This window comes from Plecotus auritus (genome assembly GCF_963455305.1).
Source record: "Plecotus auritus genome assembly, chromosome: 1".
In the NCBI taxonomy this organism is placed as follows: Eukaryota; Metazoa; Chordata; class Mammalia; order Chiroptera; family Vespertilionidae; genus Plecotus; species Plecotus auritus.
Window position 1 is genome coordinate 161,878,422 of NC_137770.1, and position 71,866 is coordinate 161,950,287.

Below are 71,866 nucleotides of genomic sequence, written 5' to 3' on the forward strand. Positions count from 1 at the left end.
TGACAGAGACAAACTGTATTATAAAATTTAGTATTATTGAGCACTTAGAATAGCAAGAGTTATAACAAATGGTCTGGTGGAAGGGAAAGAAAATATTTCAGTTCTAATACCTTCTTTTGAAATAGAATTTTTCTCCTTAAAATCACCCTTATGTTTATTAAAAGAGCTAAATTAAGACCAATTTATCTATTGCATTCAATTTGCTCTGATCGTTTGCATAAACACAATAAGAATGGTAACTGACTATCGGAATTTCATGATTGAATCGTAATGTGCCCCAATAGGGCCAGGAAGCCAAGCCATCCAGCTGCTGTCAGGCCTGCCTGCAGTATCTGCTGAGTTAGGTGAATTCCTCACCTGCAGTGGCTCTACCCTGGCCCATGCCTTAAGCTTTAAGGCCCATCTCAGTAGCCCTCCTACTCCTTGTGGCCTAGAGTACATGGGGGCCCTGCAGGGATGCAGAGGCGCTTTTATTGCCCCCTTCTACTCTGACCAACTACCAGCAATGGCAGGGTTTGGGCCTGATGCTCCAGCGCCATCTATTTTCAGGGCTACCAAGCAGGATATCATGCTTTTTCCATGGCACTCTTACTGGCTTCAAGTCTTCAGAGTTCAGACAGGGCTCTTTAAAACATGATACTCCAGTCAAAGTTTCCAATCAATAAAACCACTATTGGGAAGTGGTCTTATTGAATTTATGCAAAGAAATGTATTGCCATGATTTATTTATTAAGAATTGCCAAATTTCGGAGGAATTGTATAAGGAGAAAAATATATTGACCTGCTTTAAGATCTTCTGATTTTCCTTGCCAGTCCTTTAAAGTAGTATTTTCCTAAATGCATTATAATTAAACAGTAACTGTCTTCAAATGGCAAGAAAAAATTTAAAATGTGTCTATATTCAAATAGATAGTCACAGCTGTTCCTGTAGTAGGGTTCCCCCTACTTGACTTGTCCTTAAACTACGTATGGTCTCTGGGAGGGGTGACACACCCTCTCAGAATGGACTAAGGGAGTTTTATCCCTACATAGGGTCTCACATGTTACAGGACCTCACAGGGTCTGTAATTCCTGTGACAGATGGCTGGTACTCACTACTTCCCTCTGTTCAACACAGGCATCCCCCACTTTCCTAAAGTTGAGGTTTGTACCACCCCTGACATGGGCATGGTCACACAGGCCTGCAAGGCAGTACACAATAGAGACTAAAACCTGATGGGTATTTTTCCTTGCACATTTGGGCACCTGTCCTTTTGGCAACTGCCAAATCTGTAAGAGAATTAAAGGTTAATATATTAACATAATGAAGTACAATATTGGCACTGTGGCCACTTCAGGCAGCCAAATTTTCTGCTACTAAACATGACACATGGTAGGGCTCACCTCTCAGGGAGGTGACTAAAGTCCATTTTTTACCTTCCCATACAAAGCAAAATTGTCCTTGTTTCTCTGGAGTTATGTCCATGAAGACGCAGGTATCATCTAAGTTTATTACACAGTTTTTTGCAGGCCACTGTCAGCTGCAGTTGAAGTGCTGAAGTTTTAACCCTTTCAGCACACTTGCAAATGGGAAACTTGACCAACATCATCCCCGACCACTTTTACATATCACAGGGCCCTTTGCTTGTCTCCTTTTAACCAGCAAGCCAAATGCTTAAGTCTTTCATTATGTGTTGTAAAACACTCATAACTCACTGGGCAGCAACTTGGGTGTCAGCTCACTGGCCTATATTATTTAATTAATTTCCTTTTAACATTTCTCTTTTCCTTTTTACTACATACACAACCTTTATAAATTTCACACTTTCAAATCAGCCTTTAAACCTTCTTTATGTATTTTTAAAAATGCATAACCATGCCTCAGTCCTTCTATTAAGTATCTACTCTAATATTCTTTCCTTTGTGTCATACTATTAGCAAATTGTAGACCTTTTCTTTCCTTTTTTCCTTTAAAATGTTTTAGAATTCTTTACTCTTAGAAACCTTAATTCTTTAATGATTACCAAAAAGCAAACAGCCAGCATTTCTTAGATTAACATTTATGAACACACTTTAAATATACTTTTACTTTCAAAAAAATATACCTTTAACAAAGTAAAAGAGACCTTCCTCCTGAAATAAAACTAAGAGCAGGTAAATTAAAACTTGTCTTGCAGTTAATGTTTCAATTTAAAAAAAAAAAATTAAGATATTTACCATTTAACCCATCAATGCCCCAAAGCCTTTACATTAATTAAGAAAATTTTTATAGGCGCAGGCTTGGATTTAAACTGCAACATTCTTCCTTAGAGATAACATCTAAGGTTACTACTGCGGCTTCTGTTTCTGGCCCTCCTGGCCAGCCCTTCCCTAGGCCATTTGTTCTACAATTGTGAAAATCATGTTAGTTTTCTGGTTTTACCTTTTTTATTTTATGTACACAGATATTCTGAGCTTCTTTTAACATCTTTTCTGTACTTCTAAGGTACCTGGGTGCAGGTGGTCTGAGACCAAGGCGGGCATTGGCAAAGAGAGTAGAGAGAGATAGGTTTTCATTGATTTTTGCTGGCTTCTCTGAAAAGCCCCTTTGTCCATCTACCCGCTCCACTCCCCCAAAAACAGACTTGGGGGCCTAACAGAAACAGACGTGGGGGCCCCCCTGAACCCATGCCCCAAGAACAGGATTCTCGACTGACGTCTCGGTGAGAAACTATCAGAGAAGTTATGACTGCGTCTAGTCTTTCTTTTCAGTAGGAAAATAACCGGTCATACAAACAAGCAAGCAGGAAAATGAACTTGAATTTACTTAATCAAATTTACTCACCTCTGGAGGTTTGTTGTTGTTGTGTTGATTTGTTTTTGTTGTTTATTTTTTTACTCCAAAAGAATGCAGGGGCATGTCAGGCATCCTCCGTCTGGCTGCCAGAACCACTAAGGAGTGTCTCCAGGGCCCTGAAAGCTTTCCAGGGGGCACCTCCCCTGGAGACCTTCCTGGGGACCGGCAGCCAAGCCGGGGGAGGCCATCGGCCCTCGGCATCTGAGACTGAGTGCTGGTAAGTGCTGTCTCCCCGTACGGGCCACCAAATGTTATATTGTAAATCAGGGAGCCGACATGAGACGCCTTAATCAATAAGCCAAATTAATTTGCAGTCTTTTTTTATTACACTAGCACTAGCGGGCTCAGAGTAGAATATCTCTGTCAAATTCTGGGCCCCAACATGGTGGAAGTCTTTCCTATTTATACTTTTTCCAGCTCTTTTTCTTCCAAATTTGGAACGAGACTTCCGGACCTTTTGAGAAAAAAGTTCTGTGTGCTGGGACAGAGCCGTGAGACCGTATCTCAAGGCCTGGCCTGGTGCCATCATTGACAACTCTGTCTGGGGCATAGTTTATGGCCTCTCTGGAATGGGAGTAGTCTTATTTTTCCTTATTATTTAAGCAAGCAAGCATTTACAGAAGCCAAAATAGCAGGGTTAAAATTTCAAACAGCATTTTTCACACAAGATGGAGGTTACTATGCTTCAGTTTCAGCAAATATTGGAGATAAAGGTCATGGTAGAGTGAATGCAGCTTCATCTATTTAGTGGGATATTTTCCCAGTGCATTCGAATTGTTTAATGTCTTCATTTGTCTAGACAGGAATCTTCCCTTGGCAGTCCACAGAGGGGCTTGGAGCCACCCCATTCACCCTTCAAAGAGGACATGGAACTTCTCTTTATAGTCCTTTGGCCAGGACCATTTTCCTTAAGTCAAACTGAAATCCTTTGAAATTAGCTTTTCTTAGTGATATGGGATTTTTGGACTGGAAACGAATGGTGTTCCCCTGGGCAGGATGGTTCCCAGGTTCTTGTCCAGTGGAGTCCAAGAATGACACCAGGGATGAAAGGTGGTATAGCAAAGGTGGGAATTTATTGAGAAACAAGCACAGACTCTCATATGGGGAGGGGGAAAAAGTCCCACTGAGTCCCTTTTCCCTATAATTTATAAAGGCTGCAGATCTTTGTGCCTTGATATCCCCTCTGATTGGTCACTATAGCAACTCCAGAGCTCAAAGGTCAAACCTCACATGGGACAGGTAAGGCTGTCTTCCTTGCCTTTCTTATTGTTTTCCTATCCCCTTTGGGCTTTCTTCTTCTCTCTTTGAATAAGGAGCTTCCTTCCCTCTATTCTGTAAATGTACAGCCTTCTGCAGCTCCCAAGTCCCCTTATTCTATGGAACTGTGCCTTCTACTGTTTCCAGCTCCCTTATTCTATGGAAATTCACCTTGTGCAACTCTATAGCCCTGTGCTGTTTCCATGGACCCCTTAATTTTTAAAATTTCCTAAACCTGCCTATTTCACAACCTCCCCCCCCACAAAACTCTTATTTTACCCAGAAAACTCCTGTCCTAAGTGAGGATGAATGACAGGTTGGGGGACTCTATAAGACAACCCATGGCCAGAGGGATTCTGACAATGAATCACAGATGCAGCAACGATACATTAATGTTTTTACCAAGGAACATATACAGACCTTCAAATCCCTCAGAGGAGCTCAATGTTTTGGAGATACCAGTTTACTTGAGAAGTACAAAGGTAGGTGATAACTGGATGACAACATTCAGCACACAGTTGTTGAGCCCTACTACATGTCAGGCACTGTGCCAGGGTCTGAGGACACCACAACCAGCAAGATGAAGCTCCTGTCCTCATAAGGGACAGAGAGAGAGAGAGACAAGTAAATAGGCAATTACAATAAAGTACACCAACTACTAATGTTAGGGGTGAGCATGGTAGCTAAAGGGACACATCAGAGGGAACCCTGTCTAGTCATGGGCTGTCTTGGGGAGCTGCCTGAAGGAGGTGATACCATAGCATTATACTGAAGGACAGGTGGATATTTGTAAGCCAGACAGAGGAACTTTTCAGGGATGTGATGGAGCATAGTTTATGTGGGGAACTGTAAATAGTCCAATACGGTTAGAAGGAATAGAGAGCACAAGAAATAATGCTCAAGAGGTAGATGGTAAAGGGACTGCATACTAAGGAGACTGGACTTCTTGAAGGCTTTGGGAAGCCAGTGCAGGACTAAAAGAGAAGTCCTTGTTTGGGAAGGATAGTCTGACTGCTGTGTGGGTATAGATTGGAAGAGGGTAAAGATTGGAGACCTGGACACTAGTTGGGAAGCTTCTGCCCTTGGAGAAGATGTGATGGTGAGAAAGGGCATGTAATAAAGAATAGAGCCACAGTTGTCCTAATAATTATTCATCTTACTAACTAAATATGCTTTCTTACAGACCCTGGGAAACTGGAGGATGGAACAAGGCTGAAAAAAGTTTAGATGCCTCAATGGGTCCATTACTCAGAAAAGAAATACATTTTGAGAACAAACCAAGGATAGGAAATGCTTTAATTTGGTTGCTGGGCCCAGACCATGACCCCCTCTGGGAGTTTTTCTCAGGAACGCTGACCATTCTCTGGTCCCAGGAACTGGCTGAGCTGTTTATAACATCATAGAAGTTTAGCCACCTTATTATCAGACTTTGAGCTCCTGAAGGCCCGACTACAGACCCTCCCCTCCCCTTTCCATGTTACACTTGCAGCTCACAGCTGCATGTAGTTATCTTCTCCCCCTGTGTGTATATGATCAGCCACCTGGCGAGGGGAGTCAAAGCAGAATTTTCAGGGTGACAGACAGCTTTCCCTACACTGCCGGCATTATTGGAATAATGCTCATATACGATTCAACCCTGTGTCTGCTTAATTTGGTTCAAGCAGTGACAGGCAGCCTCGGACCCATTGTGTCCAGTTTCAGATGTACACATGCTTTAGCACTATGTGTTGAAAAGACTATCCTTTCTCCTTGAATTACCTTAGCACCTTTATAGGAAATTAATTGACAATACACATACCCATCTGTTCCTGGAATCTATTCTGCTCAATTGGTCTATATGTCTTTTTTCATTCTATTGCACTGTCTTAATTACTATACCTTTATAGTAGGTCTTGAAATAAGGTAGTTTGAATTCTCAAATTGGCTCTTTTTCAAAATTGTTTTCACTATTCCAGCTACTTTGCTTGTCCATATAAATTTTAGAACCAGTTTGTCAACTTATTTTTTAAAAAAAGGTGCTAGGATTTTTAGCAGAATTGCATTAAATCTAGAGAAACATTTTGGAAGAACTGATGTCTTAGCAATATTGAGTCTTTTGATCTATGAGCACAATATATCTCATCATTTACTTAGGTATTATTAATTTATCTCATCAATACTTATCAATACTCATCAATAATTGCACATATGTTTAGATTTGTCCTTAAATATTTTGTCCATGCATGACAAATTGTTTCTTTAATATTTTTAATATTAAAAAATATAAAAATATTTCTTTAATATTTTTTAGTTTTGTATTTTTCTTTTTTAATCTATTTTTATTGATTTCAGAGAGGAAGGGAGGGAGAGAGAGAGAGAAACATCAATTATGAGAGAGAATCATCTATAGGCTGCCTCTTGCATGCCCCACAGCAGGGATGGACCCTGCAACCCAGGCATGTGCCCTGTTGATGCTCAACCACTGAGCCATGCCAGCCAGGCAATATTTTATTTTCTTAATACAATAATAAAGGATGTTGTTTTTTAAATTCAATTTCTGATTGTTTTATTGCTAGTATATAAAAATACCATTGATCTTTTGAAGATTGATTTTGTATTTCGTGTTCATACTAAACTCACATATTAGTTTTATTAGTTTAAACATTGTTTTGGGGCTTAGTTGGTGTGACTCAGTTGTTGAGCATCAACCCATGAACCAAGAGGTCACTGGTTGGATTCCCAGTCAGGGCACATGCCTGGTTTGCAGGCTCAATCTCTAGTAGGAGTCATTTAGGAGGCAGCTGATGGATGATGTTTCTCTCTCATAGCAGTTTCTATCTCTCGTTTCCTTTCTTTCCTCTCTTTCTAAAAATAAGTAAAAAGCATATTTTTTTAAAATTGTTTATGGAACCTACTGTATTCAGAACATGCCATCTGTGAATAGAACCTGTGTTATCTGTCTGTTTCTTCTAGGTATCATATAAAAAGATTTTGCTTTTTAGCCATTCTATCTCTGCCCTTTGGTTTGATTTTATTAAAAATTTTTTTTGAGAAAGAGGAAGGAAAGGGAGGGAGAGAGAAATATTGATTGGCTGCCTCCCATGCATCTTGTCTGGGGATTGAGCCCGCAACCTGGGCGTGTGCTTTGACCTGGAATTGCACTGGTGACCTTTCAGTGTGCAGGACTATGCTCAATAAACAGGGCTCTGCCTTTAAATAGACTGTTTAAACCATTCACATCTAATGCAATTACCATGCTTGGGCTTAAATCCACCATTTTGCTATTTGTTTTCTATTTTTATCATCTGTTCTTTATTTTTTTCTCTTTCTCTGTTTTCTTTGTATTAACACTCCATTAGTTGTGTATTTATTACTGTCTTATTAGCTTACGTCTTTTAATCTTTTTCTGTGTGTGGTTCCTCTAGATTTTAAAATATTAATCTTCTAGGTCCTGTACTGAATACCATGGGTGCTCCACAAAGATTCTTCACTGGCTGGTTAGAACTCAAACATGTCTTAGCTCTGTGTCATCTCTTGGAACTGTTCAACTAATAGCTCCCTCATCTTATTTGCGTGGCATTGGGGAGTTTCGCATTTCAGTATTTAGTCACATAGTCAAGAGGACTCCTATGCACATTACTAGGATTCTGTTACTACTAGCTCCTGCTTCCTGGGACCTGCCATACAATATCCAGCTTCCTTAGCCCTCTGGTGCTATGATTTCAGTCTGTTTAACTAAATGAGACTGATGTGTTCTGCTTGGTTTTCCCTCCCTGCACCTCAGAAAAGCCAGATTTTCCAACTGTTGGGCTCCCCTGGCAAAGCATGTTATAAACAACAGATGGCAGACTATTGGCACTCACATTCCTGATGTTTACTGCGCCACAATTCACAGCATAATCCTTGGACTTCCAAGCTGGATTTGGGAAGGAGTTTACTCCTGGAACGAGGGGCTTCAAGATCCAGCTATCATTATTCCTATGTCCTTGTTTCAAAGAAGGTTGCTCCCATTTTAGTGTCAGGGAAATATTTAAGGATACAGCCCTGCAAAAGCAAATTTCAAAATTCTTAGACTTGTTCCTATATGTGTGACCTAAAAGAAATAAATAAATAAAAAATAGGAGCAGTCTTTGCCTGTAAGAAAAATTCAGCAAATATATGCTGAACTGAATCCTGTTAGGACATGTGATTATAGCCCCACCTGGGCTAATCCCAACTTTTGGCAAATGTTACCTGACTCTTGTGAATGATAAAGAAGGTTGGCAGGGCTTCCCTCTGTAAACTGTGTCCTGGCTTCCCTGTCTGCTGGTTGGCAACTGGATTTGGGGATTGGGAGGCACTGAAGGGAGGATTAGAAATGGAGGGAGGTGTCTGGTGTTTTTCCCTCCTTTTTTGAGGAAGGCAACAGCAGCTTCTATCTTGTCAGTACTTCTAAGTCTCACCCAGAGGGCCCACCATGCCTGCAGCCCCTGCCAGGGATGCCCCCACAAGCTCTGGGCTGAAACCGTCCTGTCGCTTCTTTTGTCTCAGCTACATGAGCAGCAAGCAGTGGCTGCCTGTTTCTGCGAACCTCTGGGTGGCTCCATCATTCCCTGGTTGGCTTCCCAGATGCTCCCACAATTTGAATACCAGTTCCCCACATTGCATTTCCCCCCATTTACTAGTAAATAGCCAGCATGGTTTCTTTCTTCCTGGCTGGCTCATGGCTGGAGCTGTGCCCTCAAAGTGTCACCTGCAATCTTGAAATCTCCTTAGGGCTGTTGTCTCGCACATGTTCATGTTGCCTCCCTGTGGACGCTTGTCACGCCAGCCTGCTGTGCTGCTGCTTTCCTTGAGATTAGATATGTCACTCAGCGGGGCTCGGCTGTACCTGCTGAAACTGTCACTGCTGTAATCAATAGGGCCTTGAGGGGAGGGATGAAAAGTGCTGTTACTCTGATCCTATGTGAGATGGGCCTGTCAGTTCCCCAGAGCTGAGCACAGTGTAGGATGCAAGTTTTAATAAGAATTTAGAAACAGTTTGGAGTTCACAGAATCTCAGAACAGAGAATAACAAAACTAGCCTTAGGGAGCGGCTATAGGGTTAAGCCTCGGACTGACCTGTTGGCAAAGCCACAAATAAGTCCCAGCTTAGAGGGCACAGCCCTCTTAGCATAATTAAGCTTGACCTTATGACGGCCCCTAGATCCTATCTGGGTAGCTAATGGGCTGTGGGAGCTGCAACAAGTGCTGCCAAAACGAGTGAAACTTACAAGAACACTGTAACTATGGTGACCATGACCTTGTTTACCTCTGGCTATAAAATAAAGGCTCAGCTTGCCCTCTGGATCCCTCTCTGTGACCTCAGCCAGGCACAGGAGATCCACCTACACCCAGCTTATTCTCTTTGTCTGTCTTTTCTTTAATCCTTCGCGGCCCCCCCTCCCCCACCCCTGTCCCAGGCTGTGACTGTGCTCAGAGGTCAACCACATTCACTCCACAAATATTTAGCGAGCACCACCTACGTGCTGAGAGCCTCTCTGGGTGCAGGGGTTAGTGTTGGATGATGCAATATGCTTGAAAATATAAATGAGTAGATAAGATCTCAGAGAGTGGCAATTGTGCTGAAGAAATTAAAACAGGTATGAGATGAAGAGGTGCTACTTTGAGTAGAGTGATCCATCAGAGAAGACCTCTCCAAGGAGGTGACCCTGGAACTGAGACCCAAGTGGGGCAAAGGATGGAGTCCCAGGCAGCTCTGGGGGATCCTCAGCTGGGGTTCAAGTCTTGCATGACTCAGATGGTCTTCTAGCTGACAACTTGGCAAGGGCCTTGTCATAATGTTCCAGCGGCAGTGAGTGTGCATAAGGAGACCCCGTGTTGAGCTGCAGCCTCTGCTTGCAATGGAAAACCTGGGAGAGGCAGCCAGAGGCCCAGAGCGGGAAGCCTCGGCTGTTGTGGGGCCTGGCTGGGGAGTGAGGGCGGAGAGCAGCCACAGAACAGAAACAGAGTGCTGAGGATGACCCTTCCCTTGTGGGCCAGTGAGAAGGGGCATGGACTTAACCAGGTTCTTCAGGGGTCATGTTAACAGCCTGAAGGCCACCTTTTTGTCTGTTCTGTTCATATGGGTGGTGGGGTCAAGTTGAAATGGGTTCTGAGTCTATCTGTGAAAGTTACTTTTTATTGTTTCACAATGGATTCCCACCTGTACAGGCAGGATTCTGTCTGTGTGTGACATTTTATTCCCATGAAAGGTACATTCATATCTTTCTCATTACCCTGAGTCACTGTTTGTTTCAGAGAACTAATTGAACTTTGTCCTCTCTTTAGTTAAATCTTCTTTGAGAATAACTTGGACTCCATCCAATTCTTCTTAGCTTTTGTTTCAATTATTGTTCTTCCCTTTCAGCAAATTTCTTGAAAATAATCTTGCCTTTTCTCAGATGGTATTTGAGACTGAAGGACTGGGACACCCATTCCTCTTGCGAGGTAACTGACTCAGCATGGGAAAGAAAAAAATCCCTCATTTTATGGTCCTAGCTGCTGGGCCCTGAGAGAAAACTCAGCAAGCATCTCCCTCGGTGCAGCTACAGGATGATGCTGACAAATGGGATTCAATCTGGGGGGAAAAAGTCTTATTTGGTCCCTTAAGGACTTGGGTACTGTTGTTAGCAGTTATTATTCAGTCCTGGCTTTCATGGGAAATAGAAGAAGGAGTAAGTGAGGGGGAGAAAAAGTGCACCAAAATCCAGAAAAATGAGAAATGGTATGTTCTCAAAGGAGGAGGAAGGTTAGGAGTCTGTTATACAGTTGAAGAAATATCAATGCCCTCGCTTCATACTTAGCAAAGATCTGCACTAGTTACTTCTCTCAACCAGTGTTTCTCATCACTCAACATGCTCTTCATTCTCTATATTAATTAGTTTATTGTCTTACTAACGGAATGTCATCTGCACAAAGGCAGAGATTATTTTGTCTTTTTTTTCATAATGCCTATAACTGTGTCTTGCACATTATAGCTACCCAATTAAATATCTATTTTAATGAAGTACACTTTCATACAATTATTGAATATCCAGACGTCATTATAAAACCATATAAAGGCCATTGTAAAAGCATCTCTTAACACACTTGGGATGGGCTACCTGCCTTCTATCACATGGTCTCCTAGGAATCTTTATGTCCTATCTCCTCATGCTAAATTATAACTGCCATTTTACCTGTCTTCCTGTATTAGTTTCAAGTTGCTAATTTTGTAATAATTTGTTATGTAGCATAGCACAGCTGAGCTGGATCCTCTCCTGAGATTCCTCAATGGGCTGCAGCCAAGGTGTCAGCCAAAGCTGGGGTCACATCTGAAGGCTCAGCTGGGGAAGGGTCTGCTTCCAAGATGGTGATAGACAGAATTCAGTTCCATGGGGGCTGTTGGCATGAAGGCCTCAGTTGCTTGCTGGCTGGTGTCCAAAAGATACCCCCAAATTCTTGCCATGTAGGCCTTTCTAACATGGCCCCTTATTTTAACCAACTATACAAGCTGAGAAGCAATAGGGTTTATTAGCCTTTGAGAAATCTAAGAAAATAGGAGAGGTATTATCTTTTCAGTTGCAAAGGGAAGATGGATAATTCAAACCATACTGTCAGGAGTGATATCAATCTCTAAAAATGTTTCAGGATGATGTTTAAATGCAAGTTTTATGAGAACTTTTTAACAGAGAAGTAGGGAGCCTAGGAGGCTGGAAGGACTTTACCAAGGAAGAAACTGACACATAAGTTCCTGGGCTGCTGAATCAGGAAGTAAGAAGAAACAGTGTCTCTGCACTTCAACAAGGCATTTAGTGCAAAATACAGGTAAATAATGCAAGGGGGAGGGATTAGGCTAATTGATAACCTGTTGAATGGTGTTCTCAAGGCTATTAACATCAATAGAGAGCATTTTCTTGTGACCTGACACAGAACTTAGCCCTAATTTTACAATGAAAATATAGATAGTACACACATCAAATGTATAGTTTTGATAAATACTGAATACATGGAATACTAGAATCTGGTGGAATTCTGACTTTGACCAGCCAGAGGGATGGGTTGAAACAAGATACATTACAGTGTTACATCCTGTGGCTGGCAGCAAAACACCACTGCACAAATAAACACAGCATGGGGGAGGCATGGCGGAATGGTAGCATTAAGCACAGCAACACTAAGGATGCTCTTGCTTAGGGGTTTTATCTAGCAGAAGTTTCTTACTTGTTGAGAGTGTAATTTCACTAATGGAGTTTTCTGAATGGTATTAATAGACACTATAACAATGTGAGGACACATGGGAGAGAGAGATTACCCCTCCAGGAGGTCATAATCCCAGGGACAGAGCACATGCTTTTAGGTAAGTCAGGGTCATAGGACTGGTGGGAACAAGGGGCTGCTTGAGTAGGCTGTTCCAGGAGGAGGCAAAGCTGAAACAAAGGCCAATTTGTTTTCAAAATTTGTTTACAGAAATTTATCCTGGATGTCAGACAATTATTTTCTTGCCAAAAAGACTAAAAGAAAAAGACACAGAGAATCAGAAGGTGGAGTGAGGTTTTGTTACAGGGCAAAAGATAATGAAATTGGGGGCTGGGGTTTCTAAAGAATTTTGTTGCACGTGTGCTGGAGACCAGGCATTGAGCTAATTTCAAGAAATTCTGAATAAAGTCTTTGTTGATGGTATTTTGTTGTTGTTGTTAATCCTCATCCCAGGACATTTTTTCCATTGATTTTTTTAGAGAGATTGTAAGAGAGAGGGGAGCGGGGGCGGGGGGAAACTAATGTGAGAGAGACATATAGATTGGTTGCCTCTGCCTCCACCTACATACCCCAAAGGGTCCGGGGATGAACTTGAAACCCAGGTATGTGTCCTTGACCGGAATCAAATCCTTTAGTGCATGGGCTGACACACTAACTGTTGAGAAACACTGGCCAGGGCTTGCTGGTATTTTTAACCAAATGAAGGGTGAGGAACTTAACTAAGGTCCTCTAGTAGAAGGAGTGTTTAGAGATGACCAGCCTAGTGACTATTGTGTATCTTGTGGAGTAAGTCTGCTGTGATTATCAAGTACAACTTGACATGGTTAATTGTGTGTTGTTGTTTTTAATTTAGGAGTCCAGGGTGAGCAGTGCTGGAGAGACAATTCCAGCTCCTGTAGTGTGTGTGACAGTTCTATAGCTCTTTCTGGGATCTGTGCCTGCCCAGACCTGAAAGAAGTACAAAGTGATTGATTGGTTTCCTTGTGGAATCTGGGCAGCAGCAATCCCAGCCCCGCCTCACTGGTGGTTGGTAGAAATAAATGATTCTGGAGCCTTGCCTTCCACTTGGCTTGCAGTCGGGAAAAGGAAGGAAAGTCAGCCAGCTTAGCCAGGACTGTAAACGGTGATGGACCCCAAACATACTCATTCTGTGAAACTGAATGATGGGCACTTCATGCCTGTGCTTGGATTTGGCACTCTTGCTTCTGAAGGTGTAAGTCAAACCCAGGGGACCAGTGGGTTAAATGCAAACAGGCCTACCAGGGCCTAGTACACTGGCAGCGGGGGAGGGGAGGGTTGGAGGGACTCATGTGGCCTCCATTTCACCACCTCTGACTTTGTACTCAATGGCATGATGAGCTGTTGCCTCTGAGGAGTCAGAGTCAGATTCGATAATTCTGAGGGTGGATTATATTATTATTATTATTATTATTATTATTATTGTTACTGTATGGTTATTGAATGTATATGGAATGCTTACCATGTATTTTAAGTACTTTACATGCATTATCTTTAATTCCTCAATAACTAGCCCAGGTAAGTGCTATGATTCTTTTTTAAGTGCTATGATTCTCATTTCTTACTTGTTTAAATTCTAAGCTCTGCTGCACTTCCTGGACCCATCTCCCCCTCAGTCAGAGTCACTCTGAGCTTTGTTGGAATCCCTGCTGGGCAGTGGGCCCAGAAGGAGGGGAAACTAACATGATGCTTCTGGCAGCTTTGCTGTGAGTTTGTGGGGCGGGAAGTATTTGCCAGGTAATTCCTGTCATTGAAACCTTGGTTCTACAAGGAGCCACTATCGTTCTAGTGTTAGGCATTCAGAAAGGAAATCTGAGGAGGCACAAGTAACAGTGGCGACAGAATTGTGCTTCTCATCAGATCTATTACCCACATGTCCCCATGGTGGACTGCAAAGCTCTTGGTGTCCAACTCTGTTCACGGTGGGGAAGTGGCAGTTCTGTGGTTGCCTGGGAGGGATTGCCCCCATAAATGACAGATATAAAGCCAATCCATCTTAGTAGAGCTATGACATTAAATATCAATAACCAATAGCCATCAGACAGTGAAGTTTGTTTGAAGTGACATAATTATCCATGTCTCCACTATTATAGTTTCAGCACATGGTATATCTTACATACGTTATATCCAACTTTTATTACTCTCATTAAAGACAGAATAGAACAAAAGATCCCATAATCCCCTCCCAAGAATAAAAATAACATGTGCCTGGCTGGTGTGCTCAGTGGACTGAGCATCGCCCCATGCATCATGAGGTCACTGCTTAGATTCCTGGTCAGGGCACATGTCTGGTTGCAGCTACTAGTAGATGCCCAGTCAGGAGCAGCTGATGGATGTTTCTATTTCTCTCCCGCTCTCCCTTCCCTCTCCCCCTCTCTAAAATCAATAAAAACATGTTTTAAAACAGAAGTAACATGTGCATCGACTTAGTGAGCACAAAAAGTGCCAAGTGAAATATATAGAATCTTCTTTTGCATACTAACCAGAGTTCTTTTTCTAAAAGCAACTCCCCCAACCTTATCTGCAATTTACTGCAGTTCAGGACAGGAACAAGAAGTAGGGCCCAGCCCTAGCTGGTTTGGCTCAGTGGATAGAGGGTTGGCCTGCTAATTGAAATTTGGGGGACTGCGCAGATATCAAGTTGCAGTTCCGCACCTGCGAGGGTTTCTACAAGCTGCTCCCCAGGAACGGCACCGCTCGCAGGTCGGGTCCGGCTTCCGCCCAGACCCCGGCGCCGCCCCAGCCCCCTCAGCCCCCGCCCGGGCCCTGCCTCTGCCTCTGGCCCCGGTGCCATGGCCCGCATCATCTCCGCCACCGCTGGCTCTGGGCCGGGCCGCGCTTCCCGCTGTGTGTCTCAGCCTCCTGCACCTTGGAGAGCCGCACAACACCAGGACTGGGAGCTCCCCGCCACGCCCGCGGTCCTAGGGGCCAGAGGAGACCACGTCTGCTTCAACCTGGGCCAGGAGCTCTATTTCTACCCAGGCTGCTGCCGCGGGAGCCAATGGTCCATTGACCTCAACAAGCCGATTGACAAGCGGATCTATAAGGGCACCCAGCCCACCTGCCAGGACTTCAACCAGTTCACTGCTGCACAGAGACCATCTCCCTGCTGGTGGGCTTCTCAGCCACCCCCCCCTCCCCGGCTGATGTTGGCCAGGCTGTGGTAGCGCTTGTGTTCCTTCTTCAGCGCCTCCCCCCCACCCCCCACCCCTCACCCCCACCCCCACCCCCATCCCTCCTTTCCTGCAGCGTGAGCATGGCAAAGAGGCCGATGCTAAATGGAGTGCCTGGCTCCGTCACTGTGCCTGGGCCACCCGCCTTGCCACTGCCCGCTGGGTGTGGGAGGCTGTTGGAGCAGGACAGTGAGCTGGGCAGGGACCCGGGGCCGGCTCGCCACCCCGAGAGCTGCTGGCAGCAGGTGGTGTGGTGCTAGGTGTGCTGGGGAGAGTGCAGGTGCGGGCCAGGGGTGGGTGTGGGTAAAGCACGTCTTCGGTGAGGTCTCACAGGCAATACTGCGTGTCCTGGCCGGCCGAGCCGAAGCGGTAAGTGATGGAGCCAGCCTTGGGCATTGGGGAGAGCGGGTCTCCCCCATTCGAGCCTGGGCCGGCCACCTCGGGCTCCTCCTCCTCCTCGACACTCCGTTCCACATCACCACTGGCTGCTGCCGCCTCCTAGGCCCTTGTGGTGTAGGGGTCGAAGGCCACAGCATTAACCCAAGACTTGTGGCCATGGCCGCGGGCCACCAGGCGGCCCTCGGTGAAGGACCACACGGTGACCAGGTCATCTTCACCACCCGTCACAACATAGCGCCCATCAGGGCTCCAGCACACGCAGAGTAAGCCCCCAAAGTAGCTCTTCATGAGCCCCCGCAGGAGCATGGAGTCAAAGTGAAAGACGCGCAGGCAGCAGTCTTGGCTGACACAGGCCAGGTGCCAGCGTTCAGGCAAGAAGGCAAACTCATTGAGGGGCCCCTCACCCACCGCCCACTTGGCCAGCGGGTTTGCGGGGTGCTTTGCTCTTGGCAGCATAGACGGCGAAGCCCTCCCCCTGCTCCAGCAGGCTGTACTGGGGGGGTGCGGACGCGCATGGGTGGCTGACGTTGTACAGGTACAGGTGGCCGCTGGCGTGTGATGCCAGAAACAGGCTCTCCGACTCAGGCAGCGACTTCAGGTATGTCCCCTTGGTCTTGTCAATCAGCCGCTCTTCATTGAACAGCTTGCTGGTGTCCTTCTTGATCCAGGTACTTGGATCTCATCAAGAAGGACACCAGTGCCGAAACCGGTTTGGCTCAGTGGATAGAGCGTCAGCCTGCGGACTGAAGGGTCCCAGGTTCGATTCCGGTCAAGGGCATGTACCTTGGTTGCGGGCACATCCCCAGTGGGAGGTGTGCAGGAGGCAGCTGGTCGATGTTTCTCTCTCATCGATGTTTCTAACTCTCTATCCCTCTCCCTTCCTCTCTGTGAAAAATCAATAAAATATATTTTAAAAAACAAAAGGACACCAGCAAGCCGAGGAGGCGGCAGCAGCCAGTGGTGATGTGGAACGGAGTGTCGAGGAGGAGGAGGAGCCCGAGGTGGCCGGCCCAGGCTCGAATGGGGGAGACCCGCTCTCCCCAATGCCCAAGGCTGGCTCCATCACTTACCGCTTCGGCTCGGCCGGCCAGGACACGCAGTATTGCCTGTGGGACCTCACCGAAGACGTGCTTTACCCACACCCACCCCTGGTCCGCACCTGCACTCTCCCCAGCACACCTAGCACCACACCACCTGCTGCCAGCAGCTCTCGGGGTGGCGAGCCCGCCCCGGGTCCCTGCCCAGCTCACTGTCCCGCTCCAACAGCCTCCCACACCCAGCGGGCAGTGGAAGGCGGGTGGCCCAGGCACAGTGAAGGAGCCGGGCACTCCATTTAGCATCAGCCGCTTTGCCATGCTCACGCTGCAGGAAAGGAGGGACAGGGGGTTGGGGGGGGGGGAGGTGGGGTGGAGAAGGAATACAAGCGCTACCACAGCCTGGGCAACATCAGCGGTTGTGGGGGGGGATGGCGGGGGTGGCAGCAGTGGGGACAAGCCCAGTGGCCCTGTTCCCCACAGCCATCTGGACCCAGTCAAGGTTGTGTCCGCGCATCCACGAGGTGCCTCTGCTCGAGCCCCTGGTGTGCAAGAAGATTGCCCAGGAGCGGCTGACTGTCCTCCTGTTCCTGGAGGACTGCATCATCATCACCTGCCACGAGGGCCTCATCTGCACCTGGGCCCCGCCGGGCAAGGCAGGCATCTCCTCCCAACCAGGCAACTCCCCAAGTGGCACAGTGGTGTGAAGCCCTGAATGTTGAGTTCCCTGCCCCACCTAGCCTCCTAGCCATAACCCTCTGCTGACCTCACGGATCAACCTATTAACAAGACTAACCATGACAGATGGACTGTTGCGGTCCCCCACCCTGCACAAATTTGGGGGTCAGAGAGTCCCTCCAGACTGGCCTAGACCCTGGGGGGATGTAGTGGCTCATGTGGCCTCAGCCTTGTCCCCACCCACTGCCAAGTACAATGACCCCTTCCGCTGAAACATCAGTGTTAGCCTCATCCCTGTCCCCAGCATGTGACTGGTCATGGGGCAGGGGAGGGAGAAGCTTCCCCCCCCCCCAAGAGCCGCAGCTCCGCAGTGTGCCCCTCAGTCTGTGGGCAGGGCAGGGCGGCCTGACCCTCCTGACCCCAAACCCCATTTCCCCTGCTGGTGTTCGTGCTTTTGAAAAGTGTTAAGTTATGGAAGCCCTTTGGGGCCCTTCCTGTCCCCAGCTCCTCTTATTTATACTAAAGTTCCCTGTTTTCAAAAAAAAAAGAAAAGAAATGTGTGGGCTTGATTCCAGTCAAGGGTGTATACCTTGGTTGCAGGCTTGATCCCCTGCTCTGGTGGGGCATGTGGGGGAAGCAACCAACCAATGTGTCTCTTACACATCAATGTTTCTCTGTCTCTCCCCCTCCCTTCTATGATCTCTAAAAATCAATAAAAACATATTGGGATAAGAATTAACAACAACAAGAAGTATGGTCCAGTATCCATGCATGTGACTTATTTTGTTCAGTCAGGTGTGTTTTCTTGGAAGGGTGCAAACTCAGTGTCTCAGATTTAGTCATTAGGCATTGACCACTGGCCACCCGAGGCAGGCCCTTATACATGTCCTGCTGACTTGCCCACAGGCAGTGCCTGAGTGGTGAGGGGAGCAGCAGCCGCCAGCTCTCCAAGCACCTCCTGCATCCACCTGCTCTTGCTATAGAATCTCCTGATCTGGCCCAGGTGTCCTGTCGCCTCAGTCCTTTCACAGCATTTCTGATGCTGACCAAGGGACAGCCTTATGTAACACCCAGTATGTGAAACCAGCATGTTGATTTAGTCACCTCAGAGGCTGAGATAAATATTAGGATGAATAAGCCAGTGTTTGGTCTGGTGGGCAGAAAGAAACAATGGCTTTTTTACTTCATGTGTGTGGCTCTCAAAAGAATCCAGGTAGAATACGTAATTATTAATTAATAAATCAATTAACCAATTCCACGGTCAAGAGTAAACTTCAACCTGATATTAAAATCTATCCTAGCAGTGGGGAGAGTTTTCACAGATCATAGTTCTGCTTTTCTGGCGTTTTGACAACTAGATAAAGACACTGAATGCTGGGCTGAATAACTACCTAACAATGCTTATGTCACTAATGCCAGGGGAAGCTGAGATGTTCAGAAAGAGGGAGGCTGATGTGAGCTGGGGTATTCTGGGGAGGCTCCAAGGAGGAGGTGAGCTGAGCTTCAGGAAGGCTTGATGTCAGACACAATCTAATGAGCAGTGGGATCGGCTCCATTCAAGTGGAAGAGGCACACTTCTACTGCAGTCCTTTCACAGAAGCTCTGATGCTGACCAAAGGGGCAGCCTCACACAGCCCCTCCCCATATGTGAAACAGAAGACACAAAGGACTGAAGACAGAAGGACAGAAAATTGCCTGGATGAACTTCAGGCAGAGTTCTAATATTTTCCTATGGGAAAAGGGGAATTTATTTAAAGACTTCTTTTAAAACTTGGAATGAGCCCTGGCCAGTGTAGTTAAGTGGTTAGAGGATCAGCCTACACATCGAAGCATTGTGAGTTTGCTTCCTGCTCAATGGCATGCATGTGAGTTGCAGGTTTGATCCCTGAAGGAGGCAACCAATCCATGTGTCTCTCTCACATGAATGTTTCTCTCCCTCCCTCCCTCCTTCCATCCCTCACTTCCTTTCCAATCACTCCGAAAAATCAATGGAAAAATATCCTCAGGTTAGGGTTAGAATTAACAACAACAAAAAAAAATTGGGATAAGATTTAAAAATTATTCATGATGCTAATCATGATAGATTATTCATTCAGTAATGTGTCTATCTATAAATGCAATAACAACAACAACAAAACTAAGACTTATCACACAGACTTGCTACACTGCTCCAATTGGGTCCAAGGCCTTTCTTGGGTAATCACAGGTCTGATCACCTTGTTATCACACTTTCTTGCCTAGTGGTACTGATGACCTGAACAGTGAGCCAAGGGTTTCTCTCTCTGGGTCATGTCTCAGGAGGCCAAAGAATGAGCTCTGCAGACCAGAATATATAAGCAAAAGTGTGGAACATTTATTACAAGCAGATTCAGACTCCCTTCATGGGGAGGGGGCACAATAATAGGCTGCCCAGTAAAGCCTGATAGTCCAGGGGTATATATTTGCTACAATCCTGCTTCCATATTTAGCCATATCATCACCTGATTGATTCCCTCAATTCTTGCCCAGCAACAGACCTGAACTTGCCCTGTTTCTATGTATTCTTCTCTGTTCCTAGGCTGAACTTGCTGTTCTATGTGTTCGTACACCTGGTTGCTGCAGGCCCTCTCTTCTTTCCCCATGCCTCCCTCTTTGAGTCTAGAAACATTTTATTATTTGTTTGATTGGTTTCTGTGATTAGGCTTGTTCATACCGCCGTGTCTGCTCCTGCCTATGTCCCACCTCCCTTTGTTTTCCACTGCCATATCTGCCTGCATTTCAAGTTAAACTTCTTAGTCCCCCTTCTGATTAGGAGACTCCAATTGCTGTTGGGAGCAGGGGATGACCACTCTGGCTACTTCCTGCTGACAGTGGGCATTTTTGGGGAGCCGTTGTCAGGTCCCATCGGAGGAGCAGGTCTAGGGGTAAAAGGCAATCATTTCCATTTGGGGCTGCATTTGGAGTTTTATAGCCTCTATGCGAGAAGAAACAAAACGTATCAGGAGGTTTAATAAGCAAGGGCCAAAGATAAGTAATAGAAATAGCTAAACAAAGGGCTGAGAAGAGGGGCCAATCAGCTTCTTAGGTATGGAATAATTTCTTTAGTTTGTCTTAAGTCCTGTATGGAAAATGATACCTGGACCAGGGTGGGTCAAAATTATCCCCCTGCCTTTGCCTGGAGAGGGCAGATGGTAGTTGGGCTTGGTGGCTGAGTCCCCTTGGGTCTTAGTGGGACTTGTCCTTCCAGAGGTTCTATATTACTAGGAGGACAAAATAGCTTAGGTGTATTTTGTGGGCCACTAGGCCCAGTCACCTTCCTAGGGGCTTTTGATGCTCTGGTTTTGTTTTGGGTCAAGGTTGTCAAGAGCTATGGTTCAATTTTGTATTGCTGACTTAATTTTTTATAAGCCTGGATATATGAGAACTTAAACTACTTCCTTCCTCTTATAGAAAAGATTTAATTACAAGATGGTATTGTAGTTAACACTTCCCTCTGGGGACTATGTCTCTCTCTATCTGCCATTTGATAATGAGGCCAAGCCTGGGTAGAAAAGAAAATCAGGCATTTCTCTTTAAGGGTATGAGGGTTGAATGCATACCAGTGCGTCGAATGCTTCCCAAGGGCTATCTGCATGGGGTGTGGATGAAGTGCTTCCATCTGTATGAAAACACTCAAAAGGATGTCCAGCATCCTCTGTGATCTTACCTTCTCTGTTTGGGGCACCCCCTCCTAGATAAATGATGTAAGATTAGTGCCTCTTTGTGTGCAATCACAAAAGAGGACCTGCTGAACTAGTCCCACTTAACTACAAGATCTAGGGTAATAATCCCACTTAACAGAACTGACCTACTAGACCGTGCGCACTTACCAGCGTGTCCTACCAGGCACCCGTCATGCTCCAGATGTGGGGAAGCCTGTACTAACCCGTGTCCCTGATTGAACGTGTCTGAGATGGTTCTAATGTTTTTGAAATACCCATCAAGCTTCCTAGAGGAGTTTAAAAGGAAGTGTATCTAGGCCAAGGGCTGGGAGAGTTTGGCCAGTACCCGAAACTCTGGGGTGGCCACCACCCAGAGCTCCAGGGAGCATACAAAGAGCTCCGGTCTTGTTCTTATGTATGCCCTCACTATCCAAAGATCTGTCTTCTTCATTCTGGCCTCCCCAGTCTGTCAGTAATGAGGGACTTATATTGAAAGGGTGGAACCCTACTTTAGTTAAGACTAGGACTTTACATCCACTGGTGAGGTAATCTCCTTGATAATATAGGTGTCTATTATATGACCTGCCTGGGAACATGGAAGGACACTGCAACTAGTGCTGGAGGGCTTGTTTTAGTCTCTTTCGGCCTCCCTCCTCCCAGTCCTCTGTTCTATTTGTTTTTTTCACGAAAGAAAAAGTCCTCAACTCCAGGGCCTCCTGCATAAGGGGAGGTGTAGGAATCAGAAGCATGCCGTGCCTCCTGAGCAGGGGTACTTCCTTCTGCGCTTTCCTATAATTCTGGTAAGGACTAGGACTTCCTCCGATTCCCACAAGTCTAAGGCTAGTTTCTTAAAGTTCAAACCCTGGGATGGTTGTCAAACTTGCTTGACCAAAAGATTATATATAAAAGATACAATTTTCCTTTTAACAAACTGAAAAAGAACCAAACAAATCCCACATTAAAGGGGGTGACATTTTTTGTCAGAGCCAAGAAATCCTTGTTCTCTGTCAGAGGGATGATGAAGCCTGGGCACAGAAGGAAGTGGCGATAGTATTTAAAGGTGGTAGTCCCTGTGTGCGAATAGGGCTTGTAACCTGGTGGAGACAAACTGAACCACAAGAATGATGACAAGTGGTCTAGTGAAAGGGAAAGTGTTTTAGTGTTCAATGATTCCAAGGCTAAGGATGGGAGAAACGTAAGTATTAGTCTGGAGAGTTGTAGCTAAACGTCCAAGAAAACCAGACAATTTAAGATTCAGCTCAGTTCATGAGTATAAGATAAAATTTTGAAACAATTAATTGGAATCAACTCACAATTGTGTATTATGGAGTCTGTTGAAATATAATCTTTCTCCCCAAATCACCCTTATTCTTATTGAAGACCAATTCATTTATTGTATTAAGTCCAGTTTCAATCTGGCCTGGTTGTTTGTATGAATACAATAAGAACAGTAATGAACTGTATAGGCTCTTTTAAAATCTGTTTTGCTGGAATATCATGACCCAGCTTTAATGAGCCCCTCAGGGCAAAGAAGCTGAGTCACCCAGTTGCCTGCAATGCAGATGTGGGTGAATTCCTCAAGTTTTTGAGGTTCCCAAAATGTCCTGAGGCTCCTTTCTTGCTAACTCTCAGGAAAGCAACCTTGGTTCCTTACCTGGAAAGACTGACATTGAACCATGTGACCAAGCAAGATACCAGGGTGTTCTCCAAGGTGTTCACATTGGCTTCAAGTCTCCTGGTGACATCCAGAGACCAGGCATGTCTCTCTCAGACATGACACTCCAGCAAAAGTCTTGGTTAATAAAACTATCATTGGAAACTGGTCTTGCTGAATCCATGCAAAGAAACACATTGCTTTGACCTATTTATTATGGATTGCCAAATTCTGGAGGGATTAGGTAGGGAGAAAAGCATATAATTTACTAAATTGTTTTGTTTACTTGTATCTGAAAAACAAAGCCCCAAATTAGGAATACCTTTAACAAAAGTCACAAAACCTGAATTTTGTCTTCTCACATAAATGAATTTATATGAGAGACTTTGACTGTATTGTGAAAAGCCAATTTATCAAAGCAATTAAAGTATGCATCTTTATTGAAGAAGTGAAGTTAGTAAACCTATACATCTGGCTCATGAAGTATACTAGTAGATGGTCCTCCAACCAATCTGAAGAGCAGTCTGGGTGAGGGTCCAAGGCATTAGACTGAGTGGCCAGATTATTATGACCTCTGAACACATAATAATCTGACCACTAGTATATATATATATGTATATATATATATATATATATATATATATATATGATATATATATATATATATGGATATATATGTATGGATATATGGATATATATATATATATATATATATATATATATATATATATTAGAGGGCCAGTGCATGAATTCGTGCATAGGTGGGATCCGGCCAGCCTGGCCAGGGGGAGGGGACATGGGCAGTTGGTCAGTCTGCCTGCTGGTCGAACTCCTGGTTGAGGGGGCAATTTGCATATTAGACTGTTATTATATAGGATATACACTGAGTGACCAGATTATTTTGCGTTCAGAGATCATAATAATCTGGCCACTCAATGTATATCCCTGTCTATAGATCTCAAAAGTGCTCTGTTGAATATTCTGGTACAGATCAATTCTTAAGATTCCCCGTTATTTTTTTTTATGGTCTTTTCAGAAATCATGAGATGCACTTTTACCTTGCCAAGCCTTGAGACTGCAGGCCTCTGTGCCTAGGGAGTAAAATGGCCTTTTTTTTTTTCTTTTCCCTTCACCCCTCCCTTTCTATAGGGAGGTTTTTAAAAGTTGTTGTTTTTAACCATTTGCTTTGGGTCCTTAGCTGGGGAAGATAATGGTTTGTTAGTTACAAGCTGGTTGCAAATTGCCCACATTGTTTGGCTTTGATTTTATTTCCATTTAACATTTTTCCATATAAACCTTTTATAATTTTCACAAACCTTTTTTACAACTTTTAGGAATAGCTAGTTTTCAAAATGCATCTTTATGCATCATGCCTTTTATTACCTAAATCATATAATTTCCAATTAATAATTCTTAGCCTCAATCCTCAATAACCAAGAAAAGCAAACAACCAGCATTCCTTAGATTGACCCTTATGAACATATTTTAAATATATTTTATTGATTTTTTACAGAGAGGAAGGGAGAGGGACAGAGAGTCAGAAACATCAATGAGAGAGAAACATCAATCAGCTGTCTCCTGCACACCCCCTGCTGGGGATGTGCCCACAACCAAGGTACATGCCCTTGACCAGAATTGAACCTGGGACCCTTCAGTCCGCAGGCCTACACTCTATCCACTGAGCCAACATATTTCAAACATACTTAGTTTCAAACCATATTCCCAACAAAGCAAAAGACATTATAACAGCTCCAAATTCACTTTACAGACTTTTAGCAACAAAGATGAAAGCAGATGATCTAGCAGTCAAAGCTGAGTGTAATGAGTTAATTTGATCTGCAAACGTGGCCAAGTTTTTCCCACAAACTTGTACTTTTGGAGATGTCCCAGACTAGGGTTTTTGATCAGGTACTGACATTCAAAGGTCCTGGTAACCACAGGGGAACACTGTAGAAAGTGCTGAAGGGCCTGGAGCACTGCTGTAAACCCGAACCCTGCAGTCCTCCTCCATCCTGTCTGGTGATCTAATGCCGGTTTGATGTGGAGAGGTTGAATTTCTGACTGAGCCCCCCAAACTGATAACAAGAATGGTGAACCGAGGGTTTTTCTCCTGGGGTCATATCACACAACGCCGAAGAATGAGCTCAGAAGACCAGAAGATTTAAGCAAAAGTGTGGAAAATTTATTTCAAGCAGATTCAGACTCCCCTCATGGGCCTGGGGGTGGCTAGGAGGGGTAATAATAGGCTGCCCCATAAAGCCTTGTAATCTGGGGGTATATATTTGCTACAAGCCTACTTCCATATATATCCGTGTTGTCACCTGATTGATTCCCTCAATTGTTCTTGGCCAGCAACTGACCTGAACTTTCCCTGTTTCTGTGTGTTCTTTCTCTGTTCCTATGCTGAACTTTCTGTTTCTATGTGTTCATACACCTTGTTGCTGCAGGCCCTCTCTTGTTTACTCATGCCGCCTGTTTTGAGTCCAAAAACATTTTACTATTTCTGCATGGTTGGTTTCTGTGATTAGGCTTGTTCAAACTGCTGTGTCTGCCCCTGCCTATGTCCCACCTGCCTTTGTTTTCCACTGGACCTCTGCCTATCTGCCTGCATTTCATGTTAACCTTCTCAGTACTTGCTAACATTGTTTATTCATGGTTATTATTAGCAATAGAAGCACCAAGAGCCGCCCTAGTGACTTGTCTGAACTCCAGACATTCTCCTCCCTGCCACCATCACATAGAGACCACCCTGTCTTCTTCTGAAAAGCAGGATCCAGTACCACTGTCCATATAGTAATCTGCTTTTAAATTTAGGCTCTCCTGGTATGTGAGCCCAGAATGACTAGGGAGTAGTCATGGCATTGGGGTAGGTGGAACCCTTCTTGTGCCACCTGGTAGAAGGTTTCCTCCACTGGGAACCAGGTCTTTTAATCTGGCAGATGCTAAAGTTGAGCAAACAGGCAACATAAATTCCCCCCGTGGGAAACATGGAGTGAGGATGAGAGGGTGTGCCTGTGGAACAAATTCTTTATTGAATGACTTAATTTCCCTCGTTGCCTGGTGAAGTCCATTTCACTAATTCATTTCAGATTAGAGGATATATTGGAGTTTAATCCGTGCCCCCAGAGTACAGGTTTGTTGCCAGGGCTTGCCCCATCAAACAGGGGAACAGGAGACATGTAGAAACAGCTGGCAAACATACTCTTGCGGAAATAAGTTGCATCTCTCTGAGTCAGGTCAACTGCCAACCCTCCTTACTCATATTTTATAGGTTCCTAAGAGCAAGGCTGCTGAGGCAACCAAAGTGGCAATCGATGTAGGTTTCCGTCACATTGACGCAGCATACGTCTATGAAAATGAGGTGGAGGTCGGCAAGGCACTTCGAGAGAAGATTGCGGATGGCACTGTGAAGAGAGAGGACCTATTCTACACCACCAAGGTGCTATGAGCGAGTGACAGGAGGTCCTTGTCAGAGCACATAGGTTATTTGGGAAAAAAAACAAATACAAAACAAAAATCTCTGGACTTGGTTTGAATAATTTCTTTATCTCCTGACATTGTAAAGTCCCATTATAGAAAAACAGAAAGAAGAAAAGGGTTGCTCTGCTGGGATTGTATTAAGGGTGGAACACAGTTGCTCAGACTCTTGGAATAAGGGTCAGCATTCATATGTAAAACACGAATGAAGACACTTAACTTCTCCATCTTGCTTGTGGATTGACTGAGCCACTGCAGAGTGGGTCCATTCCTTTCATCCTTCAGCAAATTCTCTTAGCACATATCCAAGTGTGGTTGACATATTATCCTGAGAAGGGAACCAGACTAGGAAAGACTGTTTTCAAGTCAGCACTGAATTTGCTGAAATTTGTAAAACTTTTCTTAGGTGGAAAACACTGCTTCCAACACAAAGAGAGCTAAGGTCTCTACAGAATGGTCCTATGTGTGTCCATGTCAATGATGATTTGTTTCCAGAATGTGGACCTCTCAGCAGTCCTGCTTCCAGGCATTTCCTATGTAGGGCAGTAGAGTCCATGTCCCCTTGCCTGACATTTCTTGACTCTCCGTTCAGAAATGAGTTTGCTAATCCTTGAAACATTTAGGTTGCTTTTCTTGGCCCATCTACATTTTATTGACAGTTTTCTTACAGTCGCTGAAATAAATCTCAGTATCCCATTAAAAGCCTCATTTACAGTAAGTAACATAAATTTAGCCCCAGAACTTCCTATTTTGAGACCACCACAGTGGTTGGTTACTCACTGCTCAATCTCTTAACCATGAAGTTTAATTTCAGTTCCTAAATGTGTGACATCACAAACCATTTAAAAACATATTTTTGGTTATTGCAGCTTTGGTCTACTTTCTTTCGACCAGAATTGGTTCGACCTGCCCTGGAAAGATCACTGAAGAAACTTCAACTGGACTATGTAGATCTATTCATCATTCATGTGCCAATAGCTATGAAGGTCAGCTTTTGTTTTCCTTGTTATGCCCAAGAGTATTTCACATCAAAGAATCAAAGACACTGCCCTCCATGTCTAAGTGATGTGCTCCCCCTTATTGAAGAGGGTCTCAAGAAAGCTGAGTTACAAAGATAGTAGAGACACAATGAAAGCTCACACTTCTTTAGGGGGAGGGTCTCTTGCACATGGACCTCTCAGCCAGGTCAAGAGGGAGGCAGTGTAGGATGGTCCATATTGCACACTGGCCTCCTTTGAGTGTCACTGGTCCAGCCTCTCATCACAGTGGACATTTGCTGAGCACATACAGTGTTCTCACTATCTCTGAGTTGGGTTAACATAAGTTGGAACTAAAACACATTCTTAATAGTAAAGGGAAATCCTATCATCCAAACAAGCCTGTCCTTGGGAAACAAAATCAATTCTAACCGTAGGGGAACTCATTCTTAGTGGAATTTTGGGGGAGTGTGTTGGACAGGAAAGTGGAGGTAAATGGGAGAGAGTTGCTTTAACTGATTTTGATCTTCCTTTCCCCCAATGTCTTCTCTTACATCACACACACACACACACACACACACACACACACACACACACACACACTCACACACTGCTTAATAATAACAGCCTCTTGAAGGTTGTGTTACCAAGCTACTTAGGCACGAGGAAGATCATTCTTTAAAAAAATTCTTTCTTCTCCCCTCTCTGTATTCCAGCCTGGAGAGGAGCTTATGCCTAAAGATGCCAATGGGAAAATTATTTTAGAGACAGTGGACCTGTGTGACACCTGGGAGGTACGTACTGCTACTGCCACCCAAAGACAGTGGGATAAGGTGGACATCAGTGCCTGGGGATCAGAAGAAATGGGTTCTGGCTCCATCCATTGTCTGTCCTCAGACATGTCGCCCAACTCCTCTGTAGTTTGGTGTTCTCATCTGTAAAGCAAGGGCGTTGAATGGGATCACAGCTAAGATCTACTTTTTTTAAAAAAAAATGTTTTTATTGATTTTTATAGGGGAAGGGAGAGGGAGAGAAACATAGAAACATCAATGATGAGAGAATCATTGATTGGCTGCCTCCCGCACACCCCACACTGGGGATTAAGTTGGCAACCCAGGCATGTGCCCTGACCGGGAATCAAACCGGTGACCTACTGGTTCGTAGGTCAATGCTCAACCACTGAGCCATGCCTGCTGGGCTGTAAGATCTTCTTTTAATGTAAACTTCTGTGGTCCTAAGTAGGAGTTTCTTTGCCACACTGATCAGGCTGAGCTTGTGAGCTCTAAAAGGGGCATGTTCAGAAACAAACTCCAGAGGAGTTAGAGCTTTATCCCAGGACAGATAAACACACCAGAGAGGGGAAGCTGTTGTCTGCTTAGCAGGAGGAGAAAAACCTGCCTTCTACACCCCATTCCATACACTTATTTCACCATTCCAGGAAAGAGGAAGCAGAAAAAACTGACTAGTGGAAAACCTAAGAGTTCCTCTTTGCCCTTAACTATGACACCATGTGTTACGTGCAAATTACACACCATGGAAGAGGCAGGGAGATAAAGGGAATTTAAAAGCATCTTAGTATCTATTTATTGCCCTGGGTATGCATGTCACAGACTCAAGGACAAAAGCTGTGTGTACATAGCAATAAAGTACACTAGGAAAAAATATGTCCAAGTAATAAAACTGTTTGGTTCAGCCACATTATTGTGTGTATTAAGACTGATTTCCAGTCTTTAAAAAGTTCACTGTCAAATGAAAAGGCTGAACTATACTAAAGATTTGCCACACATGACCTTCCTCCCTAGGCTCTGGAGAAGTGTAAGGATGCAGGTTTAACCAAGTCCATTGGGGTGTCCAATTTCAATCACAAACTGCTGGAGATGATCCTGAACAAGCCAGGGCTCAAGTACAAGCCCGTCTGCAACCAGGTGAGTGCATGACCATGGCAACTGTTTTGCTTTCTGCCCTTCACATCCTCTTTGTTATTTAAAGAAAATATGTGTATTTTCATTGATTCCAGAGAGGAAGGGAGAGGGAGAGAAAGATAGAAACACCAATGTTGAGAATCATTGATTGGCTGCCTCATGCACGCCCCCTACTGGGGATTAAGCCTGCAACCTGGGCATGTTGCCTGACTTGGAATTGAACCCTGACCTCCTGGTTCATAGGTCAACACACAACCAGTGAGCCACACTGGCTGGGCCACATCTTCTTTCTTCGTCCCCAAGTTTTTGGCTTGATGCCAACTGCACAGATAATTGTTCTTTTTATAACAATAGGGAATTCCAGAGAAGGAACTGGTTGAGTGGATTGGGGAGATCATTACTTCAGTTATTCAGAGGTGGGTTGGAGGTTCCCAGGAGACATCCAAGTAGAGATGCTGAGTTGGTAGGTGGTAGTGTTGGTCTGGAGCTCAGGCAGGCTGTCAGGTCTAGAGGAGAGGTACATATTTTGGAGCCATTCCTTTATGGGTGGCAATTAAACTCAGAGAAATGTATTCCCTCTCCTAAGGACCTTCAAAGAATGAACAGGAAGAGGGCAGGAAAGTCAACATTTAAAGATTAGGCAAAGAGGCACTGGTGAGGGGATTGAGCAGTAGCTGGCAGATAGGGAGTAAGAAAATGAGACCATGTGGTGTCAAGGAAACCAAAGAAGACCCTTGAAAAGGTTTGCATGAGCCATGGGGTGGATCCTGCTGGGAGCAGCCAATCCAACTTGGGATAGAAAAAGTATGAGGTTTTATGACACAGAGTTTATGGGAAACATAGCAGGAGCAGTTACAGAGTGGTAAGGGGAAAAGCCATAAAGAGAGCAAAGCAGTGGGAAGTGAGGAAGTGGATAACTCATTTAAAGAAATAATTTTAAAAAATAACAATGCTGCCAATGGTCAATCACTATGATATTATAAAGTTGTATATCCCTTTTATGAAACAGCTTGAAAATCATGCAAGAAACCAGGCAAATATTTATACTCTACATTTTGCTTAATTACTTCTAGGAATATATTTGTAGAAAATGATTCATAATGTATAAAATATGTCTCTCACTTCAATATGTAAATGCGAATTCATGAATTTCAACAAATATACTTACTTTCGTATGGATGATAGAATTGTCATAATTTTAATCAGAAGATGCCTCTGACAACACTTTGTGTCTTTCCTGTGCTCTTTGTTTTCTAGAATGAAAGATGTCCTAGGCACAATTTGAAGCTTTTCTGCCCAGTATTGTAATCAGCCATTTTTTTCTAAGGAATCTTAGTTTCTTTCTATAGGAAATAACATGTGGAGGTCACAGACCAGGAATAACAGTCTTTAATCATTTCAAGCACTAATAAAAAATAAGAAAAGTGTTTTATCACATCTGAAAACTAATAGCATTTAAAGGTATTTCAGAAGATGCATGAGAAAATGACCAATCTGGAAAATATGGTACATATGTTAGATATTCATTCAAAGGCTTTTCAAATTTACATGATATTGGTTCATGTATTCTGATACCTTCTGGTCTTGGCAATTCACAGGTGGAATGTCACCCGTATCTCAACCAGAGCAAACTCTTGGAATTCTGCAAGTCCAAGGACATTGTTCTTGTTGCCTACAGTGCCCTGGGGTCCCAAAGAGACCCAAACTGGTAATGAGAATATCAGAGTTAACCTCTGTCAGCAACTTTATTAGTGATGGAGCACTTTTTAAAATTAAGCTTTCTTTGGGGCCTGGGTAGGGGCTGGGAGGAGGCTGGAAAAGTGGAGTGGGGGGAGATGGGAGATATCTGTATTATTATAAACAATAATTATACACACACACACACACACACACACACACACACACACACACACACATATATATATTATAATTAAATTAAGCCTTAACATTTTATTATGGAAAACTTCAAACATAAAAAAGCCCTGTGCGTCGCAGCAGGTTGCCTAGGACCAAACCAGAGAGGGTCGAACCTGCATTGCCACCATGTGCCCACCATCCAGATATCATTGCTGACATGTACACATAAGGAACTCTTTGACATTGAAACGGGGACTCAGAACTGTTGGACATTGAAATTGGGATTCAAACATTTTTTGTTATTATATGTTTATTTCTAGTCTGCAGAGGCAAGATTTTTTAAAGGAAAGAAATGGGGAAAAAATAGATACAGAGGCAAAGAAGCACTGAACAGACTGTCAAACTACAGCGGGGAGGCAGGGGAGGTTGGCGGGGGGGCGGGGGGGCACTGTAAGAGATCAACCGAAGGACTTGTACGCATGCATATAAGCATGACCAATGGGTACAAGACACTGGGGGGGGGCGGGTAAAGGCATGTACTGGGGGATAGGGGAGGCGGGGGGGAGGTCAATGGGGGGAAAAAAAGGAGTCATATGTACTACTATTTGTAATACTTCAAACAATAAAAAAAGCCAACACAATAGTGTAGTGAGGTCCCATGTACTGACTGTCACTGAACTTCCTCAGTAATCGCCATTCCTTCATTCTTGTTTCATGCATACTCCAAATCCCACTCTAAATGTTATTTTATAATATAATTTACACAGCTTTTCATGCATAAATATTGGTGATACAATGTTGACAAATGAATGCACTGTACTACACACATTTCTCTTGATTATTTTGGGAATTTGTGGGAAAGGGAACAGCACACTTTAAATTTCTGGCCTACACCCTTCACATCTACATGCTCTGGTTTTGTTTTCAGGGTGGAAAAGGATAGCCCCACTCTCTTGGAGGAGCCTATCTTAAAGGCCATTGCCAAGAAACACAATAGAAGTCCAGGTCAGGTGGCCCTGCGTTACCAAGTGCAGCGAGGGGTAGTGGTCCTGGCCAAGAGCTTCAATGAGAAGAGAATCAAAGAGAACTTCCAGGTACAGGCTGGCCACTGTCTCTCCAGAGTGAGGAACGGGTGCTGTACTGGGGGCCATCTCTCTTGCCTTTCAGCACGCACCCATGTTCATTCCTTCCCATGCATCTCTCCCCTGTGCTATGGGGGCAGCTTGGAAGGGTGGGAGAGACAGCACTAGCCTCAGAGTCCTAGGTTTTATGGCCTCTAGGCCTGGCTTCACTGCTTCCTAGTTGTGTGACACTGAGCACACATCATTGCTGTATTTTCTACCAGTTTTAGGAGTCCTTCCATGCAGTAAAGGACTTTTAAAACTCTGACTCCTCTTTTTCATCTTCTCTACTGAATAAACTCCTATTTGTATTTCAATATCAAACCCAAATAGGATTAGCTGCTTTGTTAAACCATTGGGATACCCCAGCACAGTTGTGGGTCACCATAGCACTTGGCATGTTGCTGTTAGTGATTTTTTTTTCCTTATTAAACTAAAATTGCTTGTTTATATGTCACTATGCCCTCTAGACTGGGAGACTCTAAATGCAGTGACTCTCTCTGGGTCATCTTTTAACATCTTTTCCCCAGAAGAGCACAAGGCAGGTAGGAAACTACATACAAGTTTATAGACTGACCAAATTAACAAATGAATATATTTTTAAAAATTTATCTTTATGAATATTTCTCCATAAACTCTCCCTCATATATCTTCTGGTCCCTTGGATCACTCAGTGATCTTCAACTTATTTAGCTGTGAACTTCATGAGAAACTATGTAAATTCTATTGCGTTTTAAGATGACAGCTAACAATTTCATCATGAGTTGAATATTTGCAAAATATGACATTTAGAGCATATTATTTATCATGCATTTGCTTCAAAACATTGAAGCTGTATATTTAGTTTATTCAGTTTATGCAAATATTTAATAGGCATATCTAAATTTCATTGTTAAACCCAATCAGAAAAATCCCATTTTATTTTTCAGTTCAACTCAACATGCTAATATATATATATATATATATATATATATATATATAATGAATATATATATATATATATATATATATATATATATAAAATTATAATTATAACCAAGTCACTTCTGGAGTACATTTTTAAGATGAATAAAAGATGAATAGATAGATAATGGATAGATAAAATAGGTAGATCTAGATAGATCTAATATTTCTTATCAAAGATGTGTCTGCTTTGCTATTAATTGATGCTCCATTAGGGGAGTGTCAATTATATCATCAAACAAAAACAAATTGGTCTTAAGTAAGATACTTTATTTGAAAGGAGGCCTTTCTGAATGTTGGGACTATAAGTGTCTCAAAGATAAATCAGAAAGATTTTTCTTTTATAGGGAAGTAAGCCTGACTAGAGAGAGAATGAGCAGGTGTGTGGTTGAATAATTGATGAGCAAAAACTTTTCTTGAGGTCAGTAGCTTCTTGAAGAGGCCTTTATAGGGGTTTGCTCTTCCAAAGCTTGCTTAAGTTTGAGGCTGTGTCAAATTTTAGGGTGTTTGTATGGCAGGGTGGAGGCAACAACTAAAGTTTGATCCATTCTGCAGATATTCTGTCCAGATTATTCAATTATCTGTTTGTTTAGGAGGAAAAAGTTTATTTCTGTTGCAAACAATTCACTTAGAGAGATTTGTGGTTGATGATTTATAAAAGTCTTTCTTTTGTGAAATAGAGCAGAGGAGGAGAGGGAGTGGGACAGGAGCCATGGTGAACCCAGAAGGGGAGTTCTCAGGCCAGTACACCTGGAAGTGATGGCAGTGGACGCTTCCCCTAGTGCTCTCCTTGCCTCTGTCCACCAGGAAGTCCTTATGTTCCCAGGTGGAAGCTCCCTGCCTTAGAGGAGAGTTTAATGTGATTCTTGCCTTCCTTCCAGGTTTTGGAGTTTGAATTGACTCCAGAAGACATGAAAGCAATTGACGGCCTGAACAGAAATTTCCGATTTTTTAAATTATCATTGTAAGTGATTTGTAGATTGTTTTTCCTGGGTTCTTTCCTGTAATATGTAGGTAAGCAGAGGGACTCAGCTTCCTTAAATAGGAAATATGGGCCTGATTTCTACTGCAGAAGTAAATCTGGAGCTTCCTGGTGACCTCAGACCAGAGGTTTATTCCAGGTTCAGTCTCTGACCCAACAGAAATGTGAGCAGGGCCCAGAACAGACCATAGGTAAAATGGCCAAAGTTTGCATCATGGTGAATATATGACTTTTATGCCCTAATTCCTGTGCCTGGTATACATACCCCCACTAGATCTGACTTACTCCATTTGACATAGAAGGCTCAGTGCCTACTGCCCACTATACTTTAGGGGTGCTGATCCTATCTAATAAAAGGGTGATATGCAAATTGACCATCACTCCAACACACAAGATGGCTGCCCCCATGTGGACACAATATGGCCTCCACAAGATGGCCGGCAGGGGAGGGCAGTTGGGGGTGACTGGGCCAGCAGGGAAGGGCAGTTGGGGGTGACCAGGCCTGCAAGGGAGGGCAGTTGGGGGCAACCAGGCCTGCAGGGGAGGACAATTAGGGGTGATCAGGCTAGTAGGGGAGGGCAGTTGGGGTGACCAGGCCAGCAGGGGAGGGCAGTTAGGGGCATCAGGCCTGCAGGGGAGCAGTTGGGAATCAATCAGGCTGTCAGGGTAGTGGTTAGGTGGTGATCAGGCTGTCAGACAGAAGTGGTTAGGGCCAATCATGCAGGGAGGCAGGCAAGCAGTTGGGAGCCAGTAGTCCTGGATTGTGAGAGGGATGTCCCAGATTGGAGAGGGTGCAGACTGGGCTCAGGGATACCACACACCCCCATGCACGAATTTCATGCACCGGGCCTCTAGTCCTATATTATAAAAGGGTAATATGCAAATTGACCCTAACCGCAGAACCACCAGCAATGACGTGCACTGACCACCAGAGAGCAGACACTCAGTGCAGGAGCTGCCCCCTGGTGGTCAATGTGCTCCCACAGGGGGAGCTTCACTCAGCCACACACCAGGCTGACGGCTGCAAGCACAGTGGCAGTGGTGGAAGCCTCTCCTGTGTTCTCGGCAGTACTAAGCCTCTCTGACTGCAGCTTAGGGGAGCGGGCCTAAGTCGGCAGGTAGACATCCCCCAAGGATCCCATACTGCGAGAGGGCGCAGGCTGGGCTGAGGGAACCCCTGAGTGCATGAATTTTCATGCACCAGGCCTCTAGTCTAAAAATCAAAGGTCGTTCAAAGTAAGAGGGAACAAGTACTTGTTGAGATCAATAAGAATAGCTAATGGGAAAACATTAATTTAGATAGAAGCCCCAATAATGTTCAGATTGGTAGACAGAGGCATTGGATATTTATAAGAAAGGGAAGGAAAACAATAATTACATCTCCAGAAGAAAAGCAGTGATGTTAATTCTAAAGAAAGTTTTTATTTTTCAGTCTAGTAGTCATCAGTCCATTATTCATGATAACTGTTTTCTTGTTATCCTCACAAACAGTTCCCCGAGACAGCGTTGCCTATGCCCAGTCAAAAGGATATTTTGCCATTTTTAACATTCCATAAGTGTGAGGCATAAGACATGCTGGGGAATTAGTTCCTCTGGTGTGGCAGCTCTGGCTCTATTTTTTTTTTAATATATTTTATTGATTTTTTACAGAAAGGAAGGGAGAGGGATAGAGAGTTAGAAACATCAATGAGAGAGAAACATCGATTCAGCTGCCTCCTGCACACCCCCTATTGGGGATGTGCCCGCAAACAAGGTACATGCCCTTGACCAGAATCGAACCTGGGACCCTTCAGTCCACAGGCCGACGCTCTATCCACTAAGCTAAACCAGTTAGGGGCTTTGGCTCTACTTTAAAGTGGTTCCATTTATAGTATTGTTTAGAGGAGCCTATGAAAATGTTCCATCTTTAATGCTTTTTAAAATCAGGAGGAAACATGGTTATATTAATGATCATGTAATAATGAATCCAGCCGGGACTCTATTCATTTTTGTCCTAATACAACTATAAAATGTAACATTAATATTTTTAATGGAGGACGGGCCCAGGAAGGCAAGTGTGTGTGGGTGTCAGAAAGTCATCCTTGGACCCGCTTCCACCTCTTCCCGGAAGGGTCAGTGGCATTTCTCCTTAACTGGGTATTCCTTTTCCAAGGCATTGTCCATTTCTTCCAAATTTCTCCTTCCATTGGCCTATAATCCTTATCACAAGCCCCATTCCCTCAGTCATATAATCTCACCAAAATGTATAAATGGGTCACAAAATTAATTGCCCCTAGTGACTGGTGTGTCCCCCCAGGGGCGTACACCAACATAAAATCCTCTGGATTTCTCTGGTTTCTGGATTTCGGACTTGCTCAGTGTCACCTTTGTCCATCAGGAGACTAGCCCCTGGCAGCCCTGACTCCTTGATTTCAACTTATTCACAAACACTGCAGGCTCCTTGTTCAGTTACTGTAGGAGGGTCTCAGGATTGAAGAGAAGGAAGACTCAACAAATGAGAGGAGTTTGTAAGGGAGTTTAGAGATAAGGGGATAGAATTTTAATTATAGAATAAAGATTGGGTTTAAGCCCTAACCAATTTGGCTCAGTGGATAGAGTATCAGCCTGCGGACTGAAGGGTCCCAGGTTCGATGCCAGTCAAGGGCATGTACCTTGGTTGCAGGCACATCCCCAGTGGGGAGTGTGCAGGAAGCAGCTGATCGATATTTCTCTCTCATCGATGTTTCTAACTCTCTATCCCTCTCTGTAAAAAATCAGTAAAATATATTTTTTTAAAAAAAAGATTGGGTTTCAAAAGAAAGATCTCAAAACTCTCTTTGTTTGTAAAGCTATGTTGTGAATTTGAGAAAAGACATTATAAATGAAAAAATGTGGGAAGTAACTTTCTATTCCCAGGGCTTTAAAGTCAAAGTCTGTGATCTTTATCAGGCCTGTGATTGTATGCACCTGTCTTCCTAGACCTTTGTCAACACACAGGTTCTGGCACACACAATTTCTCAGAATGCACTCTTTAATGAAATCAAATCAGAAAGGACAAATTTTAAAAGGAAAATAAGAACCTGGACAAGTACTTCTATAAATTGTATGAAAGCAGTAATTTCATTTGGCAGGTATACATATTAGCTCCTCAAGACAGTTACAGGAGGACCATGAATTGTTAAATGAATTGGTTAAAAAGAGCAGCAGACGCCAAAACCGGTTTGGCTCAGTGGATAGAGTGTCAGCCTGCGGACTGAAGGGTCCCAGGTTCGATTCCGGTCAAGGGCATGTAACTTGGTTGCGGGCACATCCCCAGTGGGGGGTGTGCAGGAGGCAGCTGATTGATGTTTCTCTCTCATCAATGTTTCTGACTATCTATCCCTCTTCCTTCCTCTCTGTAAAAAATCAATAAAATATATTTTTAAAAAAATAAAAAAAAATAAAAAGAGCAGCAGAATTCTCACTGTGAATGTTCTAAAGATCTAGGGACAAAAGTGACACGTGGGCTGAAACAACCTCCACATTTCAGCCCTGGCTCCTACATCCTTTGGCAAACTCTAATCTAAAGCAAACTACCTGTCACTTGGCTTTTCTACCACATGTGAATGTGGAATTGAGCACATGGACCAGGAGCTGCATGTTTATGTGTTGAGGCAGAAGGAAGAGCACGGTTGGAAATAGAGTTTTTAGCCCATCCTGACTGCAACCACAGAGAAACCCTCTCTTTCACAGCATGGGGCCGAGTTAGTAAATGGATATCCCTCTTTCTCTTTCAGTGCTGTTGATCACCCCTATTATCCATTTTCTGAAGAATATTGAGGGTCAACTATCCATCATGAGTTCTCCCGGAATCTCCTGCTTCCAGGGGTGTGGAGGATTTCTGCACTTGGGGGAGGTGATTAAAAGCAGTTCTGTAGTTTCACGCTGCTTCCCTGTTTTCTTTTTAAAAATCTTTTTATTTTGTGAAATAATAAATACTTCCAAATAAGGATGTTTGTTTTTATTGAGAATTAAAATAATATATACAAATGACAGAAAATTGGGACAATAAAAGGGAAAGAAAGGAAAACAAAGATAATCTGTACTTAGCATATTTACAAATTCTGGAACTTGGGGGCATTTTCATTCATGATTTCCCTATACAAAATGTATGTGCTCATTTACAACATTGAAATAATCCTCAACCTACAGATTGTATACTTTTTTCTACTTAGCATAAGTATTTTCTCCAAGTAACCAAACATTATTTAAAAATTCCAGTATTATATTTTGCTGTTATAAAGCAGTACATCTTATTAATTTAATTTAATAATCATCTGCCTACGTTTTGTGATTAGTTCTCACATATTTTGCCATTCATTCATTTATTAATTCAGCACACCTTCATTGAACATCCTTTATGTGCCATTGTTTTATCAATAAATAACATAGACAAGAATTAAACTCAAATAAGAAATGTCTTGAGGCATGTAGTTGGAGCTGCGGGGCTGTGAGGGAGATGAGGGTAGGAAGGAGGAGAGTGGGAGTCACTCCTCTGAGACTATTTAAGAATATTTCCCGTCCCTTGAGGGAGAAGGGGGCTCACTGTGTTTACACCAGGCACAGGTTTTAAGCGCCCTCCCCAGACTGAGGCTCCAACTCTTGTGGAGGAAAGTGAGACCCTTCTGGGTCCAGCTGTGGTGCGGCAAGAGTCTTATCTGTTTGGGTTGCTGGAGCCCTGAGAGCCTAGAGGGAAATTAGTGGTGTGTTTTTCTGGAGACAGCACCCGTGGAAGAGCTGAGAGCCTGAGTATGTGAGGGAGCATTGAGCTCAGTGGACATGAGGACCTACTGGCTGCACTGCATGTCAATGCTGGGCTTCCTCCTGTCCCTCTTCTCGCTACAAGTGTGAAGCATTGAGGGGGTTTCAAGATGGCAGTGGAGTAGGTGGACCTTTCTCGCACCTCCTCCCAGGCCAGACTGGAAAAAAAAAACTAAGCTGGGGAACATTCACCAGGAATTACCAACTGAGGACTAGCTGGAAAGGAGATTTTTAATAAGGGAAGGCAGAAATCACCTGGAGAGTTGTAGGAAGAGCAGGGTCGTGAGAGGGGCTGGCCCCGCTCCCACCTTGGGGCAAGCCAAGAGTGAGGAGGGATATCTTGAGTCTGCGTGGAGGTGGAGTTGATGGGTGGGGGTGGACAGGATCAGGGGTGTGTGTGGGGGGCGGGGGAGGGATTCTCTGGGAGGAGCGAACCCTGGACTCAAGGCTGGGCTCCCCAGCCCAGAGCGCTAGAGCTGAGAACAACGGCCCACATAACATCCAACCATGAAAGGTGATGGGGTTTCTGACTGCCAAGGAGAGGCAGAGCCAGTTGGAAATAAAGGCTTTTTTTTTTTTTTTTTTTTTTACTCAGAACACAAGATTTTTGTTTACAGCCACTCATCTGAGTAGGCTTCAGTGGAGGGAGGGGGGTGCAGACTGGATTTGCCTGAGGAGAGGCTGGGGTGGGAAGCATTGTGGGGATAGTGGAACAGTGGCAGCTGGGAGATCTGCAATCTGTTGTCCACCTCATACTGCAGTGACCATTTTTCCAGTGAGGTGCAGGCCCCTCCCAGCAACCAAAGCTTAGGAAAAGGCAAATATCCTGCCCTGGAGGATACAGCTTGCTCCACTCTGCATCTCAACCCCTGCTGAGGAGATGGCAGCAGAGTCCAAGCCTACAGGTTTGAACAGTGTCAGGGGGAGTTAATGACTGGCTTTGGTGTAGGCCCATAATCCCCACTGTCCCAGAACTTGACTGGTACTTCCCCCTACAGAAGAGCTAATAGAAACTCCCGGCTTCCAGCAGATACCACTGGACTGCATACGAGGGGATCCACCCAGCCAAGGGACGGGAAATATTCTTAAATAGTCTCAGAGGAGTGACTCTTTGATAGGGAAACACACTGACCATCTTCCCTGAAATTTGAACTACCCCTCCCCTTCATGGGAAACCAAGAGATCTCATACAGCCAATTCAGCCTAAAGCCCTTTGAGAAACAGCCTTTCCAGTGAATAAGATTATAGTTGGCCAACAGAGGGAGGTGTGCAGAGGCAGAGCTCCAGCAGTCTTGGGACATTTGCTGGCACTTCCCTGGACACCATGCTGATAACAACATGGACCTAGAGCTCAACTTGGCCCCTCCCACTCATAGCCAAGCCCTGTAGAGACAGACACAAACTGTGGATTTCTTGAAGCTTTGAACAGGTTGTTGATGGCCAAACACGGACAGCTTCTGATAGTGGCTAGCAGCACTTCCCAGGAAGCCCAGAAGTGGCAGACAAAACCAGAAGTCTCAATCAACATAAGAGCAAAATCCAAAGGGAGCTCCAAGGAGGCACTAAATTCTGCTGAGATGAATACTACTTCACTCTTCTTCTTCTTCTCCTTCCCCTCCTCCTCTTCCTCCTCCTCCTCCTCCTTCTTTGTTTTCTTTATTTTTTCTTCTTTATTGCTTTGTTATTATTTTTATCTCTTTTTTCTTTCATATATTTTATTTTTCTATTTTCTTTTCTTACACTATTTTTTCTTTCTTCTCCTTCTTTTGTTTCATTTTCTTATTTTTTGTCTTTCTTCTTGCACCTCATTTTACCTTTTCATAATTTTTTCTTCTTCTTCCTCTTTTATTTTATACTATTTTCCTTTTCCTGTTATTTTTTTTCTCTCCCTTCTTTTCTTTCATATTCCTTTTTATCACCCACTTTTTTTTCTCTTTTTTTTTTCTTTTATTTTATTATTCCTGTTCTCTTTCCTAATTCTGTTTCATTTTGTGGTTGTTTTTGTTGTTGTTATATGGGCCTTTTGTATGTTTTTGTTTTGTTTCTTGGTTTGTTTTGTTTTGTCAGCAACTGCACAACAGCTCACACAACGTGTTTGGGGTTGAGCCTCACAGTCAGCCAGCTTGAGAGGAGATCCCACCCACAAATGGGACACTAACAATCAAGACACAATTGGAACTCCCAAAACCCAAATAAGGGCCATTTCTAGGGCATCCAGCTCATGAGATTATGAGATCAAAGGGACTGCACCACTGGGTATCAGAACACTAATACATAAAGCCACCCCATAAAGATGAAGAGGTATAACAGTCAGATCTAATACATAGAAACAAATACCAAGAGACAGAAAAAATGGGAAGACAAAGAAAAAAACTCCAAATGAAAAAAGGAGAAAACTCCATGAAAAGAGCTAAACAAAAAGGAGGCAAGCAATTTATCAGATATGTAAGATTAAAAGTAATGTTATAAGGATGCTCAATGAACTTAGTGAGAACTATAATAGTGGGAACTACAAGAGCATGAAAAAGGAAAAGAAACAATTAAAAAGAACCAATTACAAATGAAGAATACCATATCTGACATCAAGAATATACTGGAAGGAATAAAAAGTAGATTGAATAAGGCAGAGGATCTAATCACTGATTTGGAAGCAAGATAAAAAAAAAGCACCAAATTAGAGCAGCAAAAATAAAAAAATGAGTTGAAAGCAAGAGTATAGTTTAAAGGAAAATTGGGATGATATGAAACATAAGAACATCCACATCGTAGGGGTACCAAGAAGAAGAAGAACATGAACAAATAATAGAGAGAACCCATGTAAAGAAATAATGATAGAAAACTTTCCTCTGTGAAGGAAAAAGTCACAGAAGTTCAGTAAGCACAGAGAGTTCCAGTCAAGATGAACCCAGAGAACCACTGCAAGACACATCATAATTAAAATGACAAACATTATGAACAAAGAAAGAATCCTAAATGCAATAAAAGACAGAAAGTTACCTACAAGTGAGTACCCCTTAGACTGCCAGCTGATTTCTCAAAGAAACACTTCAGGCCAGAGTGAATGGCATGAAGTATTCAAAGTAATGAAAAACAGGGACCTGGACCCAAGACTACCCTATCCAGCAAGGCTATTATTTCAAATTAGTGGTGAAATAAAGAGCTTCCCAGACAAAAACAAAAAGGCTAAAGCAGCATATTAACACCAAACTAGCATTGCAAGAAATGCTAAAGGGACTGCTTTAAGAAGAAGAAGAAATCAAGAGAGAGAGAGAGGAACCCAGGTAAAAAGGGAAAAAATGGCAATAAATATGTACCTATCCTATCCTATATAATAAAAGTGTAATATGCAAATCAACAGTACAGTGGAATGACCAGTCAGCGGGAGGCGGGGCTGGCAAGCAGGCGGTGCTAGGCCAGCCAAGGCATGTGCCAGCAGGCAAAGAGGAAATGGCGAATGGGGGAGGGGCAGCAACTAGCAGTGCTGGAGAAGCGATGGGGGTGGGGGGGCACCTTCCCCTGATCGGTCCGACAGTGACAGTGTAGTAGCAGGGTGATGGGGGCGGCACCATCCTCTGATCACCCGTCTGGTCACCTCCCACAGAGGGAGGCCGGGAGGCAGTGGTGGGGTGATGGGGGCAGTGCTGTCCCCTGATTGGCGGGCCCAGTCGCCTCCCCCGGGAAGCAGGCCTAAGCCATTAGTAGGACATCCCCTGAGGACTCCCAGACTGTGAGAGGGCACAGGCCAGACTGAGGGACCCCCTTCCAGTGCATGAATTTTTGTGCACCAGGCCTCTAGTCAATAATAACTTAAATGTAAATGGACAAAATGTTCCAATCAAACAACATAAGAAGGCTGAATGGATAAGAAAATATGACCCATATATATGCTGTCTACAAGAGATCCACTTCAGAACAAAAGATTCACACAGAATAAAAATGAAGGGATGGAAAAATATTCCATGCAATTGGAAATAAAAAAAAAAAATTAAGGTAACAATATTCATATCTGTCAAAATAGATTTCAAAACAAAGACCATAAAAGACACAAAGAAGATCACTACATAAAACTAAAGGGGAAACCATAAAAATACTAGAGGAATCCACAGGCAGAAAAATCTCAGACATATGCCGAAGGAACTTCTTCACTGATACTGCTCCTAGGGCAATGGGAGCCAAAGAGAAAATAAACAAATGGGACTACATCAAAATAAAAAGCTTTTGCACAGCAAAGGAAACCATCAATAAAACAACAAGAAAGCCCACTGCATGGGAGAACATATTTGCCAATGATATCAACGATAAGGGTTTAATCTCCAACATTTACAGGGAACTCATGCAACTCAGCAAAAAGAAGATAAACAACCCAATTAAAAAATGGGCAACTGATCTAAATTGACACTTTTCGAAAGAAGACAGAAGGAAGGCCAAGAGACATATGAAAACCTGCTCAAAGTCGCTAATCATCAGAGAGATGCAAATCAAAACAACAATGCGGTACCATCTCACACCTGTCAGAATGGCTATTATCAACAAATCAACAAATGACAAGTGCTGGCGAGGATGTGGAGAAAAAGGAACCCTCATGCACTGCTGGTGGGAATGCAGACTGGTGCAGTCACTGTGGAGAACAGTTTGGAGTTTCCTCATAAAACTAAAAATGGAACTCCCTTTTGACCCAGTGATCCCACTTCTAGGAATATATCCCAAGAAACTAGAAACACGAATCAGAAAGGATATATGCACCCCTATGTTCATAGCAGCACAATTCACCATAGTAAAGATTTGGAAACAGCCTAAATGCCCATCAGCAGATGAGTGGATTAAAAAACTGTGGTATATCTACACAATGGAATACTACGCTGCGGTAAAGAAGAAGGAGTTCCTACCATTTGCAACAACATGGATGGCGATGGAGAGTATTATGTTAAGTGAAATAAGCCAGGCAGAGAAAGATAAGTATCACATGATCTCACTCATTTGTGGAATATAATGAATGGCATAGTCTGATGAACAAGAACAAATCCAGAGACTGAGAAACGTCAAACAGCACGTCATACCACGGGGAAGGTAGGGGAGGGCGGGGGTAAGGGGAAGAGATCAACCAAGGGACTTGTGTGCATGCATATGAGCCTAATCAGTGGACACAGACAACAAGGGGGTGGGACATAAGTAGGGGGTAGGGGGTTATGGGGGAATAATTTGTGTTTTTGCCTTCCTGACAAAATTTATATAAGGTTACAAAAAGAAATTGACAGCCAGTTTGAAATTTAATAGCCATGGCCTAGAGGAAAGAATATCCTTACATGATATTATTCTACAATGTTATTAAAATTTTAGATATTTTACAACAGCATATTGTACAATTATCCCAAATAAACTTACAAACTAATTCTTGGAATGTTTGGCAGCAATTAAAAAAAAAAAAAAAAAAAAAAAAAGGATATGAAAGGATTTAATCCCTTTTCCCTTTCAGAAAGGAATTAAGGCACTGGGAAGGCACTTGAGCATTCTATATTGGCCCCTCTTGCCTTTTGTGCCAAGAGGGACCCTCTTCTCACAATCCAATTGCCCTCACCTGTTTCCTGAGCTTTCTGTTCATGCTGAGCTTGAAGCCTCGTGGTGGCTAGTACCATGGATCTGTCTCTCGCCCAATCCTGTGAGCTGGGCCCTCCCTGGAGAAGAAACCTGAGTTCCCCGAGATATGTGATCAGTTCTGGGGCCCCGCCAGTAGGCCAGGGGATCCCAAGGCAGGTGCTGGGCGTGGAGGCCATGGGGGCATAGGCTACCAAGGAGACAGAACTGAACCTCACATCACCCTGCTTGGCCCCGGAGGATGACTGGTTAGCCAGAGACGGGTAAGATTCCTCAGGGAAGGAACAACCTAAGACAGGCACAGTCGCAGAGGGGCCATCAGGAGAGAACTTGGGGATCAACAGAGGTGGGGCACAGACCCCTCACCCCCCCAACCTTGCAGGGGCCTGAACCCTCATCCCATCTGAGGGAGGTCTCCTGCCCCCATGGCTGCTTTGCTTCCCACGCCCACCTCAGATCGGGACACAGGTGACAGACAGTGACTTGGCCCAGCTCAGATTGGGACCCAGGTAACAGACAGAGACTTGGCTGACAGCAGCTGCTCTATATCTAAATCCAGCCTAGCACCAGGAATGCTCAGGGCCTACTCAAGAATGCAAATAATCCTTTCCACTAATATTTACAGGGAAAATTAAGATTGTTGGTAGAGTATTAAATTTGACAGTAAAATAATAATCAAGTTTTCAGATTAATTTAAATTGGCTAATTCAAATAAGTGAATATTCAAGAAAATTTAATTGTGCTGGACAAAAAGCTGTTCCTAATATGGTAACTAAAATTTCTATTGGTAGTTCATCTCATGGTAAAATTCCTGAACATGCAATGAAACTAAAGTAGTCATATTTTTGTCAAAAAATTAAAATTTAAAGTCATCAAGACTGCATTATAAAAGTTACAAAAGCCTCCATTAATCAAAAAAGGGGGGATAGAAGGGTAATATCATGTAAGGAAAAATATTCTATAAGTAAATTACATCTAGAAAACTTTTACTTTACAAAATTAGTTTTCATTTGTAATGCTAACAGCAAGACACCCATGAAAAACACACATGGTGTCTAAATAAGACAAAGGAAAATCGTTTGGGCAAAAATAAAAAGGATCCCAAATCAATTATATAGAAAAGATTCTTTTATTAACTTTTGGTCGAGAATATGTTTGTATATTTTCAGAAAACAACTCCAAGACCATGTGGATTCCTGCAACAGAGAGGAATTGACAAGTCTGCTCCAACCACGAAGATAAGAGGAGAAACAGTCCAGAGATGGGAGACGCCGACGACGCCTTGCCACGATAGCACTCAGCAGCTGTGCGACGCAGCAAGTTGCCTAGGACCAAACCAGAGAGGGTCGGACCTGCATTGCCACCATGTGCCCACCATCCAGATATCATTGCTGACCTGTACACATAAGGAACTGTTTGACATTGAAATGGGAACTCAGAACTGTTGGACATGGAAATTGGGATTCAAACATTTTTTGTTATTATATGTTTATTTCTAGTCTGCAGAGGCAAGATTTTTTAAAGGAATGAAATTGGGAAAAAATAGATACAGAGGCAAAGAAGCATTGAACAGACTGTCAAACTACAGTGGGAAGGCAGAGGAGGTTGCGGTGGGCGGGGGGGGGCGCTGTAAGAGATCAACCGAAGGACTTGTACGCATGCATATAAGCATAACCAATGGATAAAAAAAACTGGGGGGAGGGGGCAGGTAAAGGCATGTACTGGGGGGAAGGGGAGGCCAGGGGAAGGTCAATGGGGAAGGAAAAAAAAAAAAAGGAGACATATGTACTACTATTTGTAATACTTCAAACAATCAAAAAAAATAAAAAATAAAATTTAAAAAATAAATAAATAAATAAATAAATAAAACTAAAGGAATCGATCCAACACAAAAATATAAACCTTGAAAACATACATGTACCCAACATAGGAGCAAATACATATATTAAAAAAAAAACTCTTGGAAGACTTTAAGGAAGAGATTAATAGCAATACAGTCATAGTAGGGGACTTGACCACAGCACTGATATCACTGGATATATCTTCCAGACAAAAAGTCAAGAAGAAAATAGTGACCTTAAAAGGCACACTGGATCAGATGAATTTAATTTATATTTACAGAACATTTCATCCTAAAGTAACACAATATACATTCTTCTTAAGTGCACATGGAACATTTGCTAAGATAGATCACATGTTCGGACACAAAATAAGTCTCTACAAATACCAGAAGGCTGAAATCATATCAAGCATCATCTCAATTTACAATGGCATGAGCCTAGAAATCAACTACAGTTAAACACACACTCACACACACACGCACACAAAACAAAAACAAAAAAAACAAACACCTCAAAGACATTCAAACACATGAAGGCTAAATAGTATGTTATTAAACAATGAATGGATTATCAATAAGATCAAGGAAGAAATTTTAAAAAGCACTCCTGGAAACAAACATATAACAACCTAGAATCTATGGGACACAGTGAAAGCAGTCCTGAGAGGGAAGTTCATAGCATTACAGGCTATGCAAGAAATAAGAAACAGCTCAAATAAGCAATCTATTCCTAGAACTAAAAGAATTAGAAAGAGAACAACAAGAAAAGCCCAATAGAAGTAAAAGGAGGGAAATAATAAAAATTCGAGGGGAAATAAATGACATAGAGAATAAAAAAAAACAATACAACAGATCAATGATGCCAATAGCTGGTTCTTTGAAAAGATAAACAAGATTGATGAACCATTAGCCAGACTTATCTGAGAGAGAGAACCCAAATAAATAATAAGATCAGAAATGAAAGAGGCGAAGTAACAACTTACTTCATAGAAGTACAAAGGATTGCAAGAAAATACTTTGAACAACTATATGTCAATTAGCTGAACAACCTGGGCAAACTGGAAAAATTCCTAGAAACATATGATATTCCAAAACTTACTCAGGAAGAATCAGGAAACCTGAATAGGCCATTAACAACTAATGAAATTGAAGCAGTAATTTAAAACAAAACAACTCTCAGCAAACAAAAGTCCTGGACCAGATAGCTTCATAGGCAAGTTTCACCAAACATTCAAAGAATAATTAATACCTATCCTTCTCAAACTATTCCAAAAAATTCAAGAGGAGTGAAGACTTGCAAGCTCCTTTCACAATACTAGAATTATCTTAATTCCACAAGTAGAGAAAAACACTACAAAGAAAGAGAATTGCAGGTCAATGTCCCTGATGAACATAGATGCTATAATCCTCAACAAAATATTAACAAATCAGATCCAGCAATACATTAAACAGGTCATACACCATAACCAAGTGGGATTTATGCTGGGGATACTAAGTTGGTTCAATATTCACAAATCAATAAGCATGATACATCATGTAAACAAAATGAAACATAAAAATCATATGATCTTATCAATAGATGCAAAAATATATTTAACAAAATCCAGCATTTGTTTATGACAAAAACTCTCAGCAAACTGGAAATAAAGATATCATACTTCAACATAATAAAGACCATATATGACAAACGTACAGTGAACATCATACTCAATGGGCAAAAACTAAAAGCATTTCCCTTAAGATAGGAAGAGGACAAGGACATCCTACTTCACCACTCTTACTCAACATAGTACTTGAAGTCCTAGTCACAGTGATCAGATAAGAAGAAGACATAAAGGCTTCCAAATTGGAAGGAAGGAAGTAAAACGCTCATTATTCTCAGATGACATGATATTGTACATAGAAAACCCTAAAGACTCCACCAAAAAACTGCTAGATTTAATAAGTAAATTAGGCAAAATAGCAGGATACAAAATTGACATCTGGAAATAGATGGTATTTTTATACACCAATATTCAACTTTTAGAAAGATAAACTAAAAAACAGTCCAAATTATCATCACAATAAAAAAATAAGATAGCTGAGAATAAACTTAATCAAAGAGGTATAAGATTTGTACTACGAAAACTATAGGATGAATTTTTTTAAACTTAATTTAAAGTGCCCATCAGCAGATGAGTGGATTAAAAAACTGTGGTACATCTATACAATGGAATACTATGCTTCGGTAAAAAAGAAGGAGTTCTTACCATTTGCAACAACATGGATGGAGATGGAGAGCATTATGCTAAGTGAAATAAGCCAGGCAGAGAAAGATAAGGATATATATACCCCTATGTTCATATGGTGTAAGTGTAAGTTGGTGGTCTAGTTTCATTTTTTTGCATGTATCTGTCCAATTTTCCCAACACCATTTATTAAAGAGACTGCCTTGACTCCATTGTTGTTTATCTTCTTTTTGTTAAGCTGCATGAGTTCCCTGTAAATGTTGGAGATTAAACCCTTATCGTTGATATCATTGGCAAATATGTTCTCCCATGCAGTGGGCTTTCTTGTTGTTTTATTGATGGTTTCCTTTGCTGTGCAAAAGCTTTTTATTTTGATGTAGTCCCATTTTTTTATTTTCTCTTTAGTTTCCATTGCCCTAGGAGCAGTATCAGTGAAGAAATTGCTTTGGCATATGTCAGAGATTTTTCTGCCTATGGATTCCTCTAGAATTTTTATGGTTTCCCGTCTTATGTTTAAGTCCTTGATCCATTTTGAGTTTATTTTTGTGTATGGTGTAAGTTGGTGGTCTAGTTTCATTTTTTTGCATGTATCTGTCCAATTTTCCCAACACCATTTATTGAAGAGAGTGCCTTGACTCCATTGTATGTTCATGCCTCCTTTGTCAAATATTAATTGAGCATAGTGATTTGGGTCGATTTCTGGGTTCTCTATTCTATTCCATTGATCTATTTCTTAATTTAACCTCTTTACATGTAAAGAAAACTTATCCTATCTAATAAAGGAGTGATATGCAAATTGACCGTACCTACGCTACACCTGCAAGCCACGCCCACCAGCCAATCAGGAGCGAATATGCAAATAAACCAAACCAAGATGGTTACAGCCACAGAGAGCAGGAGGGAGGCTTGGGTTTCCCCAGCAATGGAGGAAGCCAAGCTTTCCGCCTGCCCTTGCCAGCCTAGGCCTCCACTCAAGGCTACAAAGTTTCAATGATAGAAGATACATAAATCCAAACAGAAATGGCTGCCACCTCAGAGCAAGCAGAAGGCTTGGCTCCGCACCAGGCTACAAAGTTTCAATTGTAGAAGATAAATAAACCCCAGATACCAGGGCCTCCCGTTGGGTTGCCAGGGGTCGTGGCCAGCCTGCAAACCACCACAGGCCCCTTGCCCAGGCTGCCCCACAACCCAAGGGAACCCCCACCCTGATCCGGGACACCCTTCAGGGCAAACCAGCTTGCTTCCACCTGTGCACCAGGCCTCTATCCTATCTAATAAAAGAGTAATATGCAGATTGACCATCACTCTAACACAAGATGGCTGCCCCCATGTGGTCAAAGATCCTGCCCCCATGTGGACACAAGATGGCCACCACAAGATGGCCAGCAGGGGAGGGCAGTTGGGAAGGACCAGGCCTGCAAGGGAGGGCAGTTGGGGCGATCAAGCCTGCTGAGGAGGGCAGTTAGGGGCAAACAGGCTGGCAGGGGACCAGGAGCAGTTAGGCATCAATCAGGCTGGCAGGCAGAAGCTGTTTGGGGCAATCAGGAAGGCAGGCAGGTGAGCAGTTGGGAGCCAGCAGTCCTGGATTGTGAGAGGGATGTCCGACTGCCCGTTTAGGCCCTATCCCACCACTGGGATCAGGCCTAAATGGGCAGTCGGACATCCCTCAAGGGGTCCCAGATTTGAGAGGGTGCAGGCTGGACTGAGGGACAACCCTCCCCCCCGCCCCCATGTACGAATTTCATGTACCGGGCCTCTAGTAAATATATAATTTTAAATGAATACATGCTTTCTGGTTGAAATTTTCCTTTTTGCTATAACCTCTCTTCTGCACTCTTTTCAGCAACTCCTCAAAACACAAAGGCAACCAACTGTTAATGAATATGAACAGCTTAATGTGGACTTTCTATATGCTCATAAGTATATTATGTGGAAGTATTTGTTATGGTTTAAAACTGGATCCTGATACAGTAGTCCCCCCCTTATCCAAAGTTTTTCTTTCTGCAGTTTCAGCTACTGGCAGTCAACTGTGGTCCTAATATATTAAATAAAACATTCCAGGAATAAACAAGTCATAAATTTTAAATTGCACACCATTCTGAGTAGTCTGATGAACTCTTGCGTCATCCTGCTCTATCCTGCCCAGAATGTGAATCATCCCAGCGTATCCACCTCACTTCATCTCATCATGTAAGCACTGTATCATCTCACATTATCACAAGAAGGGTGAATACAGTACAGCATGACTTTTTAAAAATATATTTTTTATTGATTTCAGAGAGGAAGGGAGAGGGAGAGAGATAGAAACATCAATAATGACAGAGAATCATTTATTATCTGTCTCCTGCATGTCCCCTACTGGGGATTGAACCTGCAATGTGCCCTTGACTGGACTCCAACTCTGGACCCTTCAGTCTGCAGGATGATGCTCTATTCACTGAGCCAAACCAGCTAGCACCAGTATGATATGTTGAGAGCGGAGAGAAAGACCACATTCACATAACTTTTATTGCAGTATATTGCTATAATTGTTCTATTTTATTATTAGTTATTATTATTAATCTTTGTGCCTAATTTATGAATTAAACTATCATAGATATGTATGTATAGGAAAAAACATAGTATATATAAAGTTTGGTACTATCTTCAATTTCAGGCATTCACTATGGGTCTTTGAATGGATCCCCCTCGAATGAGGGGGGATGACTGTGCACACTTTCCTATGTTCAACACATGGAAATTCCTCCAAGTGCACTACTGTAGCAAATCCTACATGGAATGAATGCACCATAATTATTCAGTGATTTTTGACTGTTCACTTGGTTACCAGGGTTGGCACTAAGCATCCTATATAATAAAGATTTAATATGCAAATTAACCATCACTCCAACACACAAGATAGCCGCCCCCATGCGGACACAAGATGGCCACCACAAGATGGCCAGCAGGGGAGGGCAGTTGGAGGCAACCAGGCCTTCAGGGGAGGACAGTTAGGGGTGACCAGGCCAGCAGGGGAGGGCAGTTGGGGTGACCAGGCCTGCAGGGGAGGACAGTTAGGGGCAACCAGGCTGGCAAGGGAGGGCAGTTAGGGGCAATCATGCAGGCAGGCAGGTGAATGGTTGGGAGCCAGCAGTCCTGGATTGTGAGAGGGATCCAAGATTGGAGAGGGTCCAGGCTGGGCACACAACCCCCATGCATGAATTTCATGCACCGGGCCTCTAGTGTTTATATAAAATAGTAGCTTTATACATGTACCGTTACCCAGGAACTTTTATTCTGTGGAATCAGGATCCATTAGTTAAAGGGTATATGAACTTTTAGTTTCAATAGTTGTTACCAGATTCCTTTTCAAATTCAGTTTCACACAACTAGCTGCAATATATAAGATTACTTTCTTATCCACACTCTTACCCCCAAGAGATAATATGACTTAAATTTTTGCCAGTCAGGTGGCTATAAATGTAAATCTCTTTGTTACTCTAATTTGCTTTCTCTTAACTATTAGTGAATCTAAATGCCTTGTACTATGCTTGTGGCACTGGGATTATTCTTCTGTGTATGTTTCCTTGTAATCATAGTCTAATTTTTACAACTTATTTGTCTATTTTTTGGTCAATTTTAAGAGCTTTTTTAGGTTATAATATCAGTTCCTTTCATCTAATTTATATTTTCTAAATTTGTCATTTGTATACTAACTCTAACCACGCAAAAGTTTAAGTACTCAAATATATTTATTTATTCTTTCATAGCATTTAATTTTCTGCTCTATTTATATCAAGGTTTTCTCTCACACATGATTGTGCATTGTTGTTTCTTGTATTTTTCTCTTCCCTTTTCACACTTTATATTACTTACATATGTGGAATTTATTTACATATAATATGAGAGGGGAAATCCAATTCTATTTTCTTTGTGGTGGATAGCCATTTTGTTCCAGCAACATGTATGAAATAATTCATTATTTTTCTCTGAATTAAATGCCCTTTTAATAATATCTTAAATTCTCATATAAATAAAAACTAATGCTAAATTTTCTATTCTTTTCCATTGGTATTTTTGTGTAACCTGATGCCAGTGCTATTGTTTAGATTATATTGGCTTTGTAATAAGTTCTAAGGTCCAGTAAAGGAAGTCTCCTTCATAAATTTTCTCTCCACATTGATATTTTTATATACAATTTTTATTTAATTTAAAAAATTCTGTTGAAATTTTAAGTAGAATTGCTTGGAAGTGTATATTATTTTATAAGAATTTAAATTCTAATGTACTACCCAAAAATTTATATACATTTTTATTTATTCAGATATTATTTTATGTCTTCAATGATATTTTATAGGTTTTTTTCCCCCTATAGAAGCTGTATAATTGTTGTGAAATTGATTCCTAAGTATTTTGAATTTTATGTCATTAGAAAAATGGTGATATTTTACCTGTTTCCATTTTGAGGAGCTTTGGCACAAGTTTTGTGAATTTGTCTTGTATCCAGTCTATAACAAAAGTTCTAGTATATGCTAGTATTTTTTTTTTTTACTAGAAACTCTTGTGTTTTCTAGTTGTGTCAACATTTCCAAGGTTTCACCAGATTGTTCTTTTTTGGTCCACTTCCTGCCAATGGAAGTCACAGTCCTTCCTGTATGTGGTACACTTTTCAAGTGCTGGGCTTATATTCAGTTTCCTGCCTACATAAGCAGAGAAGTACATATCTCTATTTTATAACCTGATATCAATATAGAAGAAAAATTACTCATACATTTACCTCCCCTATTAAAATCAGTGAGAATTAAATGTATTTTATTTTTGTTCATTCTTTTTAAAATAAAACATACACATTTTAACTGTCTTTTCCTAAACTCATCTTAATTTTATTTTTTTCAGTATAATTATGAATGCATAGCTTTTCACAGACTCAACTTTTTCCAATTAACAACATAGCATGACTTGCATTTTCCAGTTGTCAGAGCTTGCTGGCAGAATTCCCTCAGGAGGTGCCTTTGTTTTTTTGGAGTTGTTCTGGCAGCCACTGGGATTGGCTTTGGTTTCTGGCAACAATATTTAGTTCTGTCTTGAATTTCCTGATGCAAGATGAAAATAGTTACACTCTAAGAAGACAGATTTATTTTTTTATTTTTCATCTCATATTTAACATTTATTTACTAAGGCCTGCCTGGTGAGTATTATGGTGAGCAAAGAAAAATGAAAGTGGGTGTTTTCAAAACTGTCAAATCATATCTTGATGTGTTATCCTTTCTAACTCCAGCTGTAAAGTGTACTTAATTGATTTTTCTGAAATACCATTTTGTTGTCCTCTGGTGTACTTTCAGTGATCCCTAATCATCTACATATTGTCTGGACTGCTTCCATCTCTTAATCTCACCCTCCCCAGCACCAGGCAGGGATTCCTAAATGTTTGGTGCTACATTTTAAGGCCTCAGGGAGTTGTGCCAGGCACTGCTCCCAGCCACCCTCTCAGAGCCTGCTCTGCCTCAGCTGGATTTCTTTTAGAATGAAATAGGGTTAGGGACCAACTTCTGGTCTCTAGTATTGCCCATGAAAATTGGTGATAGGTAACTGTGCTCCTAGATACCATTTACCTCCTTTAGGAGAGGCAGAGCTAGAAACACTATTTTAAAGGTATGACTTCACATATTTTTTTTCAATTTAATATATTTTGTCTCTTACAGTGTAATATATTGTCAACCACTAATATTTTCTACTATGTCAATAGTGACTTTATTTTAAGGAAGTTGTTTTAAAAAAATGAAAAGAAAATGGAGGCATCAGCAGACAAATAGGAACTCAGATTTGAAAAATATTGAGAATAACTATTGAGGGGGGAATTGCAAAAGGAAGGAATCAAGCTGGCAGTCTGTATTGATGAGTGCGAAGTGCCAAAAGTTGTTTCAAATTGCACAAGCCTTGGTGTTATTGGTACCACTTACCTAGGTGGCTTTGTGCCGGCTCAAAGTTCTCAGAAGTATTTCTAAATCAACATGACAGAGACGGAAGCAGTCCTAGCCAGGGGGCCAAGATCAGATGCCCAATGAGAGGGCATTAAAAGGTCTGAACAGAGGTCAGTGGCAAACAAGCTGGGAAGGTGGAATTTTAGGAATCTAAATACATGGAGGCTGAGCACATGCTGAGAAGTTCTTTGTGGCAAATTGTGCAATAAAGACTGCAAATCCAGGTAACTTTAAAATAAATTGTAATCTGTTTTTTTTCAAAAGTAATATATTTTCACTTAGAAATCTTAAAAATTGGCTTATAGATAAGAGAACAAAATCATAATGAAGCAAGTATTGTAGCAATTGTCAACATTTTGGAGTTTCACACTCCTTGTATGCATTGTTTACATAGTTAAATCTGCTTCATTCATATCTCTGTACTCCATACTTTTATGTAATTAACAATGTAATAATTTCCCATTTAATTATAAAATCTGCATACACCATTTGTTTGCATTATTTTTACTCTTTGTACATTACTCTATCATTATGCTATAATATATTATCCATGCATTATAATTGCTGTACTGAATTGTAGTGATTTTTAAGTCCTTGGTCATTAAACTACTCTCCAGCTTTCTCTATTATTAGTAATGATGCAATAAACATCTTTGTATATAAAAAGTTAGATAGTTTAATTAGGATAGAATTGCAGAAATTAGATTGTTTTGTATCAAAGGTATGTTATATTTTGAACTCTTCTCTGACATTTCCAAATCAATTTCTCAAAAGGCTGTGCCCCAGTGTTTGCACTCTGGTCAACAAAACAAGAAAATTCCTGTCTCAATGAATCAGTAACAGCCTTGGAATATCTCATTTAAAAATGTCTAAACAGACTGATGAAATTAATACTTCATTTTTTTTGGCACAGAAACATGATCTTTATTGAGGTATAATTGATGTAAAACATTAGTTCAGGTATACAGCATAGTGATTCAATACTTTTACATATTGTGAAACAATCTCCACAATAAGTGTAGTTAACATACATTTAGTGCATATTTCATATATGCAAGTAAGGTTGAATATATTTAATAGTAATTTAGAGTGTTTTTTCAGGGAGTGGGGTATATCTTAATGCACCAAATCAGGCATGAGAAGGAAGGGATTTGAAAGATTAAAACAGAGCTAGTTAGAATCCAGAAATTAATCTAACAACATTTGTCAGCCCCTTTTCATGAAATCTCCTCTAATTATTAGAGATAATGCATGGTGGAAAGGAATTTGACAACCCCAATGCATTTATATTATTCTAACATGGTCTTAGAATGATTAATCTTTGATTACTTTCTCCCTAAGCTATTTAATGAAGTTCTAACCCTGGGCCCAACTACATTTCTAAGTTTAAATTAATAAATCAAAAGAGCAATTGAAATCCAGGCATAATTTGCCTCACAATGTGATACAATAGGAAGTAAAACACCCATTTAAAGAGTATTTTTTAAAAATAGATGAAAACAATCTAATCAAGCATTTAAAGCCAATATCCATTTATAGGAAATTCGAGGGATGGAGGGAGAACTTCAGGAAAAACACAAAGGAACCAATAAGACAAATCCAGAATGTGGAATTGAGGCAGGATAGTTAGAAGCTAAGAAAATTCCTTGGCAAATGGAATGAGGTAACTGAAACAAATAATTAAACAAGACCAAACAATTTGAGCAATTTACAGTCAGCTAACAACTCACAAGGTCTTATCTTCCCTAACCAAGGACACTTAGGAGCAAATGATTTACACATTCCAAACCCTGCCTGGGCAGACCTACATAGGTCCCTGTCCCTCTTCAATTACATTTGTCTTTAAAAATGAAACTGACCAGAGAATGAGCCTGACCCCTCTGAAAAACTAATTTTGATGAGTCAATATATTGAAGGACACATCTGGAAAACTAATGAATATTCTGTTAAGACAACCCCCCGTGGAGATAAAAACCTCAAGACAAAGGACCCAGTGTGGGCTCTCTCTGGAGCAGGTCCACACCTTTTCTTGGGCATGAACTTTTTACTCTGGAGTTTGCTTTAAAGTGCACCAGCAAAACAAAAGCGAGAGGGAGGTGAAATAATATTGGTAAAATGCTAATAAATGTTGAAGCAGGGTGATGGGTATATTGATGGAGATTCACTGTTATTCTCCATTTTGTGTATGTTTTTAAATGTTTTATAATAAAATATAAAACCAAGCATAAAATAGCAATAGAAAATCATTTCTGGAATGGCAGAATGAAGACATCTAAAATGTGATCCCCCACAGGAGCAATGAGAGCAACAGATAAAATAGTCAAAAGCTATTTTTAAAACTCCTTCTAGCTGGTTTGACTCAGTGGATAGAGCGTCAGCCTGCAGACTGAAGGGTCCCGGGTTTGATTCTGGTCAAGGGCACATACCTCAGTTACAAACTCCCCGCCCTGGTGGGGGCATGCAGGAGGCAACCAATCCACCTGTCTTTCTTATATCAGTGTTTCTCTCTGCCTCTCCCTTACACTCTCTCTAAAAATCAATAGAAAAAAATATCCTTGAGTGAGGATTAAAAACAAAACAAAAACTCTGTAAATTAACCAAAGTCAAAATCCAAGGAGTACTCATTCAAGAAAAATCACTAAACATTATTAAGAGTGAGTTTTGTGGCATTTTAAGTTGCCCTATCCCCATCATTCTATCTCCAACTCATCAAATTCTCCAGAACTTCCCAAAGAACTAGCAGTTCCTCACCAGGAGCTCTGATGGGTCTGCCACAGTCTAGCCACCCAGGGTAGACAGAGATGGTGGCATGGGCTAGCAGATACCATAGATCAGCCGTGGGAAACTACGGCCTGCGGGCCGGATCCGGCTGTTCTATCTGGTTCTCTTGCTCTCCCCTCCGCTCCTTTACTTTGAATTTGTATTAGTTCACACAAACACTCCATCCATGCTTTTGTTCCGGCCCTCCGGTCCAGTTTAAGAATCCATTGTGGCCCTCGAGTCAAAAAGTTTGCCCACCCCTGCCATAGATCCTCCCTCTGCTCAGCACAGAGCAAGATGATACAAAGCCCCAGCTCTCAGCTCCCCCTGGGGAAGAACAAAGTTAATCTATGCATCCTGCTCCATCTTCTCTGTGGCTGACCAAAGAACTAGCATCTTCCTCACCAGTCTTGAAATTCTGATGGATTTAGCATAGGTGAAATAACAATATTGTATGTAAGTGTAAGCTCCAAGGTTATCACACACACACACACACACACACACACACACACACACACACACACAAAATACCTATAGAAGTTACACAAAAGAAAAGGAAGTCAAAGGATATCCACTACAAAAAAATCTACAAAACATGAGGAAGACATCAAGAGAGAAAAAGACAGATGCTTGAAACTAATACAAAATAACAATAAGTATAAACTGTAATTGAAATATATTTTTTAAAAAAGGAAAGACCGATAAAAGAACAAAATTAACAGAAGACAACTATCAAAGTGATATAGTAGAACATTCCCTATCAGTCATTACTGAAATATAAATGGTTAAGCTCTCCAATCAAAAGACAGAGTGACTAATTGAATTAAAACAAACTTACAAATAACAAACGATTCCAAGACTTAACTATATGCTGTCTATAAGAGAATCACTTTAGATTCCAGAACAGAAAGCACACATAGGCTGAAAGTGAAGGGAGAGAAAAAGTGTGCAAATAATAACCAAAAGAGAGCAAGGGAGGCTATACATATATCAGTCAAAATAAACTTTAAGTAAAAAACTATCCCAAGAGACAAAGAGGAGCATTAAAAAAAAACAAAAGTGCCAATCCACCAGGAAGGCATAACAATTATAAATATATACTGACTCAACACCAAAACACCTAAGTATATAAAGCAAATGTAGGCAGAATTGAGGGGAGACATAAATAGTATCTGTATCTGGAACAAGACAAGGATGCCCACTCTTGCCAATTCTATTCAATATAGTAGTGGAAGTCTTAAAGCAAGAAAAATAAATAAAAGTAATCTAAATCAACAATCATTTGTGTTTTTATACACTAACAGTAAATTGTCTGAAAAAAAATTAGGAAAACAATCACATTTATAATAGCACCAAAAAGAATAAATTATTTAGGAATAAATTTAACTAAGAAGGTGAAAATCCTGTATACTAAAAACTACAAAATGATGAAAGAAATTGAAGACACAAATAGATGAAAAGCTTCATGTACTGGAAGAACTGGAAATGTATGTCCACAGAAAAACTTGTACATAAATGTGTATAGAAGTATCCTATATAATCCTATATAATAAAGAGGTAATATGCAAATTTACCCTCACACCCTAACAAGATGGCTGCCTACAACCAGGCTGGCAGAGGGGTTAGTGAGGGACGACCAAACAACTGAACAAGCAGGCTGTGTGGGGCTACCAGGCCAGTGGGGGGTGGAGGTGGGGGTGACCAGGACAGCAGGAGGGCAGTTAGGGGCAACCAGGCCAGTGGGGGAGTGCAGTTGGGGGTGAACAAGCCAGTGGGGGGGGCAGTTAAGGGCAATTAGGCTGGCATGCAGAAGCAGTGAGGGGAGATCAGGCCAGCAGTGGGGGGCAGTTAGGAGTGACTAAGCAGGCAGGCAGGTGAGCAATTAGGAACCAGCAGTCCAGGATTATGAAAGGGATCATGCCTCAACTGGCAGTAGGACATCTCCCAAGGGATCCCGGATTGGAGAGGTTGAAGGCTGGGCTGAGGAGAACGTGCCCTCCCCCACCCCCCACCCCCTTGCACAAATTTCATGCACTGGGCCTCTAGTTATTCATAACAGTCAAAAAGTAGAAAAAGCCAAATGTTCATCAACTGATGAATGGATAAACAAAATGTGGTATATCCATACAAAGGGATGATATCTATATACTAGAGGCCCGGTGCACGAAATTCGTGCATGGGGGAGGGGGGTGTCCCTCAGCCCAGCCTGCACCCTCTCCAATCTGGGACCCCTCGAGGGATGTCCGACTGCCCGTTTAAGCCCGATCACAGTAGGATCGGGCCTAAACGGGCAGTCGGACATCCCTCTCACAATCCAGGACTGCTGGCTCCCAACTGCTCACCTGCCTGCCTTCTTGATTGCCCCTAAACGCTTCTGCCTGCCAGCCTGATCACCCCCTAACCACTCCCCTGCCAGCCTCATTGATGCCTAACTGCTCCCCTGCCAGCCTGCTTTCCCCTAACTGCCCTCCCCTGCAGGCCTAGTCACCCCTAACTGCCCTCCCCTGCAGGTCTAATCCCCCCCAACTGCTCTCCCCTGCAGGCCTGGGTCCCCCCAAACTGCCCTCCCCTGCAGGCCTGGTCACCCCTAACTTCCCTCCCCTACAGGGCTGGGTCCCTCCCAACTGCCTTTCCCTGCAGGTCTGGTCGCCCCCAACTTCCCTCCTCTGCCAGCTTGGTCACCCCTAACTGCCCTCCCCTGCAGGCTTGATCGCCCCCAACTGCCCTCCCTTGCAGGCCTGGTCCCTCCCAACTGCCCTCCCCTGCTGGCCTATTCACCCACAACTGCCCTCCCTTGCAGGCTTGATCGCTCCCAACTGCCCTCCCCTGCTGGCCTGATTGCCCACAACTGCCCTCCCTTGCTGGCCATCTTGTGGTGGCCATCTTGTGTCCTCATGGGGGCAGGATCTTTGACCACATGGGGGCAGCCATCTTGTGTGTTGGAGTGATGGTCAATCTTCATGTTACTCTTTTATTAGATAGGATAGAGGCCTGGTGCACGGGTGGATGCCAGCTGGTTTGCCCTGAAGGGTGTCCTGGATCAGGGTGGGGGTTCCCTTGGGTCATGGGGCAGCCTGGGCGAGGGGCCTGTGGTGGTTTGCAGGCCGGCCACGCCCCCTGGCATCCCAAGTGGAGGCCCTGGTATCTGGGGTTTATTTATCTTCTACAATTGAAACTTTGAAAACCTTAAGCGGAGGCCTGGGCCGGCCAGGGTGTGCCGAAAGCTTGGCTTCCTCCATCACCGGGGGCAACCCTAGCCTCCTGCTCTTTCTAGCTCCGTGGCTGCCGCCATTTCTGTTTGGATTTATGTATCTTCTATTATTGAAACTTTGTAGCTTTGAGTGGAGGCCTAGGCCGGCAAGGGCAGGCGGAAAGCTTGGCTTCCTCCATCGCCAGGGAAACCCAAGCCTCCCTCCTGCTCTCTGTGGCTGTAGCCATCTTGGTTGGGTTTATTTGCATATTCGCTCCTGATTGGCTGGTGGGCGTGGCTGGTGGGTGTGGTTGGTGGGTATAACGGAGTGATGGTTAATTTGCATATTACTCTTTTATTATATAGGATAAAAGCCAAGGAACCAGAATGACAGAACAACTAGAATGACCAGAAGAACTGGTCTCTATGACACGCACTGGGGAGGCCAACCAGACCTATCAGGACCCCAATCAGACCCCTCAACTGCCTGTGGCCCCCCCCCCGGCCAGCCCCCTCCACAATCAGCCCCCCCAACCCTGATCGGGAGCAGGGCCAGCCAGCCAATTGCCAGGGGTCCCTCCCCCCAGCTGACCCCACCTCAGATTGACCCCCCCACCAATTTGGGGTGGGGTTGGCCAACTGGTGGAGGTCCCTCCCCCAGGTTGGCCCCATCCCTGATAGGCCTCCACCCACCCCAATCAGGGCGAGGCCAGCTGGCCAACCTCCCTCAGCCCCTTCTCCCAGCTGGCCCTGCCCCTGATTGGCCCCACCCACCTTGATTGGGGCAGGGCTGGCCAGCCAACCTCCTGTGTCCCCTCCCCCCCACCAGCTGGTTCAATTGACCCCCATTGGGGAGGGCTGGCTGGACCCCTCCTGTACACTAATTCGTGCACTGAGCCTCTAGTTTAGCCATAAAAAGGAATGAAATACTGATAAGTGAAGTATAACACAGCTGGGCCTTAATATGCTAAGTGAAAAAAGGTAACCACAAAATTCTACAAAGTGTATGAATACATTTGCATAAAATTTCCAAAATAGACAAATCTATAGAGATAGGAAGTAGTTGCCAGGGGTTGGAGGGAAAGAAAAATGGGAGCTGTTTCTAATGAGTTTGAGTTATCTTTGGGGATGATAAAAATGCTCCAAAGTTGTATAGAGGTAGCAATCCTATGAATATACTAAAATCTGCTGAATTGTGTAATTAAAAAGGGGTGATTTTATTATATGTGACTTTTACCTCATTAAAGCTATTAAAAATAGCAATTATACTGTGTTTTTTTTCTCTCTGCAAATGACTTTTAATAAAGAAAATCTGTTTGTTTAACCGAGAGAGTGAAAGGAGATGCATGCAATGAGACACTTTTCTGTGAAGCTGAATGATGGGCACTCCATGCCTATTCTGGGATTTGGCACCTCAGCTCCTACTAAGGTAATCATAATGGCCTTGGAGATGGAGGGGCAGCAGATAGGGTCCTGACCAGAACTAGTCACTGCTTGAATTTGGGGAATACAGATGGGCATCTTATTCTTCATTGGTAGGACGCTTTCTCTCCAGGTTAGGTTACTTTGTGCAGTAAGTCAGTGCTTTTCAAATTTTAATAGGCATAAAATATCTAAGGATCTTGTTAGAAATGCAGATTTAGATGCTCTAAGCACAAAGTTTCTGATTGAATGGATCTTGGAGAAGGCTCAAAGTTCATATTTCTAGTGAGCTACCAAGTGATTCTGCTGCTGCTTGTCCAAAGATCTCAGAGTAGCACTGTATCAAGGGAGATGAAAGAGTGTCACCTTTCTGTAGTTCAGGGGTCGATAAGTCTGTTTCTCACCTGCTGTCCAGTTGTAGCCATTTCACAGTATATTGGAATAAATGGAGCCCAGTCATGTTACCACAGGTCAGAGACTTCGCAACAAGCTTGTTTGTGATGAAGTTTCTCTGTAATTTCTAATGTCCAAGTTGCTCCTGTCCTTAACTATGCAGAATATTGAGAAATCTCAGTTACAAAAAGACCTGGAGGAAGAAAGACAAGATTCATGGTAGAATTTTGGTGGTTTGGGAAAATAGTCTCTTAAAGCCAGGTTGTTAGTACTGTGCCAAGGGGAGGGCCAAGTGGCACTTGGAAATTCTCTCTCTTTTCAGAAGACTATTTTTATTTTTTTTATTTGTTTTAACATTGCATTTACTGGGGTGACATCTATATATATAAAAGCCAAATGACCAGAATGCTGCAACGACTGAACCACCAGTCACTATGATGTGCACTGTGGCTGGCCAACCAGCCCAATCAGGAGGCAGCCCCTCCCCTGACTCCCCTCTTGCTTGGGGGCAGGGCCAGATGGCCAACCTCCTGCTTCCCCTCCCCCTGGCTGGCCCGGCCCAATTGGCCCCGATCGGGGTGGGCTGGCTGGACCCCACCTGTGCATAAATCCATGCACCAAGCCTCTAGTCCTATATAATAAAGAGGTAATATGCAAATTAACCATCACACCCTTGCAAAAGATGGCCGCTCCCATGTGGTCACAAGATGGCCACTCAAGATGGCTGGCAGGGGAGGGCAGTTGGAGGTGACCAGGCCAGCAGGGGAGGGCAGTTAGGGGTGACTGGGCCAGCAGGGGAGGGCAGTTGGCGGCCATCGGGCTGGCAGGGGAGCAGTTAGGCATCAATGAGGCTGGCAGGGGAGTGGTTAGGGGGTGATCAGGCTGGCAGGCAGAAGCAGTTAGGGGCAATCAGGCAGGCAGGCAGGTGAGCGTTTGGGAGCCAGCAGTCCCGGATTGTGAGAGGGATGTCCGACTGCGAGTTTAAACCTGTAGTCGGACATCCCCTGAGAGGTTCCAGATTGGAGAGGGTGTAGGCTGGACTGAGGGACACCATCACCCCCAGTGCATGAATTTCGTGCACTGGGTCTCTAGTTGGTTAATAAAATTATAGAGGTTTCAGATATACAATTCTACACTACATCATCTGTATATTGTATTGTGTGTTCACCACCCCAAGTCAAGTCTCAGTCCATCACCATTTATCCCCTTCTTACCCATATCTACCCCCTCTTCCCTCTGGAAATCACCATATTGTTGTCTGTGTCCATGAGTCTTTTTTTTTCTTTGCTTAATCCCTTTATTCTTTCCACTCAGCCCTCAACCCCTCCCCTCTGACAGCTGTCCATCTCTACTCTGTATCCATGAGTCTGTCTCCATTTCTTAGTTTATTTTGTTCATTAGATTCTACATATAAGTGAAATCATATGGTACTTATCTTTCTCTGACTGGCTTATTTCACTTAGCATAATACTTTCCGGGTCCATCAAACACCTTGCATGTTTCTGGTTCAAGCACTACAACCTTACAATAACTCAGCTTTACTGTTTCCTGATGAAGTTTATGGTGGTTTTAGGAAAGTTGTAGGATAGGTTCTTGAGTGTGAGAGTCATGTGGTGTGAATGTTGAGGACTGCAGCAAGGACACTGGTATGTATTGCTTTTCCTTTGATTTGGCTCTTCTATCTATCCATAGCCATTTAATCTCCTTGGAGATAGTTAACTCATCAGGAGTTGAACATTTTAAACTATACCCCAGACCTTTTCATTATAAAGTGAGGTAGAAGGGGGTAATGGAGAGGAATAATTACAGATAATTTAATAGGTTCAGACTGATGGGCCAGGAGAAAAGTAGGCAGCTGTGAAAAATAACAAAGCTGTGAATCAAAAATTATCACCAAAAAATGATTATGAGGTATTTTTGAGTGAAAAGGGAGTTTATTTTCTTTTACAGTTTTGTCATACCTCAGATGTTGTCTGAAGTGTTTCTCCAAGTTTTACATAAATAAATCAATAATGTATTCCATCTAAAGTTATCTATCTTCATTGCATTGATAGATAATTTTTAGCATTGGATTTCTGGGCTAAAACCAACTTCATAATCTCTTATCGAATGAATTAATTTAGGAATGTAAATATAAAAGTTGTGTAAATCTATAGATCACATAGAGAGTATAAATCCAGAAGCAGGGGGTTAAACACAGCAATGTGCTAGGGCCAGCTCATGGCTCACAAGATTCACTTGTGAGCATCTTTCCCCCATACTGGTAGCTTGAAATTAGCCATTGGCGGGGGCGGGGGGGAGTATTTGCACTATAGAAATTATCAAATACTAGAAATCAAGACTTTTCTTTAGACAGTTGTTAAACATTTATCACATGTTTTAAGTCAACCATTAGCTTTGTCACCTCTAGTTCCTAGACCTTAGAAAAGCAAGAGGTTCTGTCAACTAGCTCTGCTCATGGAATTGGTCATGTGCTTTTCAATAAACGAGTCTTTATTTTTTATGCTCTTCTAGGTTGCTAAGAGTAAGGTGGAAGAGGCCCTTGAGAGAGCAATTGATATAGGCTATCGCCATATTGATTCAGCTTATATGTACCTAAATGAAGAAGAGATTGGGAGGGCCATCCGGAAGAAAATTGCCAATGGCACTGTGAAGAGAGATGACATATTCTACACTTCAAAGGTGCTCTGTAGAGTTGCATATGTACTTGAGGGAAGCTCATTCTTAGCTGAATAATTTCTTGGCAACCCTCTCATTGGTTTCATTTTGACTCACTCTCAGACTATGGAAGACTGGTTAGGAACATGCTGGTTGGGAATGTGAGTTCTCTTCAGACTTCCTATATTTGAATCTTACTCAATGTGTGACCTTGGACTTAAGCTTACTTAAATTCCATGCCTCAGCTTCCCAAGTTGTAAAATAAAGATGATATTATTTATGTCACAGAATTTTTATGGGTGTTATATAATAAGTACATATAAAGGTTTTAGAAAAACATTATATACATATAACGCACACATATATATACATATATACATATATACATATATACATATATGTACATATATACATATATACATATATGTACATATATACATACACACACACACACACACATATATATATATATATATACACATATACTGTGTGTGTATATATACACACACAAACATATATACTAGTGTCCTGGTGCACAGATTCATGCACATTGAAAGAAAATTAATTAGAAGATGGCCGGCGGGATGGGACTAGGTAAGAAGGCCGGACATGCCCTGGAGCCAACCTCCCATGGTCCCTCCCCAGTGGCCAGCCACACCTGGGGTGGCGCTGCAGCTCAAAGGGTGTCTGTGGAGTGAGTGGGGTCCCTCTGGCTGGTGGGGTCCCTTGGCCTGGCCTGCAGGGATCAGGCCGAAGCCAGCTCTCTGACATCCCCCAAGGGGTCTCGGATTGCGAAAGGGCGGTTCTTGGGTGACGCACCCTGGAATCGGGCTCCCTCTTCTCTGGTTTTGGGGTGCATCACCCGAGAACCGCCACTGTCAAGTCACCACAGCTCAGCAGCTCCTGCGTTGAGCATCTGCCCCTGGTGGTCAGTGAACATCATAGCTATCAGTCAGAAGGTCAGACAGTTGCTTAGCATTATATATATATCCTTACCAGAGGACATGCTTAGAGAGAGGAAAGGAGAGAGAGAGAGGGAAACAATGATCAGTTGCCTTCTGTACATGTCCCTTGACCGGGAATTGAACCAGGAAACTTTTGGTGCACAGGACAAAGCTCAACCAACTGAGCCACTCCAGCCAGTTTCTCCTAAAGACTCTTTTTTGTTGCTGTTGTTAATCCCTAAAGATTTTTTTTTTGGTTGTTGTTAATCCTCACCTGAGGATATTTTTCCATTGATTTTTAGAGAGAGTAGAAGGGACGGGGAGAGACACAGAGAGAGAGAAACATCATTGGTTGCCTCCCACATGCGCCCCGACCAGGGCCAGGATTGAGACCAGGGCCAGAATGAAACCTGCAACCAAGCACATGCACTTGAATGGAGTTGAACCCAGGGACCCTTTAGTCCATGGGCTGATGCTCTATCCAGACTCTTAAAGAAATAATCTCACACCCCTTCTCTTTCAACCATTGCAGCTGTGGGGCACCTTTTTCCGTCCAGAAATGGTCCAAACTGGCCTGGAAGCATCACTGAAGAAACTTCAGCTGAGCTATGTGGATCTTTTTCTTATTCATTTCCCAGTAGCTTTGAAGGTTAGCAAAAGTTATTTTACTTTGGTTATCAATATAAACATTGTAGCTGAATGCAAGAGAGGAGAAAATTTGTAAAATGAGAAGAAACATACATAATACTTTAAGAATCCCTATTTTTTTGGCTGCAACTATCTCCATCTCAGTTCATTATTTCAGCTCCAGAGAGACAACTCTTGTGCTCCTGAATCTGAACCCAGTGCCCACCTGTGTCTGGGAATGTCCTGATCTGGAGGTCAGTTGAGGTCCAGGAAATCCAAAGAGGATGAGACTCAGCCCTTGAGAGACTGACAGGTTGTTCTCTCATATGACCACCTCCTGGTGGAAAGTGAGGTGGGAGAGCACAGGAGAAAGGAGCTTGCTGAGCCATGCTCCATGCCAGGCTCTCTCTAGAATGGTGTCCTTGGTGTCTCAAACTGTCCTTGACACAAACAATATTTATTAAACCTTTAACGGCTAAAAACAATTCTAGAAGGTGTACTTCCTTTCCCTTTATCCTAACCTTAAAATTCCTTTAAAAAATAAGGACAGATTATTCCATTAGCCTCAGGACTTATAGATTCCAAACAGCTTGGGTAAAGTCAGACATGGCTTTATACACCTTCTCCTTCTTGCCTGTATTCCAGCCTGGGGAGGAGGTTTTACCAAAGGACACAGATGGGAAACTCATTTTTGACACAGTGGATCTCTGTACCACCTGGGAGGTGAGTATAGCTGCCCCTGTGGGGAGAGAGGACAGATGAGAATTCAGGAAAGGTAGATCTAGTCCAGTTATGCCACCTGTGTAGACTCAAGGAAGTCCCTGAATGCCCCTCTGCCTCAATGTTCTCAATTCATCCACTTAATAATTCAATAAATACTTATTGAGTGCCTATGATATACTCAGGCAACATCAGTGAATAACACTGAGGTCTCTGGCCCCTTGGGAACTGAGAGTGCAGGGGTTGGGACACAGATAGGCAATTAAACACAGACTGGGTAGGGTAGGCCTCTTTGAGAAGATGACATTTGACCAAAGACTTGCAGGAAGTGAGAACACTGATTATATGGATATCTGGACAAAGAGTGATACAGGCCAAAAGAAGACTAAGGCAGAGTTTTTAAGATGGAAGAGAACTTACCATGTTCCAGAAACAGCAAGAGGACATGTGTGACTAGAACAGAGGGAGTTTGAAGGGCAATAATAGGAAATGGGGTCATAGAGAAAAGAGGGGGCCACCCTCCTTTTCCCCATGCTTATCTGCTCCACTTCCTGCTGCTGATTTTGCCATCGTTTCATCAAATTTTACCTGGCATTCAGCTAAAGATCATCTGGCTCTTTTAGCTCTATCTTGCCCACTTGCATTCTTTTCTTACTCTTACATTCTTACCCATTTTTTTTCTATTATTTTTTATTCTCCTCCTTTGGCCAATTCCTGTTTTGTTGATTGACACTTGGATCTTTCAAGACTTTCTCTCCTGCTCTGGCTCATATTCTCTCCAATCCCCACCCTCTACTCTCATTGTGCTTCCATTAGGCTTCTCTAGCCAGTTACCACATGGCCTCTCACCACCCTTCCTCCCCAGGCCCTGGAGAAGTGTAAGGAGGCAGGATTGGCCAAGTCCATTGGTGTATCCAACTTTAACTTCAAGCAGCTGGAGATGATCCTGAACAAACCAGGACTCAAATACAAGCCTGTATGCAACCAGGTGAGCCCCATCAATGCACCACTGACTCTCTCTCCCTCCTCTTCAGCTTACTTTTTTCTCATTTCCACAAGTTTCCAAGGGCACTCCCTCTAGTGTATTGTAACTTTGGACATCAGCTGCTTAAAGAGAACAGAATGTATTTCAAGTTTTTGAAGACAGTTGCCAAGACCATGTCACTTAATTAAAAAAAAACAACAACAACATGTAAGGGTCAGGTTGGAATATATCTACTAGGTGTTATGGAGATTGGTCCTAAAAATTTAGAACCAACACACTACTGAGTTTTCTTATCTCATAAAAGGTAGACAAAGTTGGAACACTCATGTATAAAAGTGGGTGATTCATCTTTAAGTCTAACAACTCTTGAGTTCTGTGCATAAAAACCACTGAGCCCCTTGATAGCACAAAATCACTGACAATGTGAATGTACTTAATACCATTGAACTGTACACTTAATAATGGTTTAAGTGGTAAATTCATTGCGTATATTTTACCACCATACATTTTTTTAATTAAGAAGGCTACCTGTTAAAATAAACTCATTTTAATGAACAACACATACACCTACTTGTCTTGGAGAATAGTGAAAGAAACCAGGAGTGTTGAAATGGCCTACACTCCCTGGATTATCTCATCTCCTCTTAAACATCTTCCATGCAAACTCAGAGGATGGTAGTCAGTCAATATATTAAATATTAGTAAGACTATTTTTTCTTATTTTTAGATTAAAAATACAAATAAGAGTTCTAAAAAGTTGTATTTTGTGTCCCTTGGGAGGTTTACGTCCACTTTGAGATCACCAATTAAGAGAAAGGAAAGAACGTTGGTTTTGACTGGAGTAGTTGGTGAAAAATTAAGGGAGAAGCTGGATATTTCCTGAGCTCTAATGGGTGATATAGTGTTTGGTCAACTTGAGGCTGCTTGGTTGGAGGGAGTTTACATGAAGAAGACCCAAGAATACAACCATGGCCTCCAGCCTGAGAGTCGGGGAGATCTGTTCATCTCATCATCTAAACTCGTCTTCCACAAGAGTTACTGGGAAACCCCTTTGTTGGGCTTGTGCTGCCTGTTCCTGGGTCCAATAACGAAGGCAGGGTTGAATCATATAAGGCATTTATTGAGAAGGCTAGCCAACCAAGAAGACAGGGACACTGACAAGCATCTAATCCTGCCTTCCAGCAAGGTGCAGGGGACAGGATTATAAAGGGGAAGGGTCTGGGGTGAGGAATGCAGCTACATGCAGATGTTAGCTATTGTAATTAGTCATCAGGCAATGAGATGATGGTTTGACTCCTGGTGGGTCAGACTGACCATACTTATCAGTTCTGCTTGCTGGATTCACAGCTGAATCTCCTCCCCAATCGCTTCACACAGGCCTTGAAAAGGACACTTGAAGAAAAACTTAACCCCCTATTCACATAAGTATATGTGTTCTAAGATTTAAAATGGTATGATTACTTTTCATCAGGTGCTTTATCTGTTAGATTTAGGTCCCCCCTATCACAAGCACTGAGCTCAATATTTTGATGCTATGTCTGGGTAGATAGCCAGAGTTGAGACTTGGGAAGCTCCAGTGGCACAGCTGTGTGTGACAACCATGTGTTTGTCCATGTAGCTGGTATTCCTAAGTATTTTTGACACCATGCAAAACAGCACTGTATGTTCCTTGTAAACTTGGTGTTGGTGGTTCTATAATACAATGCTTCTGTTTGGTGTTCTGCAGGTAGAATGTCACCTGTACCTCAACCAGAGCAAAATGCTGGACTTCTGCAAGTCCAAGGACATTGTCCTCACTGCATACGGTGCCCTGGGCTCCGACCCCGAAAAGGAGTGGTAAAAAAGTTATTCTCTAAAAAGTTATTCTCATCCTAGATGCCATTCCTCTTGGAGTCCTCTCTTAACTGTCTGGGGGAAATTAGTAACTCATCTTTGTCAACCCTTTCCCTAGGCTACATTGTAAAGACTCTATAAAACATCCTATATAATAAAAGCCTAATATGCTAAGTGTCTGGTCATCCAATTGGCCATTCAACCAATCAAAGCATAATATGCTAAGACCACTCAACTGCTCGCTATGACGTGCACTGACCACCAGGGGGCAGACACTCCCACAGGTAGGTTAACTTGCTGCTGGGGTCTGGCCATTTGGGACTGGGCAAGAGGGCCAGACACGCCCTGGAGCCCTCCCACGGTCCCTCTCCAGCTGGCCAACTTGTTGCGTCCCTCCCCTGCCCCCATCATGCACTGGTGGCGTCTCTTGGCTTGGCCTGCACCCTTTCACAATCCAGGCTGAGGGCCCACCCCCCCCCCCCCCCCAGTGCACAAATTTCGTGCATCAGGCCTGGTGCATGGAATTCATGCACTGGTGGGCGATGTGGCCTGCTGTGGGAGCGCCACTCATCCAGGTCAGCTGAGCGGCTGTGGATCTGCCCTCTGAGTGGCTGCTCCCCAGTCTGGCATCTGTGGAGCTGGAGCACTGGCCTCTCCAGGGGACCCAGTCAGGGTGTACCCAGGGACAACAGCACTGACTGGCAGCGCAGTAGGCCTCATTCCTGCAGTGGCCATGAACCCGCCTCCCAGCCTCCGGGTTCAGTTCTGCAAGCCCAGCTGCAGCACTGCATGGTCTGTAGGCATCCAGAGGAGGTAGCAGAGAGCAAGGAGGAGGAGCCTGGGGTGAGGAGGCTATGATTACAGCCTGGGTTCCTGCTCGCTGGCCCAGGGGTTCACAGCAGGAGCAGCCATTCATCCCGGTCAGCCAAGCAGCGCTCCCACTATGGTAGCGCACTGACCACCAGGGAGCAGCTCCTGTGTTGAGTGTCTGCCCCCTGGTGGTCAGTGAGCGTCATAGCAACTGGTCGACTGGTCATTCTGGTCATTCTGGTCGTTCTGCCATTCAGTCTCTGGGCATTTATTATATAGGATAACATTATGAGTAAAATGTTCATAAATTCCAGGATTGGCTATGAAGAGTGAAAAAACTAGCCCAAGTCATAATTCTGACAATAGTTGAGTGATGTGATATAAGCGACCCCTTCTGCAAGTTTCAGTTTATTTCTTCAAGAGCAATTTAAATTATGCACCTTTTAGTGCTGGATGACAGAACTGAGAATTAATTGAAACTGTGTTTTTGAAATAGCAAATTCTTATACAATAGGTAGTTACTTTTTGTGATGGTGGTTATTGGGTTTTAGTTTGGGCAACCATTTTGTCTTTTTGACTTATTCAAACTTTTACTAAATTTCTCAGAAATGTTTTTTTTAAATATACCTGGTTTCCCTTTCTGTCTTACTTTCTCTTGTTCTTCTTTGGAGTTACCAAAAGAAGCAAAACTGGACCTTGAGGTAGCCAGAGGGTAATGAGGAAGATTCTAGAGGACTAACCCCCCCAAATGAGAAGCCCCCCTCCACCCGCCGTGAAAGGATATGCAGCCTCAGACTCAGAGCACTCTGCCTCCTTCCCAGGGTGACCAAGAACAACCCAGTTATCCTGGAGGACCCAGTGCTCAATGTCATTGCTGAAA

At 43.0% G+C, this 71,866-nt stretch overlaps 2 protein-coding genes and 1 pseudogene across 8 annotated transcripts in view; all 3 read left to right on the forward strand.

Moving 5' to 3' along the window:
* Positions 1–13,371: 13,371 nt before the first annotated feature.
* LOC308235023 (aldo-keto reductase family 1 member C15-like) lies at positions 13,372–38,206 on the forward strand. 2 transcript variants are annotated; one of them, XM_080643624.1, is made up of 9 exons: positions 13,373–13,523; positions 26,218–26,385; positions 27,293–27,409; positions 28,117–28,194; positions 29,203–29,325; positions 30,921–31,030; positions 32,108–32,273; positions 34,145–34,227; positions 38,001–38,206. In XM_080643624.1, the coding sequence occupies exons 1-9, from the start codon at positions 13,437–13,439 to the stop codon at positions 38,041–38,043; spliced, it is 975 nt and encodes a 324-aa protein (XP_080499750.1). In that variant the 5' UTR covers positions 13,373–13,436; the 3' UTR covers positions 38,044–38,206. The 2 variants fall into 2 exon arrangements, with proteins under 2 accessions (XP_080499751.1, XP_080499750.1); XM_080643625.1 differs by lacking the exon at positions 26,218–26,385 and having other exon boundaries at positions 13,372–13,523.
* Positions 14,949–17,641, forward strand: LOC308255590 (dystrophia myotonica WD repeat-containing protein-like; annotated as a pseudogene). The gene is made up of 3 exons: positions 14,949–15,491; positions 16,526–16,568; positions 16,825–17,641. The product of its transcript is annotated as a dystrophia myotonica WD repeat-containing protein-like (transcript).
* A 16,544-nt stretch (positions 38,207–54,750) lies between the features above and the next one.
* The window catches only part of LOC308235037 (aldo-keto reductase family 1 member C4-like), a 21,202-nt gene continuing 4,086 nt past the window's right edge, over positions 54,751–71,866 (forward strand). The window contains exons 1-9 of one of the 5 annotated variants that reach the window (XM_080643649.1): positions 54,764–54,868; positions 60,961–61,575; positions 61,902–62,023; positions 64,924–65,091; positions 66,544–66,660; positions 67,284–67,361; positions 68,224–68,346; positions 70,070–70,179; positions 71,808–71,866. The exon at positions 71,808–71,866 is cut by the window's right edge and continues 107 nt beyond it. In XM_080643649.1, coding sequence (XP_080499775.1) covers positions 61,937–62,023; positions 64,924–65,091; positions 66,544–66,660; positions 67,284–67,361; positions 68,224–68,346; positions 70,070–70,179; positions 71,808–71,866 — 742 coding nt within the window. In that variant the 5' untranslated portion in view covers positions 54,764–54,868; positions 60,961–61,575; positions 61,902–61,936. Of the gene's footprint in view, positions 54,869–60,960; positions 61,576–61,901; positions 62,024–64,923; positions 65,092–66,543; positions 66,661–67,283; positions 67,362–68,223; positions 68,347–70,069; positions 70,180–71,807 lie in introns of all 5 variants that reach the window. The other 4 variants (XM_080643650.1, XM_080643648.1, XM_080643651.1 and 1 more) reach the window with 4 other exon arrangements.

Coding starts and splice junctions, on each gene's coding strand:
- LOC308235023 (XM_080643624.1), top strand. CDS start 13,437: ATGGACCCCAAACATACTCATTCTGTGAAACTGAATGATGGGCACTTC. Junction 28,195..29,202: donor ACCTGTGTGACACCTGGGAG/GTACGTACTGCT, acceptor CTTCCTCCCTAG/GCTCTGGAGAAGTGTAAGGA. Junction 31,031..32,107: donor TCCCAAAGAGACCCAAACTG/GTAATGAGAATA, acceptor TTTTGTTTTCAG/GGTGGAAAAGGATAGCCCCA.